This window comes from Mustelus asterias, chromosome 1 (assembly GCF_964213995.1).
Source record: "Mustelus asterias chromosome 1, sMusAst1.hap1.1, whole genome shotgun sequence".
Classification (NCBI taxonomy): Eukaryota; Metazoa; Chordata; class Chondrichthyes; order Carcharhiniformes; family Triakidae; genus Mustelus; species Mustelus asterias.
Window position 1 is genome coordinate 178044549 of NC_135801.1, and position 72089 is coordinate 178116637.

At 45.5% G+C, this 72089-nt stretch overlaps 1 protein-coding gene across 1 annotated transcript; it reads right to left on the bottom strand.

Moving 5' to 3' along the window:
* Nucleotides 1–13629: 13629 nt before the first annotated feature.
* adra1d (adrenoceptor alpha 1D) lies at nt 13630–51625 on the bottom strand. The gene is made up of 2 exons (XM_078229314.1): nt 50586–51625; nt 13630–14255 (listed from the first exon to the last, which is right to left on the bottom strand). Exons 1-2 carry the CDS (start codon nt 51547–51549, stop codon nt 13630–13632), a joined length of 1590 nt encoding a protein of 529 aa, XP_078085440.1. The 5' UTR covers nt 51550–51625.
* Nucleotides 51626–72089: the final 20464 nt, after the last annotated feature.

Consider the following 72089-nt stretch of genomic DNA (forward strand, 5'->3'; position numbering starts at 1 on the left):
CTCTTTGTCGGTCAGCACAAGCAACAGTTACTTATCACTATCAGCAGTTAGTACTTATCACTAGAATCATATACAACAATACTTATTACTACAAATACCCCTTAAGTTTAACCCCTTGCAAACTGTATTCTTGACCTTGTCTGACTCTCACAGATTCAGTGATCTCTACCCCGGCTCCGATCGTGGCCAATCGATCTCACCAGTAATAGGATCCTGCCGACTACACCAATTTGTTATGGGGAAAATGCCACTTGTGAGTCAGACTTGAAGGTTTCAACAATACAGTTTTATTAAACGAAGCTTCATGGAGAAAAGGCACTAACAAGCAGCAAAACCTTCTCTCAGTGAGACAATAGAAGCGGTCCATCTTTATACCCTTTACACAATAGATGGACCGGACAACTAGCCATTATCACATCGTTGTAATCAAGTAGGTGATCGATCTTTAAACACATCATTATAGACAAATACAGACAGATGCAGACATAAGCATGTAACATCGCATTGCTCTATGAATAGATACATTTCCTACGTCAGTGACTATCAATGACTTTAGTTTCGGTCTATTCGTACAGTAGTTTACAGTAATTGGTTTTCCTGCATTTAACCCAGGCGGCAAATGTACATTATCCCTCTGTCAAAGGTGTTATTAATTCCCGATCCCACCTGTAGGTAATCTCTTTGATGTGGAGGTGCCGGCGTTGGACTGGGGTGAACACAGTAAGAAGTCTCACAACACCAGGTTAAAGTCAACAGGTTTATTTGGTAGCAAATACCATGGTATTTGCTACCAAATAAACCTGTTGGACTTTAACCTGGTGTTGTGAGACTTCTTACGCTAATCTCTTTACCAGACCCTTTTTTCCCTATTTCCACTGGCTTCCTGCAGTATCTAATTCCTGCATATTTTAATTTACAAGTAGTTGTCTGAGTGTCTTTAATCCTAAATAATTGTCTGGGCTAAGAGTCAGTGTCTGTTTAATGTCTCTTTCCCAGGTGACTGTTTGTGTGCCAGGCCACCATCTTATGTGTATCCATCTGTAGATTTTTCCTCCTTCACCATTATCTTGCAATTGAGTCTGTGTCTATATATGCCCTGTTTGTGAACACAATTCTCCACTCACCTAACGAAGGGGCAGTGCTCCGAAAGCTCATGCTACCAAATAAACCTGTTGGACTATAACCTGGTGTTGTGAGGTTTCTTACTTAGAGAGTTAGTGCAGACTCGCTGGGCCAAATGGCCTCTTTCTGCACTGTAGGTATACTATGACTTTGTGAAAGACAGGGACAACTTTCACTACAGTCACGGAGCATTTTTACTAGTCTCTTAGCCCCTTCTCCCCAATAGAACAAAGAAAATTACAGCACAGGAACAGGCCCTTCGACCCTCCAAGCCTGCACCGACCATGCTGCCCATGTGAACTAAAACCCCCTACCTTTCCGGGGACCGTATCCCTCTATTCCCATTCTATTCATGTATTTGTCCAGACGCCCCTTAAAACTCACTGTTGTATTTGCTTCCACTACCTCCCCCAGCAGCGAATTCCAGGCACCCACCACCCTCTGTGTAAAAAAACTTGCCTCGTACATCTCCTTTAAACCTTGCTCCTCGCACCTTAAACCTGTGCCCCCTAGTAATCGGCTCTTCCATCCTGGGAAAAAGCTTCTGACTATCCACTCTGTCCATGCCCCTCATAATCTTGTAGACTTCTATCAGGTCGCCCCACAACCTCTGTCGTTCCAGTGAGAACAAACCAAGTTTCTCCAACCTCTCTTCATAGCTAATACCCTCCATACCAGGCAACATCCTGGTAAATCTTTTCTGTACCCTCTCCAAAGCCTCCACATCCTTCTGGTAGTGTGGCAACCAGAATTGAACACTGTATTCCAAGTGCGGCCTAACTAAGGTTCTATAAAGCTGCAACATGACTTGCCAATTTTTAAACTCAGTGCCCCGGCCGATGAAGGCATGCATGCCGTATGCCTTCTTGACTACCTTCTCCACCTGTGTTGCCATTTTCAGTGACCTGTCTACCTGTACACCCAGATCCCTCTGCCTATCAATACTCTTAAGGATTCTGCCATTTACTGTATACTTCCTATCTTTATTAAACCTTCCAAAATGCATTACCTCACATTTGTCCGGATTAAACTCCATCTGCCATCTCTCCGCCCAAGCCTCCAACCGATCTATATTCTGCTTTATTCTCTGATGGTCCTCATTGCTATCCGCAAATCCACCAACCTTTGTGTCATCCGCAAACTTACCAATCAAACCAGTTACATTTTTCTCCAAATCATTTATATATATATTACAAATAGCAAAGGTCCCAGCACTGATCCCTGAGGAGTGCCACTTGTCACAGCCCTCCATTCAGAAACGCACCCTTCCACTGCTACCCTCTGTCTTCTATGAGCGAGCCAGTTCTGTATCCACCTTGCCAGCTCACCTCTGATCCCATGTGACTTCACCTCCTGCACCAGTCTGCCATGAAGGGGGGGCCATGGTGAAGGGGTGGGCCATGGCTCTGCCACAACACATTCTTCAATCACGAGTCTTGTGAAGCAATTTATTCCCTTTTTATTGGTGCATTGGTGGAACATAATACAACACCTTTTTCACTTCAAAAGGAGGAAATCATGCAGATTAAACTCTGTGGTGTATTTTTTAGTACATTTGAAACAAAAATATAATTTAACATCAAATATGAAGTTTGGTGGACTTACAAAAATAATAAACCTGGAATAACAATATAACTTAAGGAGGCTGTATATAGACAATAATTTATCAACTCGGAAGTGACTATGTGGAGTGATATCGTAAATGGATTTGTAACACAGTACTTTCCTCAGGAATTCCAACGGAATTATAAATGCTTTCTTTCTGCAGAAAGACTGAACAAATGGAATCTCCACCAATGCATTTACGATGATGCTACACATAGTAAACCGGAGGAAGTTAAGCTCCATCTCCCCTACCCAGCACCTGTAGTGTGGAGACGAGACAAACAGAGGCAGATTAATGTCAAAATACTTGTGGATTTTTTTTTCAAATGATGCACCAGGCCAAAAAGATATTCCTGTTTGTAAACAATCTGTTGTAAAACTTCACATCGGGCTTTACTGAGTGTCCAGAGCTAGTAAGGAGGGATTTATCCCTCCAGAATGTTCTAATCTGAAACCTCATACACCTTTAGTTCTTAAAAATGTGAACATTGAATATTCAAAATACATTTAAACCACAACAAAGCAGTGTCCAATTTATGCAGCATATTGGGACAATCCTATTTCGACTGCCATCCACTTAACCCATTATATTTAACATCCCTCGCGCTGCTGACTTTGAACTGGGATGGGAGCGTACGAGGCCTGTGTACATGGAGGAATGACGCTAGCTTGGGAATGTGGTGAAGGTGGGATAACTAATTTGGAATATTGTGAGCAGTTTTGGGCCCCATACCGAAGGAAGGATGTGCTGCCCTTGGAGGGGATCCAGAGGGGGTTCACAAGAATGATCCCAGGAATGAAGGGTTTGTCATATGAGGAGCGGTTGAGAAGTCTGGGTCTGTACTTGATGGAGTTTGGAAGAATGAGGCGGAATCTAATTGAAACTTACAGGATACTGAGAGGCCAAGTTAGAGTGGATGTGAAGAGGGTGTTTCCACTAGTGGGAGAGACTAGAACTCGAGGGCAAACCTCAGAGTGAAGGGACGCTCCTTTAAAACTGAGATGAGGAGGAATTTCTTCAGCCAGAGGGTGGTGAATCTGTGGAACTCATTGCCACAGAGGGCTCTGGAGGCCAGGTCATTGATCTTGATCAATAAGGGGATCGAGGGTTACAGAGAGAGGGCAAGAGAATGGGGATGAGAATCATATCAGCCATGATTGAATGGTGGAGCAGACTCAATGGGCTGAATGGCCTAATCCTGCTCCTATATCTTATAGTCTTATGGTCTAGCTCTGGTAAGTTTTATTCAAGCCATAATTTAGGTTAACAGACACACTTTAAAACTGCAACCTTGTTCAAAACACTGCTTTCACAGAAACTGCTTGGCAGTGGCAGTTATCTGTCAAACAATTGAAAGTGGTTGCCTGAATAGGTGTTAATGACCGTAGCAGGAAGCTGATGTCACGGTTACAATGTGGGTGTGAGCCACCAGCTCCCTATAAAAGCAGACAGGTTTGGCGACCGTGCGGAATGCCAACGCTGAGTGTAAATAAGGAATGCGTGTGAAATTGGGAATTTAGTGAGGTGGGAATTCAATGCAGAGGGGAATGAGTTGCTGCTTTTACCGCCTTAGTTTTGCGGCTTGCAGTAACTGGTCAGTGTTCAAAGGCAGTAATTAGATATACAGGCAGGTGATTGGTTGGTGAGTTTGAAGTTTTTAAGTTTACCATGGGTGAATGATGGATTTCACTTCATTTTCAGGCAGTCACGGAGGTGAAACACTCATCACAGGGAACGAAATATCAGGCCTTAGCTGTTCAGATGCTAACATTGGCTAATGTACCTTTAATGATTCACATCCTTCAGCCTTTCTTGCATTTCTTCATTGTCTTTTTTATTTTTCAGGAAAAGTACAGAAGGATTTCTGTGTTTGTACCGGAGGTAGCAGAGAGCGCAGGTTATCTGCAGAACTTGTAAAATCTGATTTATACCCTGCTCCAGACTTGTGCTATTTTTGATGAAAGAGCGGCATTGATAAATACTATAAAAAGAATCACAGCAAACTCAACGTGGAAACTCACTGTAATGAAAACCCAGCCTCACTATACCTTCCCGAGAAGTGAGCAGGACTGATTGACCTGAGCCTGTTTAAATTTATAAGGCCTTAAATTGTTACCCTCCATTGATGCTCAGTTCGAGATTGGCACTTAGCCATTAACTGGAGCTGATCCAGAAATAAATCTGCTTGTGCTGCGCACTGATCAACTGCAGCCTTGATGGAGAAAGAGGAGAAAGAGGCAAATCTCCACTAAGCTGTACAATACATACAATGCTTCTGTCGCCGACCAGTGCTGTCATCTGATTCCAGATGGGGCAGTGGTCGGGAATGCTACACTTTGTGCTCCTAGACTACAAAAGGGGGTAATGAAGAGCAGCAAGTATTCCCATGCCTAATAGTCACCAAAGTGTGCAAGCATGACCTTTTGTAACAATGTCATTGCATGAGAGAGGGTACAGAGGAGATTTATGAGGACGTTGGCAGGACAGGAAAATTGCAGCTGTGAGGAAAGATTGGATAGGCTGGGCTTGTTCTCCTTGGAGCAGAGGAGGCTGAGGGGAGATCTGACTGAGATGTGCAAAATTGTGAGGGGTCTGGATAGAGTGGGTGGCATGGGTCTATTTACCTTGGCAGAGAGGTCAATGACTAATGGTGTGGAGATGTCGGCGTTGGACTAAGGTGGGCGCAGTAAGAAGTCTCACAACACCAGGTTAAAGTCCAACAGATTTATTTGGTATCACACGCTTTCGGAATGCTGCTCCTTCATCAGGTGAGTGGATGAAGGACTCACCTGATGAAGGAGCAGCGCTCTGAAAGCGTGTGATACCAAATAAATCTGTTGGACTTTAACCTGGTGTTGTGAGACTTCTTACTGCGCCCACCTAGTATACAATGACTAATGGGGCATTGATTTCAAATGATTCATAGAAGGATTGTGGGGAGGTTGAGGGAAAATGGTTGTTCACCCAGTGGGTTGTGGGGTCTGGAATTCACTGCCTGAAATGGTGGTTGGGGCAGACACCTTCATTTCATTTCAAAGTTGTCTGGAAAATGCACCTGAAGTGCCCTAACCTACAGGGCTCCAGAGCAAATACTGGATAGTGGGATTAGGCTGGATGGCTCATTTTTCAGGTAAATCCACAGACATGATGAGCCAAGCAACCTCTTTCTGTGCAGTAAGCTTCCTATGATTCAATGAACATGGAAACAGGCCATTCAACTTAACCAATCTGTGTCAGCACTGATCCTCCATGCAAGTACATAGTCCTGGTCACATTTTCTCCCCGTATTCCTATACTACTCTATCTTTCACCCACCTATCCAATTTAATCTTTATTTATTTTTGGGATGTGGGCAAAAGCAGTATTTAATACCCATTCAAATTGCTCCTTCTTGAGAAGTCGGCCAGCTGCTGTCTAAAACCACTGCAAGTCCTTGCAGTGAAGGTACATAGGAACAGAGATATGTTCAACAAGCTTGTCAAGCCATTCAGAGGGAGTAGGGCTGATCTGTGACTCCATATAGCCCACATCTGTCCCACATCCGCTCATACTTTTGTTTCAGAAAGATCTATCCATCTCAGATTTAAGTTTTATCCATCTCAGATTTAACATTAACAATTGATCGAATCGATCCTCTGCCTTTTGGAAGATGGAATTCCAATCTTCCACCACCCTTGGGACGAGATTTTACAGCCCTGTCGTGGCAGTGAGCGGGGACACAAAATGCTTTCATTGCTCATAGAATCATAGAATCATAGAGTGCAGAAGAGGCCCTTCGGTCCATCGAGTCCGCTCCATTGACTCCGGTTGGATCCCGAAGACGGGAGAAGACTTAAAATTCCGCACCTTGGTGTAGAAGTGTTTTCCAATTTCACTCCTAAAGGGACTGGTCCTCATTTTACCTGATCTCTCCTCATCCTTGACCGCCCTCAATGGGGAGAATAGTATTTTCTATCTCTTCTTTTTGTTCTTAAGGTATGATTCGCTCAAATAATCCTTCTAAATTCTAGGAAATACAATTTGAGTTTTTATAATCCCTCCTCATGTTTTAACTGAGAAAGTCCTGTTACCATAGAACATAGAACATAGAACAGTACAGCACAGAACAGGCCCTTCGGCCCACGGTGTTGTGCCGACCTTCATCTGAAACCAAGATCAAGCTATCCCACTCCCTACCATCCTGGTGTGCTCCATGTGCCTATCCAATAACCGCTTAAATGTTCCTAAAGTGTCTGACTCCACTATCACTGCAGGCAGTCCATTCCACACCCCAACCACTCTCTGCGTGAAGAACCTACCTCTGATATCCTTCCTATATCTCCCACCATGAACCCTATAGTTATGCCCCCTTGTAATAGCTCCATCCACCCGAGGAAATAGTCTTTGAACGTTCACTCGATCTATCCCCTTCATCATTTTATAAACCTCTATTAAGTCTCCCCTCAATCTCCTCCGCTCCAGAGAGAACAGCCCCAGCTCCCTCAACCTTTCCTCATAAGACCGACACTCCAAACCAGGCAGCATCCTGGTAAATCTCCTCTGCACTCTCTCCAGCGCTTCCACATCCTTCTTATAGTGAGGTGACCAGAACTGCACGCAATATTCCAAATGCGGTCTCACCAAGGTCCTGTACAGTTGCAGCATAACCCCACGGCTCTTAAACTCCAACCCCCTGTTAATAAAAGCTAACACACTATATGCCTTCTTCACAGCTCTATCCACTTGAGTGGCAACCTTTAGAGATCTGTGGATATGGACCCCAAGATCTCTCTGTTCCTCCACAGTCTTCAGAACCCTACCTTTGACCCTGTAATCCACATTTAAATTTGTCCGACCAAAATGAATCACCTCACATTTATCAGGGTTAAACTCCATTTGCCATTTTTCAGCCCAGCTTACCATTGTGGAAAATCTACAGTGTGCTCCCTCTAAGGCTAATATATCCTTCATATGATGCCCAGAAGCATTTACAATATTCCAGACGTATTTTAACTAGGGTTTGTAGAGCTGGATCATGATTCCTGTCCTCTTGTATTATAGGCTTCTCGATATAAAGTTCAACATTCCATTAGCTTTCCTGATTATTTCCTGTGTTATGACAGTTTAGTGATTTATGTAGCTGGCCCCTTCACTTAATCCATAAATTTCCTTGTTATTTTAAAAGTTGATTTATTTATTAGTGTCACAAGTAGGCTTACATTCACAATGCAATGAAGTTACTGTGAAAATCCCTTAGTCGCCACACTCCAGCGCCTGTTCGGGTAAACTGAGGGAGAATTTAGCTTGGCCAATGCATCTAACCAACATGTCTTTTGGACTATGGGAGGAAACCGGAGCACCCCGAGGAAACCCACGCAGACACAGGGAGAATGTGCAAACTCCACACAGACAGTGATCCAATCCAGGAATCAAACCCGGGTCCCTAACGCTGTGAGGCAGCAGTGCTAACCACTGTGACACCGCGCCACCCCATCTCCCATCTGGATTGCCCATAATGGATGGAATCTTCTCAACTTTAAAGGTTCTCAGGCATTTGGATCCTTCCCACATCCTGACCCAATGGCGGCATGCCCTCTGGCACCATGTGGCTGGAGGCAGCCAATTAGGAGGCCGTCTCTGCATTTGCCATCCAGCTGGTGGGTTGCCAATTCAGCAGGCAAATCAGAGGGCACTGAGCATAGCAATAGCTGTCAGCCGCACTGGGAGAGGTAGGCACTGCTGAGGTAGGCAGCACAGCATTAGGGTGCCTCAAAATGGAGGCACTCTTGGCAGCCTGCTGGAAGTTTTGAAGTAAAGTAGGCCCTCAGCTATTAAAGCACCAGTGCCCTTTACATCCGTGTGGCTCTGTGATTAGGGGTTAGATCCCTTCCTTCCCCCATCCACCTGGCTTTCTTGTATCCCCCTCCCCACCCAAAACCCTCAGCCCTCTGTTGGGACGGTGCCTTCATGTAACAACTGAGCTTCTCGCAGAGGGTGGTGAATTTGTGGAACTCACTGTCCCATAGAGCGGTGGAGTCTGAATCGTTGAATGGTTCCAAGAAGGAGATAGACATATTTCTAATAATAAAAGGGATGAGGGGATATGGGGAACAGGTGGGGAGGTGGATTTGAGACCAGGAAGAGATCAGCCATGATCTGATTGAATGGCGGAGCAGGCTCGAAGGGCTGAACATGCCTACTTCTGCTCCTAATTCCGATATTCCTAAGTTCCAAACTAAGCAGGGGGCTCATCTAAAATGGGAAAAATATTGACAGCTTCTGAAAATGATACCCAAGTGTGATCTTAATTGGCCTAATTAACCCATCAGGTTCAGTAAAACTTTGTAGGGAAGGAAATCTGCTCTCCTTACCCAGGCTGATCAACATTGACTCCAGCCCTACAGCAAATGCGGTTCACTCTGAACTACCCTCTGAAACGGGCACCCAGTTCGTGGGCAATTAGAGATGGACAACAAATGGCAACCTTGCCAACGACACTCAAATCCCATGAATGAATAAAGGAAAATTGGTTGCCTGCCACCATGGAACGGGTTGCCAATTCCTCACCCTGGGAACTCAGCCGGAGATGGGACAGCCTTGAGAAGCTTACCTGACGTGCAACTTTCGGAATTTCCTCGCTCCATTGCCTCCGAAGCTGTCTCCGTGGAGGTGATAAGATTTAGCCCAATCCAAATTTGGATTTGTGACTCCTCATATTGTTATGGGGGCCAGTAATAAAGATGGTGAATAGTCGAGGCTCCAACACAGATCCTTGGGGGGCAACAGTTACCACATCCTGCCAATCTGAGTAACTGCCCAATTATCCACACTCTCTTAATCTGCTCAACCAACTACCTAACTAGATCAATAACTTGGCTCCTATTCAATGGGCTTTAAACTATCTTAACAGTCTCTTATGAAGGACTTTACCTTGGGAAATCCACATAAATAACACTCCATGACAGTCATAGAATCTGGCATGGAGTTTAATCAGAGAATCCCTACAGTGCAGAAGGAGGCCATTTGCCCCATCGAGTCTGCACCGATTACAATCCCACCCAATCCCTATCCCCATAACCCCACACATTTACCCTGCTAATCCCCCTGACATTAAGGGGCAATTTAGCACGGCCAATCCACCTAACCTGCACATATTTGAGAGTGAATTGTGGGAAGAAACCAGAGCACACGGAGGAAACCCACATAGACACGGGGAGAACGTGCAAACTCCACATGCCAGTTACCCAAGGCTGAAATTGAACCCAGGTCTCTGGCGCTGTGAGGACAGCAGTGCTAACCACTGTGCCACCTTGTTCATGTTCAGTCATCTCTTCAAAAAATTTAACCAGGTGCACCAGGCATGACATACCCTTTACACATCCATATTAAAAATTGGGGAGGTGATGGCACAGTGGTATTATCACTGGACCAGTAATCCAGAGACCCAGGATAATGCACTGGGGACCCCGGTTCAAGCCCCGGCAGATGGTGGAATTTGAATTCCATAAAAATCTGGAATTCAGCTAATGATGACCATTGTCGATTGTCAGAAAAACCCATCTAGTTCACTAATGCCCTTTAGGAAAGGAAATCTGCCGTCCTTATCTGGTCTGGCCTACATGTGACTCTAGAGTCACAGCAATGTGTTCGGCTCTCAATTGCCTTCTGAATGGCCTAACAAACGACTTAGTCCAAGGGCAATTAGGGATGCGCAACAAATACTGGTCCTACCAACAACACCCACATCCCATGACAGAACTAACAAAAAACTGAAAAAACTCAACTCAATTGTCGATTTTAGTAATTTCCCGACACCTCGATGTTAGGCTAACTGACCTATGACTTTCTTTTATCAATACTGTGTTGAACAAAGAACGAAGAACAAAGAAAAGTACAGCACAGGAACAGGCCCTTCGGCCCTCCGAGCCTCTGCTGATCATGATGCCCTAGTTTTCCAATTCCAGCTACACTGCTGACAATATCGACAGCATCAACAAATTTGGATATATGGCTTTCTGCCCTCTCATCTAATTTGTCAATAAATGAAGTGATTAGTTGTACTCACAGAGTGAAGTGGAGGGTTTCAGGATTTTGACCAAGCGACAGTGAAGGAATAGCGATCTATTTCCAACTCAGGATGGTGTGTGATTTGAGAGACATTTTCAGGTGATGGGGTTCTGTTTGCTTGTTGCCCTTGTCTTTCTAGATGGTAGACCTCACTGAAGTGTATAAATTGATGAGGGTTATGGATAGAGTGGATAGAAAGCCCTATTCCTTTCAGTTGATGTGCTCATAAACAGGGGCCATTGATTAAGGGTAAAAGGTAAGATTTAGGTAAGGGGGGATTTGAGGGGAAACTTCTTCACCGAGAGGGTAGTGGGAATCTGGAACTCACTGCAAGTGGGAGGTGGTCCAGCACATTTCTGACTTAAAATATTAAAGAATTTGATAATCCACTTCATGAGGTTTGAGATTAAGATGACCTTTGACTTCTCATCAGACCTTCAATCAATTCTTCAATACATTAAGATGGGGTTGTGTCAACTCACCAGAAAACACCACCATGAGCAACTTCAAAGATGGGATTAGCTTCCGTCTGGCAGAATGAATTGTGTTTATCGTTTAGACCGAGGAGCTGGGATGAAAACTGGCTGGTGTGAAGCCTTGACCGACACGTCTTGTTGGCACTCAAAGACCTGTAATTCTCCATTACTCTGTAAAGGTGGCACGGTGGCACAATGGTTGGCACTGCTGCCTCACAGCGCCAGGGACCCGGGCTCGATTCCCAGCTTAGGTCACTGCCTGTGTGGAGTTTGCATGTCCCCCGCCCCCCCTTGTCTGTGTGGGTTTCCGCCGGGTGCTCTGGTTTCCTCCCACAGTCTGAAAGACGTGCTGGTTAGGTGCATTGACCCGAACAGGTGCTGGAATGTGGCGACTTGGGGAATTTCACAGTAACCTCATTGCAGTGTTAATGTAAGCTTTACTTGTGACTGATCAATAAACTTTAACTTTAGTGCTCTAATTTGTGTGGGGTTCCTGTTCTCAGTCTGATGGAATGCTCAAGGCTGCTGGGGGTTTGGCATAGCATCAATAGAATGTATGGGAACCAGAACAGGGCAGGTTGAGTATGAATGAGGCCCAGGCAGTTCTTTTCCAGAACATCTTGCAGGATGCCACACTGAAAATTCCAGAATAATTTTCTTTAAAAAATGTCATAGTTATTTTCAAAGCAAAATCTGGCTATCCCGTTAAACATGGAAGCATTAGAGTCTATAAGATAACCATCCTTTGGCATGCTTTGGGAATAGATGATGTGGAGATGCCGGTGTTGGACTGGGGTGGGAACAATAAGAAGTCTCACAACACCAGGTTAAAGTCCAACAGGTTTATTTTTAGAATCACAAGCTTTCGGAGCGCTGCTCCTTCATCAGGTGAGTGAATGTCTCTGAAAGCGCTCTGTAAGCTCGTGATTCCAAATAAACTTGTTGGACTTTAACCTGGTGTTGTGAGACTTCTTGTTGGGAATAGGTGCCTTCTCTTTCATCTATCTTCTGCTGAACAAGCTGAGGGATGTCAGCACACTGCGGATCAAGATGCTTTTCTATCTCAAGTGCTTCGTGCTAAACTCTCCCAGCACAGTTAGTTGCAGGATGAATCTCTCTATTCCATCCAATGTCACCTGAATTTCCACTCGAGAAGGCTATCCCCAAGTGTGTGCCATTTCCATTTCCTCCTCCCAACTCCACCCCAACCCCCGCCTCCTGAATTCTCTGAGATTGTGCTGACAATGTACCCTTGCGCTTACATTATTTAGACCAAGGTTCAATTTCAAATCATCCATGACTCTCCCACCTTCCCAAGGGCAATTAGGGATGGGAAATGAATTCTGGCTTGGCCAGTGATGTTCAAATCCCAAGAATGAATAAAAAAACACTCACATAAGCCAGTGGGAAGTTTCCACCCCCATATGCTGAGCTAGATTTGAGTGCCACTTGAGTGCCACTTTCAGAATAGAAGAGTGAGGACATCGATCAAAAATAAAATTAGCTGGGATGGAAACATAGAAACATGGAAAGCAGGAGTAGGCCATTCAGTCCTTCGAGCCTGCTCTGTCATTCCTTATGATCATAGCTGATCATCAAATTCAATATCCTGATCCCCTCTTCCCCTCATATCTCTTGATCCCTTTAGCCCCAAGAGCTATAGCTAATTCCTTTTTGAAATCACACAATGATTTGGCCTCAACTACTTTCTGTGATAGTGATCTCCACATATTCTTCATCCTCTGGGTGAAGAAATTTCTCCTCACTTCAGTCCTGAAAGGTTTACCCCTTATCCTCAAACTATGACCCTGAGTTCTGAATTGCCCCACCATTGGGAACATTCTTTCTGAACCTACCCTGTTTGATCCTGTTAGAATCTTATAACTTTCTATGAGATCCCCTCTCAATCTTCTGAACTCCGATGAATGATGCTTGTGTCCCTCTGCCCCACTCTCATAGGTTGGACATTGTTGCCAGAAATTTCCTCAGGGAGTGGCTACTGTAAAGTTAGCCACAGCTTGCAGGGCACCCTGCTCGCATGACCTCATCGGGGGGTCCACTGCTCTCCTGGTGAAAGTTACTGCGGCCAAGTGGAACATGGGTGGGTGGGGTGGGGGTCGGGGGGGGGGGCAGGACCGGGGGGGGGGGGGGGGGGGGGGGGGGGGGCAGGACCGGGGGGGGGGGGCAGGACCGGGAAGGGCAGTGATCTGGTAACATCTTGAACATGGGGATGGGGAAGGCAAAAGCGCAAGGAAATTCCCAGCCTGTGTTTTGAAAACTAGTTTCTTCACTCTTGCCGAACTTGGCAACGCAGACACAACACCACTCCATGACAAACACATTTACAGAACATACACTTCGTTCATTCCGGTCCCCACCTTAAATATCCGTCTCTTTCAGTCCAAAACAGTCAGTAACTTCATATATTTGATAAGCGGTGTGCTCTTTGAACTCCTGGCATACTCCGATGGAGATGGACTCCACTGCAACATTGTCTATCTTGTTGACAGTAGATGTACACGGCCTGTGCTGCCCCATCCTGATTTTGTTGGAGAGGTTGTTCATTTTCTCTCTCAGCTGGAAGGGCGATTTGGACAGAGACGGGAAGAGTCTCCAGCCGTGAAGGCTGAGCGCCCGATTGGCGCTGCCCCCTCCGCCGACGCCCTCGCCCGCGGTGGCGGTGCTCCCTCGGTGCCTGTGGCTGAGGCTGAAGGAGCTGTTCACCGACAATGTCCTGCGGCTCACGACAGACCTGCTCAGCACGTCGCCCTCGGAGCCGCGTTCCGAGCTGTGGGTGGAGGTCCTCCAGTTGCGGTGATCGTACACCCGCCAGGCTGGGCGCCGCCGCCTCCGGCACTGGCACTTGAGGAGCCTGATGAAGGCCCGCTTGAACTCTTTGCTGGAGCAGGGGTAGATTATGGGATTAATGCAGCTGTTGAAGTAACCCAGCCAGAAGATCACCTTGAAAACCACGTCAGAGGGCTTGATGGACGGAAAGAAAGCACCTAAAATACATTTAAAAATATTGGTGAAATAGTCTGTCATCATGATTTAGAATTCGTACAGAAACAGCCCATTTGACCCATCTGGTCAAGGCAGGCATTTATGTTCCACAAGAGCATCCTCCCACTCTTTACTATACTCTATTGGCAAATCCTTCTGCTACTTTCTCTCTCATGCTGTCTAACTTCCATCTACCATCTATGGTATTCAATGGGGTGGCACTGTGGCACAGTGGTTAGCACTGCTGCCCCACAGCGCCAGGGACCCAGGTTCGATTCCCGGCCTGGGTCACTGTCTGTGCAGAGTTTGCACATTCTCCCCGTGTCTGTGTGGGTTTCCTCCAGGTGCTCCGGTTTCCTTCCACAGTCCGAAAGACGTGCTGGTTAGGTGCATTGGCCATGCTAAATTCTCCCTCAGTGTGGAGTGCGGCGACGAGGGGATTTTCACAGTAACTTCATTGAAGTGTTAATGTAAGCCTTATTTGTGACTAATAAATAAACTTAAAGGTATTCCCCTCAACTGTTCCTCTGGCAGAGAGTTCCACATTCTCATTATGGAATCATAGAATCCCTACAGTGCAGAAGGAGGCCATTCAGCCCATCGAGTCTGCACCGACCACAATCCCACCCAGGCCCTATCCCTATAACCCCACACAGATACCCTGTTAATCCCCTGACACTAGAGTCAATTTAGCATGGCCAATCCACCTTTGGACTGTGGGAGGAGACCAGAGCACCCAGAGGAATCCCACGCAGACACAGGGAGAACGTGCAAACTCCACACAGGCAGTGACCCAGTGCCGGGAATCAAACCCGGGTCCCTGGTAGTGTGAGGCAGCAGTGCTTAACCACTGTGCCACCGTGCATGCCCCAATGCTTTGGATAAAGAAATCCCTTCGGTATTCCCTATTCAATTTGCTGCTGACGAGTTTATATTTATGGCATCTTGTTTTGATCTTGACAACAAGTGGAAACGTCTTCTTAATGTCTAATCTGGTGGACCCACATCTGTTGCCAGAAGCCGATTGCAAAGAATGGTGAATTAATCGCTTCAGAATGATTGACTAAATGCATTTGAATCCAATTTCCAGACTCTTGTTTGTTCAGTTGTGAGGCAAACATTCATCATGTCACATTCCACTTGAATAAAATGAGAAAAGAAGCCCCGAGTTTCTGGGTGCCCTCAGAGACACTACAAAACATTTCTCTTTTGGTTAATTACCCCCTTCTCTTCCAAGTATATGACTGCAATTCAAGTGTCTTCCACAGGATATTCCTGAGAAGGGAACCGGGAACACCAGAAAGTTAAACTAAAGGAGGGAGCTATAAATGTGCAGAAGCCCAGTCAGGTTGGGGATTTTAACTGTCAGGGATGAGGGAATGGGGAGGTGCTCCCTCCACTCACATTGTCTGTATCTTTAAGACCTGGCTGGATGTAGAGATTCGCATTCTAATCAGTATTCTGTAACTTGATTTTGTGTCTCTGTATGCCCTGTTTGAAAGCAGTCATCCACTCCATCTGACGAAAGAGCAGCGCTCCGAAAGCTAATGGCATTTGCTACCAAATAAACCTGCTGGACTTTAACCTGGTGTTGTTAAAACTCTTAAGGTGGGTGGATGCCAGGGTAAGGAGACTTTGAAATTCTTGCCAGGCAGTTGTCATGTGAGGCCTGATTTATTTTAGCCGCTGGGCCACGTTAACATCCAGCTGAGAAACTGTCCCCAAGAATTGGCCTGATACAGGTCGCTGACTCGCCACTAGTAGGCATAGATGTGACAGCACAGAAAGCTGCCTGTGTCACTCCGCAGGAGTGAGAGATGTAGTAACAAAGAGGAGGTATTCCCTGCAAGGCAGAGGAGACCCAGACTTTCGTTGTGGGGTGCAGAGAGACACCCCTGCAACTCCGGACTGACTGTCATGTTCAATGGTTTTGTGTCTGATTGTGTGAGTCTGGTAACTGATCTATGCTCACTGCTCTTGATTAGCTAAGCCTGGGTGTTGACTCAGAGCAAAGTAAACATACAGCATAGAACCACCAGAAGTTAAGCAATAAGTGTGAGTGTAGTTGACATTTTGTGATGACAAGGATATTTTTAAAATCTTGCAAATGAACCTGTTGCATAATTAGAAGCTATCCTCATTCCTGCATTGCTTTGAGACATATAAAATATATCACATTGACCCCAGAAAGATTCCTTTCAATTACTTCACTGAGCCATAGATTTTTACAGCTCTGAATGAGGCCCTTCAGCCCATTCATGGCCAGCCCATTGTGCGCTGGCCATGAATCACCAATGTATTCTATTCCCATTTTCCAGCACTTGCTCTGTATGCTGTGGCATTTCAAGTGCTTGTCGAAATGCTTCTCTAATGTTGTGAGGGTTTCTGCCTCTACCATCCTTTCAGGCAGTGAGTTCCAGACTCCCACCACCCTCTGGGTGAAAAAGATGATTCTCAAATCCCCTCCAAATCTCCTGCCCCTTAACTTAAATCTGTGCCCACTGATTATTGACCCCTCTGCTAAGGGGAAACCTTTCTTGCTATCTATCCTATGTATATCCCTCATAATTTTGTACATCTTGATCAGGTTCTCCCTCAGCCTTCCCTGCTTGAAGGAAAATGATCCCGGTCTAACCAGCCTCTCTTCACAGCTGAAACGCTCCAGCCCAGGGAGCATCTTGGTGAATCTCCTCTGCACCCTCTTTAGTGCAATCACGTCCTTCCTATAGCGCGGCGACCAGAACTGCACACAGTACTCCAGCTGTGGCCTAATGAGCCTTTTATACAGCTCCATCATAACCTCACTTATAGGACTTGCTCTTGGCATGTGCCAGACCTCACTGATCACAGAGACCATGATGCTTTCTTGCGGCAGTCGGCTGCTGAAATGATTTTGGGAGTTAGGCTGAACACTCAGACCCACCAGGACCAGGGAAAGAAATCACGGGCGCTAGTGCTACTCCTGTTTCTGGCCCTCTTGTCCCCCCTGCACCACGCCACCCCTAATTTAGCCCACCCCTCAATCAGGAATGATGTTTTGTTTCCTTTCAAGGTTCACCAATCAATTCACCAAATAATCACAGAAAGATCCGCGTAAAGTGATAATGCCCATTGTTGGCAGCTGGTCTGGTGATAAGTATTGTCTGATATATATGCAGCATAGATAATTAATATCGCGAGTGGCAATGATATAATGCAGCGTTAGTTTGTGTGCATCCTACAGGCAATCCCATCATGACTATTAAAAAACTAGAGGGTACAAATTTCACTTTAACTGCATGGTGCATTAACTGCATTGTTAATTTGATAGAGGGTTGTCCCATTAGTTATTTATGACACTGTGCAGATGATAACATTGAATTTGGTGACAGTCTCAGTCCTCATTAACATGTCATGCACATTGCACCACATGGGCGTGGTGACAGTAAATTCATATCTGGGGGAAAGTTTCAATACTTGAAACTCAGGTAAACTGCACTAGATCTTTTTCATTCTACAGAAGAATTAGAAGACACTCTGCTGCCTGGGTGCATGATATTATTTAATATAATTATTTTATACAAGGGGTGTAATTAGATTCTGTTTTATCAGTAATCTCACAGGCTAGACATACTGAATGACTCCTATGGCAACAAGGTGGAATGATTGTACAACATAGATCCCATTGCTAGTGAGAAGTATTGAAGCCTCCCGGTGTCTCTGTGTGAAATAAATATTAAGAGGACAAACACTGAATGGTTCACAATTGTACCTGTGTTTTCTTAATCAGCAACTTTGAAGACTCTGCTGACTGCTACTTCTCACTACACTATTTCGATATCTGCTATGCAACACTTTATGAAGATAGTTTAGTACCTGTAAAACCTTGTAAAAGCACCAACATAGAATGGGATAATAGGTATGAAGATAAAAGAACAAGATTGAAGTCAATGGAAAGATCCTTGAGAATCATGTGCAGTGTAAAAAGGTTACAGATTCACCAAGGCCCCTTTAACTACTTCTTCCTGGCAATTTCACCCAGAAATCCTGTTCACAGTAAACTTTCATTAGCAACATAATAAACGGAACTCTAGCCATGATCGTACCCTCTGTTCACAAGATAATTATGGATGACAAAGACCATCCAGCCCAGCTCAGCTCAGCTCAGCTCAGCTGATCCATCCAGACAGACATACATATTAGGAGCAGGAGTAAACCATCTGGTCCCTCGAGCCTGCTCCATTTGATAACATTGCCTACATTATACCAGTGGCTGCAACTCAATGCTTTTAACTGACTGCAGAGCAATTTGGGACAATGTGAAATGTGCTGCAGAAACATAGTTTTGTCTTTTTTTCACTGCATCTGCACGCAGTAGGCAGTGACCGTAACAATGATTCTTTCAGGATAATAAATCACAGAGCAATTAATTAATGTTAGGGAAGTAAAACATTGAATATAGAACTGTACAGCACAGGAACAGGCCCTTCGGCCCACGATGTTGTGCTGAACATGGCGCTAAATTAAACTAGTCCCTGCTGCCTGACCTTGGTCCATATCCTCTATTCCTTACACATTCAGGTGCTTATCCAGAAGCCCATTAAACGTCCTTATCTGATCTGCCTGCCCCACCACCCCTGGAAGCGCATTCCAGACACCTACCACTCTCTGTGTAAAACACCTGCCCCTCACATCTCTTTTGAACTTACCCCCTCTCACCTTAAGTGCGTTCCCCCTAGTATTAGGCATTTCAACTCTGGGAAAAAGATTCTGACTGTCAACCCCATCGAGACATAGAAAATAGAACATAGAACATAGAAAAGCTACAGCACAAACAGGCCCTTCGGTCCACACGATGCGCCAAACATGTCCCTACCTACTAGGCTTACCTATAACCCTCTACCTTACTAACTTCCATGAACTTATCCAAAAGTCTCTTAAAAGACCCTATCGAATCCGCCTCCACCACCACTACCGGCAGCCGATTCCACGCGCTCACCACCCTCTGAGAGAAAAACCTACCCCTAACATCTCCTCTGTACCTACTCCCCAGCACCCTAAATCTGTGACCTCTTGTGGCAACCATTTCAGCCCTGGGTAAAAGTCTCTGAGAATCCACTCTATCAATACCCTTCAACATCTTATACACCTCTATCAGGTCACCTCCCATCCTTCGCCTCTCCAAGGAGAAAAGACCTAGCTCTCTCAATCTATTGAAGTAGGCCATTTTCCAAAGCCATATTTTTATTATCTCATCAATATTCACCTCATTAAACATATTCATTTATTGGACTGATTGGCACCATTCATAACGTGCCCACAATGCAGAGGGGAACACCTGAATGGACATTCGTTTAAATCCCCCTCTGCACAGCTGAGAGACCTTTAATTCAAATTTGACAGAAGATCCTTATTCTGCCCAGCAACAGCACGAAGCTGCATTTTAAAACGGCCCTTGGCCAGAAGATCGGGATATCTGCGAGTCAAGACCTGGGAGTGGGATATATGGCACAACTGTACTGTAAACAAAATATTATGGGAATAAAATGGCCAAGGCAGGCAAAGAAACTTAATAAACCAGGATAAAAAGAATAAAAGATTAGATTAAATCCCCCTACACACAGCAGGACAAAATGACACTAACACCTAATCTCGCAAGCATAGAATACAGACACAAACATCGGAGGTCGATTTAGATAAGGGGACACATCGAGAGGATAATGGGAAACACATTAAAACACCGGGGCAAGAACAGGCAGTCCCATTAACACGGACACACACCATACAGATGCAAATTGACAAAGTCTACCAGGGAACATCCTGACCGGATAGGATACATATTCTTAATGTTAATCTGTTCGAATCGAAACTGCCCGCCAAATCTTCAGGGCAGCAATTAAAGAATCCCGCCACTTTTTAGGTATTGTAAAAATGTATGAGCAAATGTTCCCGCTCGAATTTGGATTCCTATAAATATCCAGAGCGAATGTGTAACTGTTGAGATCATCGTGGCCAAGCCACTGTTTCTGAGCTGGCTACGGGGGTCTCCCTGGGATCACAGTAATTGTACAATAAAGAAAAACACTTTGAACCTTGCCTTGAGACTCAACCTCTTGAATGCACTGGTATAAGGGATTTTTCCCTACAACACTATCCTCATAAGGCATGCCACCTAATCCAGGCAACATCCTTGTAAATCTCCTCTGCATCCTTTCTATGACTTCCACATCCTTTCTGTCAAGAGGTGACCAGAACTGGGCACAGTACTCCAGGTGGGGTCTGACTAGGTTCCTATACAGCTGCAGCATTATCTCCCGATTTCTAAACTCAATTCCTCTATTGATGAAGGCCTCTCATAATTTTATAGACTTCTATTAGGTCCATCCCCAGTCTCCGCCGCTTCAGAGAAAACAACCCTAGTTTGTCCAGCCTCTCCTTATAGCTAATACCCTCTAATCCAGGCAGTATCCTGATAAACCTCTTCTGCACCCTCTCCTGTGATTTCCTGTGATTATAACTTGATACTATCTTCCAAAGGGAATTCCTCTAATTCTGTGCAATGTTCAGATTAAAAAATGATGACAAATGGTGCAAGGCTGCTCCAGAGGCAGGGGTGCCCGAAGCTTGCCCTGCCTTTCCCTGGGGGAGGAGGGGGGGGATGGAGAAGGGGAGTGACGTGTCTGCCCCTGGGGGGGCAGACGGAGAAGGGGAGTGGGAACCTATCTATCTCTATCTTAAAGACACTCAATGGCCTCCACAGCCTTCTGTGGCAAAGAGTTCCACAGATTCACCACTCTCAGGCTGAAGGAATTCCTCCTCATCTCTGTTTTAAAGGATCGTTCCTTTAGCCTGAGGTTGTGCCTTCTGGTTCTAGTTTTTCTTATTAGTGGAAACATCCTCTCCACATCCACTCTATCCAGGCCTCGCAATATCCTGTAAGTTTCAATAAGATCCCCCCTCATCCTTCTAAACTCCAACAAGTACAGACCCAGAGTCTTCAACTGTTCCTCATACGACAAGCTCTTCATTCCAGGGATCATTCTTGTGAATCTCCTCTGGATTCTTTCCAAGGCCAGCACATCCTTCCTTCGATATGGGGCCCAGAACTGCTCAAAATACTCCAAATGGGGTCTGACCAGAGCCTTATACAGCCTCAGAAACACATCCCTGCTCTTGTATTCTCGCCCTCTCGATGTGAATGTTAACATTGCATTTGCCTTCCTAACTGCCGACTGAGCCTGCACGTTAACCTTAAGAGAATCTTGAACAAGGGCTCCCAACTCCCTTTGTGCTTCTGATTTCCTAAGCATTTCCCCATTTAGAAAATAGTCTATGCCTCCATTCCTCCTTCCAAAGTGCATAGCCTCACACTTTTCCACATTGTATTCCATCTGCCATTTCTTTGTCCACTCTCCTAACCTGTCCAAGTCCTTCTGAAGCCCCCCTCCTTCCTCAATACTATCTGTCCCTCTGCATATCTTTGTATCATCTGCAAACTTAGCAACAGTGCCTTCAGTTCCTTCCTCCAAATTGTTAATGTACATTGTGAAAAGTTGTGGTCCCAGCACTGACCCCTGAGGCACACCACTAGTCACCGGCTGTATCCTGAAAAACACCCCTTTATCCCCACTCTCTTCTGCCAGTCAGTCAATCCTCTATCCATGCCAGGACCTTACCCTTAACACCATGGGCATTTAACTTATTTAACAGTCTCCTTGTCAAAGGATTTTTGTTTGAAAGCAGGTCTTTCTGCTTAGCTGAAGGACAATGAGAAACTCTGTTTAAGACACTAAGCCCGGGGCCCTCCCTCGCCCCCCATGTTTGGCACCATCTATAACCTCATCTCCCCTGCCCTGCCGAGACTATAATCAGTGCATTCATGCATGCTCTGCCCAAAGCAAGCTCCTTGGCTCATTGTCCGCTGATACTTCATCCTTGGCCATTTTTTTGGGAGTTGGGGTTTGTCATGTTTTCCATTCTGAGGTGTAAGGTGAGAATGCAGTTTCCAAGTCAACCCCAGCTGGAATAGGAATTAAACCCACAGAGTACATGTTGGCGTTATTCTGTACCACTAGCCAAGTGAGCTAACCAACCCTAGATGATGTACTCAAGTCAGTAACCTGAGTAACTGCTGCTTAAAATGTTTCTACAATCTTTGTTACAAAACATGGCACGTTTTATAAATGCATTCTCCCAGCAAGTGTGGCAACTTCTGGGAGCGCATACCAAGCACCAAAGACACAGATTGAAAATCCAGCAGGATCTGTGTGCCTTAAAGCTCCTTACGTTCAGTTTATTCGTGTCACAAGTAGGCTGACATTAACACCGCAATGAAGTTACTGTGAAAATCCCCAAGTCGCCACACTCTGGCACCTATTCGGGTGCACTGAGGGAGAATTTAGCATAGCCAATACACCTAACCAGCACAGACAGTGCCCTAGCTGGGAATCAAACCTGGGCCCCTGGAGCTGTGAGGCAGTGCTAACCACTGTGCCACCATGTCATGTGCCAGGTAGGTGAAGCTCTGTACCAGGGGAGTGAACTTGTTAACTGTCTTTTGTACATCCACGTCCTTGGGTATCGGCACTCAAGTAGAAACACTTGAACTCAAACAGGCGATCTTTTGAGAGCTACGGACCTCTGAACTTGAATTTATAATAGGTGTAGGATTATCTCCGACATACTTTCCCCTTTTGCTGTTTCTCCAGATCAAAGCCTATTACACGCCACAGGCTTATGTTCAGTGATTTGAGTGAATGATTCCACTTCATTAGCTTTAAGTGGTGAATGAAACCAGGACTTTAATACCACTCAGTTTCTGCTATTTCCTTGTGTTATATTATGGAGTTTCACTGACAGTGAGAGTCTGCTATTGAATTCTACTAAATCTATTTGATTTCACACACATTGAGCACTCTGAACCTTCTATAGTGTGGAATGGTGTTTTTCCCATTGCCAGAATTGCACTGTCTGGATCACTGGAGAAAATTCAACCACACCAATGATCTGCTGGTGAACCACCATTTTACTTCCCTCAATAGGGGCAGGCGATGACCAAGTGGTTTTATCGCTAGACTATTAATCTTGAAACTAAGCTAATGTTTTGGGGACCCGGGTCCCAATCCCACCACAGCAGATGGTGGAATTTGAATTCAATAAAACATATCTGGAATTAAGAATCTATTGATGACCATGGAACCATTGTTGATTGTCGGAAAAACCCATCTGGTTCACTAATGTCCTTTAGGGAAGGAAATCTGCCATCCTTCCCTGGTCTGGCCTACATGTGACTCCAGACCCACAGCAATGTGGTTGACTCTCAGCTAGCCTGGGCAACTAGGGATGGGCAATAAATGCTGGCCTAGCCAGCGACGCCCATGTCCCATGAATGAATAAAGAAAATGTAAACAATTTGACGTATTACTCTGCGGATGGACCATCAATGAGGTTTTTGATTGTGAAACTTTGGCATTGGGCCAAAGACTGGGTAGGGCGGGAAAGAGTAGGAGGAGCAGATGAGATAATGAAGAGGTTATGTTTCACTGATGCCAAGCTCAAGGTTGAGAAGTCAATAGCAAATCTCAGTATCAGCAAGAGCTCAAACTGTAGTTAGCTGGATCGAAACAATGTGCGGGGGGTACAGGGAGAAGGCAGGGAGAATGTCACCAAGTCATGATGCTCGTTTGGAGAGCAGGTGCAGGCACGATGGGCCGAATGGCCCCTTCTGCACCGTAACTATTCTGTGACAACCCAACTGACTCAGCAGTGTGAAAATAGTTCACTGTGTAAGGTGCTTTAAGTTGTTTCAATGTGACAAGGTGCTCTCTAAATACAGCTATTAGGTACACTCTGTAACTGAAGGCAATAATTAACCAATCTTACCATCTGAATAACCATTGATAGCTTTCATAAACAGGGACTATCCATTGATTCCTTTAAAAACTACCTTCCGAAGGGGCAATTTTAACCCCCTCCATCAACAGACACTGATTCAAGCACAGGCTAGAATTGAGCAGATCTTTTCTCTGTTATGGTACTGCCTCTCTGCTATTATAGCATAAGGCACTTGGGCCATCCACCTGCTTTGTATATGCTAATGACGTGTGCTCGGGACCAAAAGAGATAGGTGCAGGAAATGCCAAACAATGGGACCTGGGGCATGGGAGGGCCCGGGTTCCTTGTTTGAAACATAATTTCTTCTCGTCTTTCAGGTGAGTTTCAAATCAGAAAGACCAGCTTGGAAAAAACCCGGAGCTGTCAGCCAAACTGGTTTGCTTTTTTTTTAAAGCCGGTCTGTCATGTCAGCAGCACTGAGCTGCTGCTTCCAACCTTTGGGAAGCTTTGTGATTCCAATTTCTTTTTGGAAATCCTGCCAAAAAAGCATAAGGCTTCCTGAAGGTTGGAAGCAGCAGGGCATCAACTGAGAGTTTTCTTGGTTGTAAAATGGTCAGAGAGCAAAGAAACATAGAAACTTAGAACAAAGACAAGTACATGATCATAGAAATCATAGAAACCTTACAGTGCAGAAAGAAGCCATTCGGCCATATTTAACCCGCTAATCCCTCTAATCTATGCATCTCAGGACACTAAGGGGCAATTTTAGCATGGCCAATCAACCTAACCCGCACATCTTTGGACTGTGGGAGGAAACCGGAGCACCCGGAGGAAACCACGCAGACACGGGGAGAATGTGCAAACTCCACACAGACAGTGACCCAAGCCGGGAATCGAACCCAGGTCCCTGGAGCTGTGAAGCAGCAGTGCTAACCACTGTGCTACCGTGCCGCCCATGGAGATGTGGGCGTTGGACTGGGGTGGGCACAGTAAGGAGTCTCACAACATCAGGTTAAAGTCCAACAGGTTTATTTGGAATTACGAGCTTTTGGAGCGCCGCTCCTTCATCAGGCGATGAAGGAGCACCTGGTGAAGGAGCGGTGCTCCGAAAGCTCGTGATTCAAAATAAACCTGTTGTACTTTAACCTGGTGTTGTGAGAGAGATTTCTTAAAGAAAAGTACAGCACAGGAACAGGCTCTTCGACCCTCCAAGCCTGTGCCGATCATGATGCCCTAACTAAAGAAAAACTTTCTACCCTTATGATCCTTATCCCTCTATTCCCTCCCTATTCATGTACCTATCCAGATGCCTCTTAAATGTTGCCTGCTTCTACCATCTCCTCTGGCAGCACTTTCCAGGTACCCACCACTCTCTGTGTGAAAAACTTGTCCCCCCCCCGCACATCTCCCTTAAACTTTCCCCCTCTCACCTTGAGCCTGTGCCCCCGTGTAATTGAGTCTTCCACCCTTGGAAAAAGCCTCTGACTATCCACCCTGTCTATGCCTCTCATAATCTTGTAGACCTCTATCAATTTTGCAGATCCCTCTCATTATTTAAGTGCTGTTTGAGATTGTGTGGGGGTGGTTGTTAGGTGTGTTAGGTGAGGTTGGGAGATTGGCCGGCTGGTGGGAGGTTTCAAGAGGTTGGGGACATGTGGAGGGTGAGGTGTTTGGAGATGGTTGCGGTGCTTGAATTGGGTGGAGGCTGGGCGGGGGGCAGGTGGAGTTTAGGGAGGTGGGTGGATTAGTTGGGGGCGTTCGGGGGTAGGTGAGGGGATAGGGGCAGAGGGTTGGGGAATGTTGGGGGGGGCGGTGAGGGGGTGAGAATGCAGGTTGGGGATGGGGGTATTTGGGGGCAATTGTGAAGTGGGAGTGTCATTTATCAAGTTTAGTACCACACAATTAAATACTGTACACTTCGCAAAATTGAATTTAAACCAGCATATAAATTGCAGTCTAAATTTTCTATTTTTATGTCAAGGAATAATTAATTAATTGACTACCTAATAATTTGCTGTTTGTGGGATCTTGCTGAGTGCAATTTAGAACATAGAACATAGAACATTACAACGCAGAACAGGCCCTTCGGCCCACGATGTTGCACCGACCAGTTAAAAAAAAAAACTGTGACCCTCCAACCTAAACCAATTTCTTTTCGTCCATGAACCTATCTACGGATCTCTTAAACGCCCCCAAACTAGGCGCATTTACTACTGATGCTGGCAGGGCATTCCAATCCCTCACCACCCTCTGGGTAAAGAACCTACCCCTGACATCGGTTCTATAACTACCCCCCCTCAATTTAAAGCCATGCCCCCTCGTGCTGGATTTCTCCATCAGAGGAAAAAGGCTATCACTATCCACCCTAATTTAGCTGCCATGTTGCCAAAAGACCAACAATGACTCTGTGTCAAAAGTAATTAATGGCTTGTCGCGTACTTTAAAGAATCCTGATGCGAAAGGAGACACACAAATAGAAAGTTATTTCTTGTTTTGCGCAGTACTATGGTGCAGCCTTTTGCTGAGACTTAGAATTTTGCTTTGAACAATTTATCATGTTTCAGGTCAGCAATAACTGTGTGTTGATGATCCATGGATTGTGTACTGGCTCTCGCTCACAACAGTGGGCTGTACTCAATGGGAACATGAAGTGAAGCTTGTGTTCCCTTCCAATGTATTGGTATCATATTCGACTTTTTAATGGAGTTATTAATTCTATTAAAGAAGATGGGTTAATGCTGTTACTAAAATAACAAAGGAATACTAAAATAATGGGTATCCACTAATGCTGGCAAACGTTGACTTCTTGGTTCAAATAGGTTGAAGGATCGGCTTCGCTGAAGGCGACATTGTTTTCTTGAATAACCGTTAAAATTAAATGCCATGAACAATAATTGAATGCCAGGCAATGACAATCACCAATAAGAGACACTCTCACAATCACCCCTTGACATTCAGTGGTGTCACCATCACTGAATCCCCCACTGTCAACATCCTTGGGGGTTACCATTGACCGGAAACTCAACTGGACTCACCACATAAACACAGTGGTTACAAGAGCAGGCTAGAGGCTAGGAATACTGCAGAGATTAACTCACCTCCTGACTCCCCAGAGCCTGTCCACCATCTAAAAAGCGCAAATCAGGAGTGTTATGGAATACTCCCCACTTCCCTTGATAGGTGCAGCTCTAACAACTCAAGAAGCTTGATACCATCCAGGACAAAGTAGCCCACTTGATTGGCACCACATCCAAAAACATCCACTCCCTCCACCACTGACGCTCAGTAGCAGCAGAGTGCCCTATCTACACGATGCACCGCAGCAATTCACCAAAGATCCTTAGACAGCACCTGCCAAACCCACGACCACTTCCAAGAAGGGCAAGGGCAGCACATACATGGGAACATCACCATTTAAAAGTTCCCCTCCAAGCCACTCACCATCCTGACTTGGAAATAGAGTCACAAAGTCATAGATGTTTATATCATGGAAACAGACCCCTTTGGCCCAACTTGTCCATGCCGCCCAGTTTTTACCATTAAGCTAGTGCCAATTGGCCGTATTTGGCTCATATCCCTTTACATCCATTTTACTCTTGTAACTGTCTAAATGCTTCTCAAATGACAAAGCAGTACCTGACTCTACTATTGCCTCTGGCAGCTTGTTCCAGACATTCACCCTCTGTGTGAAAAAACTGCCCCTCTGGACCCATTTGTACTTCTCCCCTCTCACTTAAACCGATGCCCTCTAGTTTTAGACTCCCCTGCCTTTGGGAAAAGATATTGACTATCTACCTCATCTATGTTCCTCATTATTTTATAGACCTCTATAAGATCACCCCTAAGCCTCCTACGTTCCAGAGAATAAAGTCCCAGTCTATCCAGCCTCTCCTTATAACTCAAACATCAAGTCCCGGTAGCATCCTAGTAAATTCTTTCTGCACTCTTTCTAGTTTAATAATATCCTTTCTATAATAGGGTGACCAGAACTGTACACAGTATTCCAAGTGTGGTCTTACCAATGTCTTGTACAACTTCAACAAGACGTCCCAACTCCTGTATTCAATGTTCTGACCAATGAAACTAAGCATGCCAAATGCCTTCTTCATCACTCTGTCCACCTGTGACTCCACTTTCAAAGAGCTATGAATCTGTGCTATGAGTCCTGCCCTGGTTCAATCTACCAAAATGCATCACCTCGCATTTTTCTAAATTAAACTCCATCTGCCATTCATCTGTCCACTGGCCCAATTGATCAAGATCCCATTTCCAAACCCAGATAACCTTCTTCATTATCCACTATGCCACCAATCTTTGTGTCATCTGCAAACTTACTAACCATGTCTCATAAATTCTCATCCCATCATTAATAAAAATGACAAATAACAGCAGACCCAGCACCAATCCCTGAGGCACACCGCTGGTCACCAGCCTCCAGTTTGAAAAAGAAACCTTCTATAAACACCCTCTGTCTTTTGTCATCAAGCCAATTTTGTATCCACTTGGCTATCTCACCCTGGATCCTGTGAGATTTAACCTTATGCAACAACCTACCATGGGTGAAGCTCCAACAACTCAAGAAGCTTGATATCATCCAGGACAAAGTAGCCCATGCGGTACCTTGTTAAAGGCCTTGCTAAAGTCCATGTAGACAACATCAACTGCACTGCCCTCATCTACATTCTTGGTTACCCCTTCAAAAATCTCAAATTCGTGAGACATGATTTTCAACTCAGAAAGCCATGCTGACTGTCCCTAATCAGTCCTTGCCTCTCTAAATGCCTGTAGATCCTGTCTCTCAGTGTACCTTCTATATCGCTATTCCTTCGGAGTCGCTGAGTCAAAATCCTGGAATTCCCTCCCTAACGGCATTGTGGATCAACCCACAGCACATGGACTGCAGCGATTCAAGAAGGCAGCTCACCACCACCTTCTCAAGGGCAACTAGGAATGGGCAATAAATGCTGGCCAGCCAGTGATGCCCAGGTCCCACAAATGAATTAAAAAAAAGAAATTATAGTGTGGAAATAAAGTTGTTGTGAAGGGTTGGAATTTCTCTGCGCACTATCTGAATCAGAAGAAGAATTTGGATTTAACGTGCATGACTTAGACCATCAGGAGGTCCCAAAAGGCTTCACAGCCAGTAGAATACTTTTGAAGTGTCGTCACGGTTGCAGAGTAGACAAAGGGCAGACAGTCTTTGGCAGAGACTCTTGCGCCTAGTACCCTTCAGCACATCTGTTTGTTGTTTTAGTGAATTAAAGTTACATCTTCAGTGAAAGGCTTCAAATAATGACTGCCAAGGAAATGTCAGCAGATAAAGAATAGCTGCACATAAATACTGAGAGTGCATTTCTATCGGGATATTGGGCAGGATTTAGTATCCACCTGTCATGGACGAGTTCAAAGGTGGGGGAGCAGGACCTACTGTCAGGTGGGAGGATGCAGGCCAGAGATCCACAGGCAGTGAGCACCTGATTGAGGGAACCAGCATTGTTGTGGGGGGGGGACTGAAATCCACTTCCCTCCCCTTGCTTCTGACCCTTATCCCCCACCTCACTGGTAACCCCTTCTTGCAACCCCTACCCCGCCCACACTACCCTCCATTTGGGTGACCCTTGTGGTAGGCCCCACTGTAATACAGGCAGTGGTCATTGCTCCTGGTAGTACTTCTGGTACTGCATAGTTGTCAGCCTCTGATTGACCAGTAGTTCTGGGGGACGGGATTTCTATCCCATTGGGGGCCTAGTCCGACAGGAGGCCCAGGGCTATCTGGCTAAGTTACTGATTACAAAAATGGAAAATGCTGGAAAATCTCAGCAGGTCTGACAGCATCTGTAGAGAGAGAGTAGAGCCAACGTTTCGAGTCTGGATGACCCTTCGCCAGAGCTGGAAATACTGCTCTTCTCTCTGACACCCTGAAGAGGTAAGTGACTGATTACCTCAGAATAGTGTAGGGTCTCCTGGAGAAAAGCACACAGGCATGTCCAACACCCACACCTTCCCCTCCTCCACACACCCTCCACTCTCCCCGCAATCCATCACCACCCCAGTTCTCCCACCGCTGGTGAGACCCCCTGACTCTGGGCCCAAATTGATTCTGGCCACAGGAACTGGACCATTTAACTAGATCATGACTGAAATGCACCTCAATTCCATTTACATAGAACATAGAACATAGAACATAGAAAGCCACAGCACAAACAGGCCCTTCGGCCCACAAGTTGCGCCGATCACATCCCCACCTCTAGGCCTATCTATAGCCCTCAATCCCATTAAATCCCATGTACTCATCCAGAAGTCTCTTAAAAGACCCCAACGAGTTTGCCTCCACCACCACCGACGTCAGCCGATTCCACTCACCCACCACCCTCTGAGTGAAAAACTTACCCCTGACATCTCCTCTGTACCTACCCCCCAGCACCTTAAACCTGTGTCCTCTCGTAGCAACCATTTCAGCCCTTGGAAATAGCCTCTGAGAGTCTACCCTATCCAGACCTCTCAACATCTTGTAAACCTCTATCAGGTCACCTCTCATCCTTCGTCTCTCCAGGGAGAAGAGACCAAGCTCCCTCAACCTATCCTCATAAGGCATGCCCCCCAATCCAGGCAACATCCTTGTAAATCTCCTCTGCACCCTTTCAATGGCTTCAACATCTTTCCTGTAATGAGGTGACCAGAACTGCGCGCAGTACTCCAAGTGGGGTCTAACCAGGGTCCTATAAAGCTGCAGCATTATCTCCCGACTCCTAAACTCAATCCCTCGATTAATGAAGGCTAGTACGCCGTACGCCTTCTTGACCGCATCCTCCACCTGCGAGGCCGATTTAAGAGTCCTATGGACCCGGACCCCAAGGTCCTTCTGATCCTCTACACTGCTAAGAATGGTACCCTTCATATTATACTGCTGCTTCATCCCATTGGATCTGCCAAAATGGATCACTACACACTTATCCGGGTTGAAGTCCATCTGCCACTTCTCCGCCCAGTCTTGCATTCTATCTATGTCTCGCTGCAACTTCTGACATCCCTCCAAACTATCCACAACACCACCTACCTTGGTGTCGTCAGCAAACTTACCAACCCATCCCTCCACTTCCTCATCCAGGTCATTTATGAAAATGACAAACAGCAAGGGTCCCAGAACAGATCCCTGGGGCACTCCACTGGTCACTGACCTCCATGCAGAGAAAGACCCCTCCACAGCCACTCTCTGCCTTCTGCAGGCAAGCCAGTTCTGGATCCACAAGGCAACAGCCCCTTGGATCCCATGCCCTCTCACTTTCTCAAGAAGTCTTGCATGGGGGACCTTATCGAACGCCTTGCTGAAGTCCATATAGACCACATCCACCGCTCTTCCTTCGTCAATGTGTTTGGTCACATTTTCAAAGAACTCAACCAGGCTCGTAAGGCACGACCTGCCCTTGACAAAGCCGTGCTGACTACTTTTGATCATACTAAACTTCTCTAGATGATCATAAATCCTGTCTCTCAGGATCCTCTCCATCAACTTACCAACCACTAAGGTTAGACTCACCGGTCGGTAATTTCCCGGGCTGTCCCTGTTCCCTTTCTTGAATATAGGGACCACATCTGCAATCCTCCAATCCTCCGGAACCTCTCCCGTCTCCATCGACGATGCAAAGATCATCGCCAAAGGCTCCGCAATCTCCTCCCTCGCCTCCCACAGTAACCTGGGGTACATCTCATCCGGTCCCGGCGACTTACCAACCTTGATGCCATTCAATAGTTCCAACACATCCTCTTTCTTTATGTCCACATGCTCGATCCTTTCTGTCCACCGCAAACCAGCAGTACAACCACCCAGATCCCTTTCCACCGTGAATACCGAGGTAAAGTATTCATTAAGCAGCTCCGCTATTTCTAACGGTTCCGCACAAACTTTTCCCCCTTCACCTTTTAAGGGTCCTATGCCTTCACATCTCATCCTTTTACTCTTGACATATTTGTAGAAAGCCTTGGGATTCTCCTTAATCTTACCCGCCAAGGCCTTCTCATGACCCCTTCTCGCTCTCCTAATTTCCTTCTTAAGCTCCTTCCTACATCCCGTATACTCCTCTAAATCCTTAACACCTCCTAGCTCTCTGAACCTTCTGTACGCCTCTCTTTTCTTATTCACCAGGTTCATCACAACCTTCGTGCACCACGGTTCCCGTACCCTACCAACACCCCCCTGTCTCATCGGAACGTTGTCATGCAGAGCTCCAGACAAACATTCCTTGAAAATCCTCCACTTTCCTTCGGTACTTTTCCCCAAGAATGCCTCCTTCCAATTTACCCGTCTAATTTCCTCCCTGATGACACTGTATTTCCCTTTACTCCAGAGAAACACTTTCCTAGCCTGCCTGATCCTATCTCTTTCCAATGCTATCGTGAAGGAGATAGAATTATGATCGTGAAGGAGATAGAATTATTACCTGCTTTCATTTGCTATTCTTCCGATACCAACTTAATAAAAGTCTTACCAAATCTTGAGATTATGTCCTCTGGTCCTAGACTCTTCCACAGGGAGAAACAACCTCTCAGCATCTACCTTGTCATAGAGTCATAGAGGCTTACAGCATGGAAACAGTCCTTCGGCCCAACTTGTCCATGCCGCCCTTAAGAATCAAGCCCCCTGAGAATCCTACATGTTTCAATAAAGTCGCCTCTCATTCTTCTAAACTCCAATGAATACAGGCCCAACCAACTCAACGCCCCCCCCCCCCCCCCGCCCCCCCACATATGAAAGTCCCTCCATAGCCAGGATCAACCGAGTGAGCGTAATGTGGACTTTTGTGCAGTACTTTATCGAATGTTTTTTTGAAAATGCAAGTATATTGCATCTATTAGTTCTCATTTATCTATATTGCTTGTTACCATCTCAAAGAGTTCGAATAAATTTGTCAGGCATGATTTCTCCTTCATGAAGCCACCCTGACTCTGCTATGTTATATTATGTATTTCTAAATGCTCTGCTATTACATCCTTTATAATGGACTCTTAACATTTTCCCAATGAGAGAGGTTAAGGTAACTGTCCTATAGTTACCTATTTTTTGTCTCCCTCCTTTTATGAATAATGATGTTATTGGCAGTTTTCCAGTCCTCTGGGACTCTTCCAGAATGTGAGGTTTCTTAGACACATTTCCTTCCCTAAAAGGTGTCAGTAAACCTGATGGGGTTTTATGAAAGACTGGCAGATTTATGGCCATTTTACTGAATTTACTGAATTATTACTGAATTCCAATTCTCAAACTGCCATTGGTGGATTTGATCTTGTATTCTGGTTATTGAATTATTGGTCCAGAGACCCAGGCTGCTACCTCAAACCAACAGGTTTGGGTGTAACCCATGGAGGTTCCAAAGTCTGAGTCAACAGTGTGCCTATCAGGGATATGGCAGCAACACTCAACTAATTAGTTCCTTCCTTTGCACCCATTGCAAAACGCAGCCTGTGTTGAGTTAGTACGGCTGCCTCACAGTGCCAGGGACCCAGATTCAATATCGGGCTCGGGTCACTGTCTGTATGGAGTTTACATGTTCTCCCCGTGTCTGCATGGGTTTCCTCCGGGTGCTTCGGTTTCTTCCCACACTCTAAAGATGTGCGGGTTAGGCTAATTGGCCGTGCTAAATTGCCCCTTCATGTCAGGGGGACTAACAGGTTAAGTACTTAGGGTTACGCGTATAGGACCTTGGTAGGATTGTTGTCGGTGCAGGCTCGAAGGGCCGAATGTACTCCTTCTGCACTGTAGGGATTCTATGATTAAATGACTGGCAACTTCAGAAGCTCTAAGTCAACTGCCGTTTCTTATCTGCTTCGGAGTGTTTCCTGGTGTTGGTGAATAAGGATTCTCAGAATGGTTTTGATCAGTGGTGCAGTCGACAGGTAAAAAGGAAAACCACTTAGTATTCAAAGTAATTCACTGTAGGTTAACAACATTTGCACCCTTCATTTGTGTTAGTAATTTGACCATGGAGGTCAGATTGAATGTAAAATGCGTCTTGCGTATTAACACTGAAAGAAATGGTTTCAACCATTCGGAAATAATGAACAATAATTGGCCATTTTCCATCAGTTAGAACAAGAACATTGACATTACGGGTCTAATTTTCCAACCCACTCTCACCTCAGACCTTAACCTCCCGCACTGCTGGAATGAACTCAATGGAAGCCGAGGGAACAGCACGCAATCATTTGATTAGACATTTTAGATCAATATGACTCAACATGGAGTTAAACAATTTCAGATAAAAAGCCCTGCTGCCAATTGTTCTATTGTTATATAATTGCAATATGATTTAGGAACTCTATGTTCAAGTGTATGTATACATAAGCATCCAAGTATTCCATCATGTACAGCAGTCTATGTATCGAAGTAACAATGTATCAGTTTGCGCATGGTGGCACAGTAGTTAGCACTGTTGCCTCACATCGCCAGAGACCGGCATTCAATCCCGACCTCGGACGACTGTGTGGAGTCTACACGTTCTCCCCGTGTCTGCGTGGATTTCCTCCGGGTGCTCCGGCTTCCTCCCACAGTCCAAAGATGTGCGGGTTAGGTTGATTGGCCATGCTAAACTGACCTCAATGTCCGGGGGATTAGCAGGGTAAATAGGTGGGGTTACGGCGCGATAGGGCCTGATGGGATTGTTGTCATAGAATCCCTACAGTGCAGAAGGAGGCCATTTGGCCCATTGAGTCTGCACCGACAACAATGCCGTCCAGACCCTATCCCTGTATCCCTCTAACCTACACATCCCGGGACACGAAGGGGCAATTTAGCATGGCCAATCAACCTAACCCACACATCTTTGGAGTGTGAGAGGAAACCAGAGCACCCGGAGGAAACGCACGCAGACATGGGGAGAACGTGCAAACCCCACACAGACAGTCACCCAAGCTGGGAATCAAATCCAGGTCCCTGAAGCTGTGAGGCAGCAATACTAGCCACTATGCCACCCTGCTGCCCTCCCATGTCGGTGCAGGTTCAATGGGCTGAATGACCTCCTCCTGCACTGTAGGGATTCTAAGTCTATGATTCAAAGCACATGGTGTGATCTGAGAAACACATTTGCTGAAACAGAAACATTTCAGTCTAAGAGTGTGATTATTTTGGACTTGGGTGAACCACGAGACATAACATGGTGTCAGCAGGTCTGTGTGTGAGTAAACCCAGATATTAGAAACAAAGTAAGTGCAGAATTAGAATGAGAATCTGCGCCAGGGAGAATAAAAGACACTGATTTAGCCACACAGAGACAAAATGGCTGCTGCCGCAGGAGCAGAAATGAAGGCGCAGCACAAGCCCAGGATGGATTGGGAGGCCAATGATGTAGAAGCATTTGAGAAATTCAACCAAGAGTTTGACCTTTCTCAAAGGCACTGACAAAGAGGAAAGCACCAGCTACTGCCTTTTGTGAGCAGGAGAGATCAATTTAGATTCATTTATTACCAAAAGGGAAAATGCTAGAAAGTTTCAGCAGATCTGGCAGCATCTGTAAGGAGAGAAAAGAGCTGACGTTTCGAGTCCAGATGACCCTTTGTCAAAGCTTTGCTGCCAGACCTGCAGAGATTTCCCAGCATTTTCTCTTTTGGTTTTAAATTCCAGCATCAGCAGTAATTTGCTTTTATCCTAGATTTATTTATTAGCTGGGAGATCAATAAGGACAACATAAATTAACCCAGACAAAATTTTAGAGACATTCAGCGCACATCTCCAGTCAAAGTCAAATCAATGGACTAATCGATATGAATTTCAAAGCCTGAGTCAGGAACCTGGTGAGCCTGTTGACAATTTCTTAGCTGGATTGAAAACTGAAGTTAATAAGTGTAAATTGAAAGAATTCATAGAAACCCTACAGTACAGAAAGAGGCCATTCGGCCCATCAAGTCTGCACCGACCACAATCCCACCCAGGCCCTACCCCCATATCCCTCCATATTTACCCACTAATCCCTCTAACCTACGCATCTCAGGACACTAACGGGCAATTTTTTAGCATGGCCAATCAACCTAACCCGCACATCTTTGGACTGTGGGAGGAAACTGGAGCACCCGGTGGAAACCCACGCAGACACGAAGAGAATGTGCAAACTCCACACAGACAGTGACTCAAGCCGGGAATCGAACCCAGGTCCCTGGAGCTGTGAAGCAGCAGTGCTAACCACTGTGCTACTGTGCCACCCTTCAAGAAGGGAATGAAAGGCTGGTAGATCAACTTTATGTTTTGCTTGGTAAAGTTGTGTTATACTTTCTGTCATTGAGTAGCTCTGCAATGAAGCCCACATCTCTTGAATGAATAAAAGTCCTTTAAACCATTCCAGATTGGACTTTTCTTTTAATATTCACAGAGTTGGTTGACCAGTTAACCATGTTTTTAACATGTTAACATGAGCATCACTCTATGAACTGGAGCTGGCATTCAGAACTCCACTGGCCATTCCCTGGGTTAAAATCCTGGAACTCTCTCCCTAACACCCTATGGATGTACCTACGCCTCATGCACCACAGTGGTTCAAGAAGTCAGCTCACCACTATCTTCTCAAGGGTAATTAGGGATGGACAATAAATGATGACCTGGTCAGTGATGCCCTTATCCCATGAATGGATAGAAAAGAAACAACGTGGAGCTGGCAGTATAACTCAAGTTCACCAGTCCTGTTGGCAGATACTTGCAAAAAATACCTTTGGTACAAAGAGGTCCTTAAATCATGACAGGCGGATTTCACTGTAGAGAGGTGTGATGGCAACCACCCCTTTAGACCTAAAAAAGACAGCGTATTGTACTTTTGAAATTGCAAATAGTTGGAAAAATGGAAGTCCGAAGAGATTTAGGAGTTCACACAGGTTGTTAAAACATCATGAATAGGAACAGAAAATAATCAAAAAATGCCAATATCTTGCTGTTTATATTGGTGGAATCTTACAGTCCTGCCAATGGTACACTCCCATCACATGTTCCCTGACAGCGAGAGGTATGTTCAGTGGGAAACCCCATTGACAATGGTCAGACCATAAGATTCTCTAGCCAGCGAGCGGCAAGCCGCCTTCCACCGCCACGAAACACGCCACAAAGGGGGAGGAAAATCCCACTCATCGGCTAATGGAATGCTGACCTTTATATCTAGAGGACTGGAATGCAAGCGGGTAGGGGTCACACTTGAGCAATACAAAGTCCTGGTTAGACCACACGAGCAGTACTATGAGCAGTTCTGGGCACCCTCTCATTGGAAGGATAAATTGGGCTTGGAGGAAGAGCAACTGAGATTTACCAGAATGACACCTGGGGCAGAATTTTCCCATCCTGCCCACCACGGGAATTGTAGCGGGCAGGACATGGGCCATGCAAAGGTCCATTGACCTCGGGTGGAATTTTCTGGTCTTTGGGTGAGTGTGGCTGAAAAATCCCACACCTGGACTCTCAGGGTTAAAATATGAGGTGGCTACACAAACTAGGATACTATTCCCTGGAATTTAGAAGGTTAACGGGTTACTCAATCAAAGTTTCCAAGATATGAAGAGGGGGTCTAACCAGGGCTTTGTACAGCTGAGGCATAACTTCTATCTCCTGTATTCCTGTCCTTGATGTATAATGGTCAGCATTACATAACACACTTTTGGATTATTTTATTTACGTCTTCATGAAATTTTAGTGATCTGTGTACCTGAACCTCCACTGCCACGGGAGCCTAAGATTCTGGGCTTAAAGTTTATCTATTAGTGTAACAAGTAGGCTTACACTTACACTGCAATGACCTTACTGTGAAAATCTCCTAGTTGCCACACTTTGGCGCCTTTTCAGGTACACTGAGGGAGAATTTAGCATGGCCAATGCACCTAACTAGCACGTCTTTCAGACTGTGGGAGGAAACCATAGCACCCGGAGGAAACCCACGCAGACATGGGGAGAATGTGCAAACTCCACACAGACAGTCACCCAAGCCGGGAATCGAACTCGAGTCCCTGGCGCTGTGAGGCATCAGTGCTAACCACTGTGCCAACCTGCCGCCCTTTGGTAGGAGGCTGTGCAAATGAAATGAAAAGCTCATACCACAGCCCTGCAATGTTGGCAGGGCAATGATTCTGCTTTTTTTTTTACCATTTATGACAATCATTTCATGGCCATCATTGGACTTTTAAATTCCACCATCTGCCATTGTGGGATTCGAACCCACGTCCCTCAGATCATTACCCGGGGTCCCTGGATTACCAGTCAACCAGCTTAACAACGTAATTGTCACAGCACGCACTTGCTGCAACATTGACAGCCCACAACCATTTAACGGCCAATTAGTAGGTTGGTGGTGGGACTTTTCCATCAAGGAGTCTTGCGTCAGAAAGCTGCCAGCCAATCAGAGACAAGCAGATCACTGGCACATTCGGGACAGAAGTGGGTGCCATTACATTGGGATTTGAGGATATGTTCGGGGGTCCGAGGATTTGAGAGGCTATGGATATGGGACCACTCCCCCTGCCTGCCATTAGCCTGAGCAGGGAAACTCTCTCAACTGGGCATTTGACAGAGAGCCTTTTCCCACTGTTGGTTAAATCCCAGCAGAGGCAGAATGAGGCCACTTAGTGGGAATTAATTGCCCATTTAAGGAGCTCAGTTGGCCTACCTGATGCCACCACTGATATAATTGAAAAGGCAACCTTCCAACATGATGATAGTAAAATGTTTTACTCACATTCAGTCAGCGATTGAGCCAGTAAATGTTTCATAGAATCAGACAATGCATTCGGTCCATCAAGTCTGCACCAACTCTCTGACAGAGCATCTGACCCAGGTTCTATCCCTGTAACCCCATGTTTACCCCACTAATCCCCCTGCCCATATTGGGACACTAAGGCCGGAGGCTCGTAAGATCGCGCCCGAGAACAACGGAGAATGCCGTTCTGCGAGCCACTCTCGCCCTGATTTCGGGCAGGCGTGCCGGTAAAATCAAGGCCTAAGAGGCAAATTAGCATAGCCAATCAACCGAACCTGTATATCTTTGCATTGAAGTGTTGATTTGTTCTGAAATTGTGTTCGAAAATCGACTTCCCCAATCCACAGATTATCAGAAAAAGAAATGATGACACTCCAACTTGCCCTTCCTTTTTAAATTTTGTTCTTTCTGGCCGCACTCAGCGAGCAGATTAAAATTTCAGATGGGTTTGCTTCCTGCACAGGAAGTTCCTTTATTCCCACTGCAGGCCCACTTGGCACAGTTAAAACCCCATGTCCCTAATCACCAGTGACCTTTGGGAGGACCAGGGCTTGGGATTGGTTAGATGAGAAGAATCTCAGACTTATGGCCTTGCTCGCTGCAGTATCATGAGCTGCTGATTGGAGGCCCCACAGTGCAACAGGGACACACTTCAAAAGTATTTAACTGGCTGACAAGCATATTGGGACAGTCTGTGGTCGTGAATGGTGCTACATGAAAGACCTGGATAGAATGGACGTGGAGAAAAGGTCTCCATTAGTAGGAGAGATTAGGATCTGAGTGCACAGTCTCAGAGTAAAAGGATGACCCTTTAGAACCAAGATGAGGAGGAATGTTTTCAGCATTTCACACTTTAGGAAGTACCCTGTTCTATAGTTTTTTTTAGGTACAATGTGGGCAAACTCACATTTGTGCTCCGATTTCTTCCCACAGTCCAAAGTTGTGTGGGTTAGATGGACTGGCATGCTAAATTGCCCCTTAAATAGTCCCAAGATGTGTAGGTTAGGTGGATTAGTCATGGTAAATGCGCAGAGTAATGGGGATTGGATGGGAGGGAGGGCCTGGGTAAGGTGCTCTTTCGGTGAGTTAGTGCAACCCAATGGGCTGAATGGCCTTCTTCTGCACTATGGTATAAGTACTAATGCCCTTCACTCAGGCCCTAGTTTTAAGGAAGGAAATCTGCCTACATATGAAACCCACAGCGATACCCTTTGGAATGGTCCAGCAAGCTACTTAGTTCAAGGGCAATTCGGAAGGGCAACAAATGCTGACCTTGCCAGCGGCACCCACATCCCTAAAGAATAAATAAACAAAAAGGATTATTAAGCTTTGAAACTCGAGGCCACAGCCTTTACAGTTTACAATGCCGCCTGGACCCCTGTCCATATCCCTGCCTTGTCATCACTTCTCTGAATGTAGAGTATATTTAAATAATGTTTCAATTTAATTACATAGGTTGTTACATTTTGCTCTTCCAAGCCTTCATTGTTTTTGCCCGATTCAAGGAACTGATTTAAAATTCACACATGGGACATTTACACATGGGACATTTAAAAGGAGTAGTTCAGTGATCTATATTTCAATGCACAGGTTGTACTGAATAAGACAATGTGGAGGGAAGAGTCAGGACAAGGGTTGATGAAAAGTTGGATATCACGATTATTACTGAAACATAGCTTAAAATAAGGCAGGAATGGCAACCCAGCATTGCTAATAACAAGCAAACCATTCCTGTTAAAGGACTTTCATAATGCATAAAGGGTAGTGTGGGTCGGTGGCGGGGGTGGGCTGGTGTGGTGTGGGGGGAAACAAAACAGGAGTGACATTGTAGGATTGATTGAAAAAATAATCGCAGCTACCAGGAAGAAGGAGTTTCTAGAAGGATCATCAAATAAGAGCCACAAAAGTTGAAATGTGGGACAAAAATGGGGCAATCAGACTGCGGGGAGTAGATCGTAGACCGCCAAATGTTCAGAGGAAGATTGAAGTGCTAATGTTTCAGCAAAGTGCTGAGATGTACAGTAACAATAAAGAGGGACAGCAGGAGATTTCAACTACCCTGATATTTTAAAAAAAAATGCAATCAAAGTGCAGAATTTAAAAAAATAATTTCAGGAGGCTTTATTTCAGCCAGTCCAAAGCATGCACAGTAAGAGAAGCCATGATGTGGAGATGCCGACATTGGACTGGGGTGGGTACTGCAAGAAGTCTCACACCAGGTTAAAGTCCAACAGGTTTAGGATCGGTGAATCCTTCATCACCTGATAAAAGAGCAGCGCTCCAAAAGCTCGTGATACCAAATAAACCTGTTGGGCTTTGATCTGGTGTTGTGAGACTTCTTGCAGTGCAACAAAAGAAGGGATAGTTCTGGACTTCGGTTTAGGAAATGAAGTTGGCAGGAGGAAGGGATATCACTGGGACAGCATTTTGGTGAAACAGATCATAATTCAGTTAGATGCACTGTTGAAAAAGACAAACATAGGTCATGAGTAAAATTTTTAAATTTCTGGAAAGGGAAACTTCACTAAGTGGAATACGATTTGGTAAAAGTGGACTGGAAAATAGCTACTCCAAAGTAAATCAGTGTCAGAGCAGTGGGGGGCATTCAAGGAAGAGATAGAGAGGGTTCAGAACAAATATGTTCTCGTAAAATGGACCACCCTCACCCCAGTCCACCCCACCCAAGATGTCAAAGAATGTACATAGAAATATAGAAACATAGAAACTAGAAGCAGGAGTAGGCCATTCAGCCCTTCAAGCCTGCTAAGCCATTCATTTTGATCATGGCTGATCATCAACTTCAATCTCCTGATCCTGGCTTCCACCCAATATCCCTTGATCCCTTTAGCCCCAAGAGCTGCATCTAATTTCTTCTTGATGTGGAGATGTTGGCGTTGGACTGGGGTGGGCACAGTAAGAAGTCTCACAACACCAGGTTAAAGTCCAACAGGTTTATTTGGTAGCACGAGCTTTCGGAGAGTTGCCCCTTCATCAGGCCCTTCAATTGACTCACCTGATGAAGGAGCAGTGCTCCAAAATCTCGCGCTACCAAATAAACCTGTTGGACTTTAATCTGGTGTTGTGAGACTTCTGACTGTAATTTCCTCTTGAAATCACACAACGTTTTGGCCTCAACTACTTTCTGTGGTAGTGAATTCCACAGATTCACCATTTTCTGGGTGAAGAAATTTCTTCTCACCTCAGTCCTAAAAGATTTACCCCATATCCTCAAACGATGAACCCCAGTTCTGGGCATCCCACCTTCGAGAACATTTTTTCTGAATCTATCCTATCTAACACTAACTATGAGATCTCCTCTCACTCTTCTAAACTCCAGTGAATATAATCATAACCAACTTAGTCTTTCCTCATATGACAGACCTGCCACCCCAGGAATCAGCCTGGTAAACTTTTCCTGAACTCCCTCTGTAGGAAGGACATTCTTTGTCAGATAAGGTCAGATAAAACTGCGCACAATACTCCAGGTGTGGCCTCACCAACATCCTATACAATTGCAGCAAGATACCCCTATTCCTATACTCAAATCCTCTCGCTATGAAGACCAACGTACAATTTTACCTTCTTTACAGGCTGCTGTACCTGCATACAGAGTAGGATAAGGCAAAAAAGTTTTTTAAAAGTCAAGCCTTAATCTTCTATACTTGAAGAATTACAAACATAAATCTATAAAACACACTGCATGAAATTTGCATCAAAGCGCAGTATCTTATTCTGTTTTTCAGATAATGCTATTTGTTGTTCCAATGTCAATGTCTGAAGCCAATGTAAACAACCTTGTAAACCATAGTTTAATAACTGTCAGCACAACAGAAGCACTGATGTGCTGAATTGAAATCTTTGCCAATTTTTGGCAAGTCGCCATTTCACTGCACATGTTGTTTATATTATCTTATTACATGGTTGCACAAAATAACAATAATTGAACAAGACAAACTCACATCATGGGGCAAGTCAAGAATTTTGACCTTGCAATCATCATGTAGCATCTGAAGAATTAATACCCAGATTCACACACTTATTCTCATGGGAAGGGGCCACCTTTAATGAACTTGAAAAGTAATGTCCGAGGCAATTTGAGATGGTTCACATGATAAGATCTTTTATATATGCACCACTGTTATTTATAAGTGTTCTTTTTTAACTTTTATTCAATGTCTCCTCTGCAGATAGAGGCACTATTGATAAAGCCAACATATTATACCCATCCCTCGTTGCCCATGGGAAGGTGGTTTTGGGTCATAACATAGAAAGATAGAAACTAGAAGCAGGAGTAGACCATTCGGCCCTTCGAGCCTGCTCTGCCATTCATTTTGATCATGGCTGATCATCAAATTCAATATCCTGATCCCCCCTTCCTCCTATATCCCTTGATCTCTTCAGATTCTAAGCTATATCTACTTTCTTCTTGAAATCACATAGTGTTTTGGCCTCAACTACTTTCTGCCATAGTAAATTCCATACATTCACCCCACTCTGGGTGAAGAAATTTATCCTCACCTGAGTTCTAAAAGGTTTACCCCTTATCCTCAAACTATGACCCTTAATTCTGGACACTGCACCATCGGAAACATTCTTTCTGAATCTGCCTGTTTAATCCTGTTAAAATTATATAAGTTTCTATGAGATCCACTCTCATTCTTCTAAACTCCAATGAATATAACCCTAGCCGACTTAGTCTCTCCTCATATGACAGACCTGCCATCCCAGGGATCAGTCTGGTAAGCCTTCACTGTGCTCCCTCTATAGCAAGGACATCCTTCCTCAGATAAGTGTCTTCTTCTGGAACCATTTTAAAACGTGCAGTTATGGTTTTTCGATCGTGCTATTCAGTCAGGAGTTCAAGGATTTTGATCAAGCAGCAATAGAGGAACAATGGTAAATTTCCAGGGGGGTGGTATCATAGTGGTAATTTTTTAAAAAATCATTCAAGGGTGTCACTGGCAAGGCCAGCATTTATTGTGCATTCCTAATTGCGCTTGAGAAGATGGTGGTGAGCTGCCTTCTGGAACCGCTGTAGTCTATGTGGTGTAGGTACACCCACAGTGCTGTTGAGAGAGAATTCCAGGATTTTGACCCAGCGACAGTGAAGGAATGGCAATATATTTCCAAGTCAGGATGGTGAGTGGCTTGGTGGGGAATGTTCAGGTGGAATTGTGCCCATGTCTCTGCTGCTCTTGTCTATCTATATAGTAGTTGTCCTGGATTAGGAAGATGCTGCCTTATTATTTTTCATTATTTTATTTTTCAATTCTTCTCTGCCTTGCTCCGTCTCCTTCTTAAGTGAGTGGCCAGGTAACCCGTCAATTTCTCATTCTGCTTTCTCCTTGTTGTCACTCTATCCACACTGAGGTCAGGGAGAGTGAGTGTGTTGATTCACTCCAGCTTTTTCCCTCCTGCCTCTGTATGGCTATCATGAGATTTTTCTTTGCCATCTCTTTCATGTCATGACCAATATTGAGAAGTCAACACATGAACAATTAAGGGGTCAACAATACACACCCCGATACTCTTTGACACACACTATTAAAATGCTAGCTTGCACTGTGTCCTCCTAAACACTTCTTTCTCTTATCACTGGCAGACCTTGGTGGTAGCAAGTTTCCATGCAAAGCTGCAGTGAGATTCTGAAATCTCTTTATCAGTAATGGTTAGATCACAATGTAAAGTCCAATAAACGAAATGTACTGGAAATCCAAAACCAACAAAAAGTTTTAGAATATACACATTTCAGACGATTAAAGTGCATGCAGAGGACCTTAGTACAGGCACTTAAATTATGTGTTATGTTTGTCAAGGACAATCATTTCATCCATTAATTTATAGAACCATAGAAAATTACAGCTCAGAAACAGGCCTTTTGGCCCTTCTTGTCTGTGCCGAACCATTTTATGCCTCGTCCCACTGACCTGCACTTGGACCATATCCCTCCACACCCCTCTCATCCATGAACCCGTCCAAGTTTTTCTTAAATGTTAAAAGTGACAAGGGGAAATGTTAAAAGCCTTGTCAAGCCAAGTGTTCCCCTTAGTTGAAGGATCAGTTGAAGGATCAGTTATGAAGGGTCACAAGTTAAAAGTGAGGGGTGGGAGGTTTAGGGGGAATTTGAGGAAAAACGTTTTTACCCAGAGGGTGGTGACGGTCTGGAATGCACTGCCTGGGAGGGTGGTGGAGGCGGGATGCCTCACATCCTTTAAAAAGTACCTGAATGAGTACTTGGCACGCCATAACATTCAAGGCTATGGACCAAGTGCTGGTAAGTGGGATTAGGTAGGCAGGTCATGGCCTTTCATGCATTGGTGCAGACTTGATGGGCTGAAGGGCCTCTTCTGCACTGTAGTATTCTGTGACTGTGATTCTGATTCTAACAGTTGCCGTAGGTTTGGATGACAGCGTTTTCTCAAATTCATCTTATCCTTATCTGCTGCCATTGACAGTGATGATTGCTGAAACCCAATTTCAACAAACTAGTTCGATACTAAAGATGTCAGCTCCTTTTCATTCTGTTCTCTACGGTTTTAATTTATGTGGCTTACTGGAGTTCAATTTGTATATTTTTAATATATCATTGCTGATTGCTGAATGTTTGGTGTCAATATGGTGTTTATAATTTTCTTCGTACAATTAAACTTGCAAGGCAGCCAATGACAGCCACAATGGCAGCTTACAGTGTTCTGCCTCTAACAAGGTCCCAAGGTGTTTCTCAGAAGCATTATCATCACAGAATAGAATCATAGCATCTCTGCAATGCAGAAGAGGCCTTTCAGCCCATCAAGCCTGCACTGACTCTCTGACAGAATATCTTACCCAGTCCCTCTCCCTGTTACCCCATACATTTAACATGGCCAATCCACCTAACCTGCACATCTTTTGGACTTTGTATCAAACAACGCACCTCAGACATACTCTCTTCCACCTTCTTCCGTCAGGAAAAAGATACAAAAGTCTGAGGTCATGTACCAACTGACTCAAAAGCAGCTTCTTCCCTGCTGCTATCAGACTTTTGAATGGACCTACCTTGCATTAAGTTGATCTTTCTCTACGCCTTAGCTATGACTGTACCACTACATTCTGCACCCTCTCCTTTCCTTCTCTATGTACAGTATGCTTTGTATAGTGCGCAAGAAACAACACTTTTCACTGTATGCTAATTCATGTGACAATAATAAATCAAATCAAATCAAAACAGCAAGATGGAACAAGAATCAGGTGAGGAGATATTAGAGCAGATGACGTAGAGTTAAGGAGTGCCCAAACTAAATCTTTGGGTTTTTTTTCGCAATGTTAAGCTGCCAAAAAAAAAATGGCAATGGCATTCTCTATTTATCTTACTTGCCAATGTGCCTTCTACAGAACATAAGAGAGTTTAAACTTCCTCAAATTTGTTTTACGAAGGAGGGGAGATGAAGAGAATTGTCTTCTATACATTGGGATGTTATGATCTGGAATGCACTGCCTGAAAGGGTTGGTGGAAATAAACTCAATAGTAATTTTCAGAAGAGAATCGGATGAATGTGTGAAAAAAGGGCAAAGAAGTATATAGGATGGTAGGGAACGAGCTGGAGGAGTTGGACTGATTAGATATGCCTTTGGAAGAGCTGGCATTGACACCATGGGCCGAATGGCCTCCGAATCCGCTCTGTGATCCTATGAAATTCTGAAGAACTGCATCATTGCATCGATATGACTACATCACTTTTCTCACCCGTTATTCTTTTGAACCATCTACCTAAGATTGAGAACTTTGCACTGTGTCACAGCGACTTCCGTGATACGTGAGTACATAGTCTAATCTTGTCCAAACTTGCTTTATATATAATCCTTACATGCAGCATGGGTTGAGCACTATAATCCTATTGAATTGGAATCCAAGTGATGAAGAGTTAACTAGCCCCAAAATGTACCGACTATTTCACTCCAATGGTGAATTAGATTCCAATCCAGGTTCGTCGGATAGCAAGTCACTTTGATTTGGTTCTAAATTATCTACATATTTTTTGGATGTCTGTAATTCAATCTTTACTCCTTGGTGCCACAGAAAATTGTAATAAACTGAAACCTAATAATGAAGTTCGGAGTTCCGATCACCAAAACATGAATGTTACTTCTCGCCTGGATGTCGAATGCACCGCTCGTCTCCTATTGTACTTCAATTAGTCTAACATGAAACCAGCAATGGACAAAATACACATTAAAAAGGGCCCCGTAAGGGATAAGTAAATAAAATACTTGCACGTTTACAGCACATTTTAAGGTCACAGGGTCTGTTACAGTCTATGAATATAGACTGAATATTGAAACGTATATGAAGTACTGTCTCTTTCTACTGTCGAAAATAAAAATCTGTTAACAAAGGGCATCTAAATGTCTAGTAACTCTGCTAAAAACGCGTTTCGTGTTAAGCCCAGTCTGGATTTGTTCAGAAAGAAATTAAAATCCTTACTAAAAAGTGTAATGGGTAAAAGAATCTAGAAACCAAAAAATATAGTATAGTAGGGGAAATGGATTTCAAAAGAGAAGGGGTCCTCTTAATCAACTTTACTGGATTCTTCAAAGCTTAATAGAAAGTGTAATATACTTGGATTTTCAAGAGATGCGCGATAAGGTCCACCATTGTAGGCTTAGGTCAGAGCATGTGGAGTCAAAATGAACAGCAAGGTGGTTCCAAAGCAAGTAACAGAATAAGGGCTAAGTGCGGTTAACTCAACGAGGCAAGAGATGGGATGTGGTGTTCCACGGGAATCGGTGCTGGACCCTGTTAATTAACGTGTCGGGTATTGAAAGAACAGTTTCTAAATTTGGAATGCCACCAAGTTGGGAGGTATAGCTAATACAAAGGATAGAGGTTACCAAATATTTGAATCAAAGAAGACATTAATAAATTCACAGAATGGGCACAAACTGAGAAAGTAGTTTCAGTGTAACTAAATGTCAGGTGGCGTAGTTTGGAAGGAAGAATAAGGAGGATTATATTCACTGGAGTTTAGAAGAGTGAGAGGGGATCTCAGGAATTTATAAAATTCTAACAGGATTAGAAACGGTCGATTCAGAAAGAATGTCCCCAATGTGGGGGAGTGCAAACCTAGAGGTCATAGTTTGAGGGTGAGGGGAAAACCTTTTAGAGCTGAGGTGAGGAGAAATTTCTTCACCCAGAGAGTGGTGAATGTGTGGAATTCACTACCACTGAAAGTAGCTGAGGCCAAAAGGTTGTCATTTTAAGAAATTAGATATAGCTCTTGGGGCTAAAGGGATCAAGGGATATGGGCGAAAGGGGGATCAGGATATTGAATTTGATGATCAGCCATGATCAAAATGAATGGTGGAGCAGGCTGGAAGGGCCGAATGTCCTACTCCTGCTTCTAGTTTATGTGTTTCTATGTAACTCCCAAAGGATAATAAGGTTCGGAATGGGATCGGGGAGCTGAGGAAACCGGGGTCACAGATCCATAAATCACTAAAGGATTTCTTCTTTTAAAAAAACTACAAAAATTAGTGATTCTAGTTAGTAAGGCAAACCAAGCACTGGGATTCATTTGTAGAGAAACAGAATTTGGGAATTACGTTCGACTTGTTTCAAAGTTCAATGAGAAAACGCAACTCTACAGTTCTGCCCTCCGTATTATAAAAACAAAGACCAGAGACATTGGGGATGGCGACAGACGAGATTCTCTACAATGGCAACAGAGCTGAACGGATATTTAGTCCAGAAAATGGAACGCTGAGGGGGTAACTTTCTAGAAGTCTTTATGTTAATAAAATGGTTTGATGTAGAGAAAATGTTTCTACTTGTGGGGGGCGGTGGGGGGCGAGTACCAAAGTAAAGGTTAGAAATAAAAACAGACAACGCTGGAAAATTTTGCTTTTATCTAAAGGTAGAATAATAAATCCAGTGGAGAAAGTTATTTACCCAGTAAGAATGTGGAAGACATAACTCAATAGTTGAAGCAGAGAGCATCGCTACATTTCAGGGGAAGATAGATAAGGGTGATTATAGAGTGGGATGAGGTTGTTGTAGAGAGTAAACACCAGCACTGCCCAATTGTCCTGATTGGGATCTGTGCGGGAGACATAGCCGTCAAACACAGTACAATATAAATTATAGAATGACATAACATAAACATACCAGATTAGGAAAACAGAAATGTCTGCTATTGTGACCTGCAAACAAACAGGCAGATTTCTCTGTTAAAATAGCAGAGGAGTTTGATTGGAATGGGTTCAGCGAGGCAAAGAATTACTGAACGGAGGTGGGAAGATGGAGTGAAGATACAGAGAAAGGTAGGACAAGTTTAAGGCACCCTCCTGTTTCTATATTCCTTATCTTCCCGTGCGCCGAGCCTTCACATGATAGTAACTCGGTGTATAATTCTCAACATGAGAAACAAGTGCTGCTCCCTCTATATATTCAGTGGAACTAATCTCGGAGGTTGGGTGTCTCCATCTAAGCCATCCCGAATCTGTCCTCCGCGCTCCTGCATTCATTCTGGGGAGTGGGCTGGGAGTTGGAATTAACGACGGGGTGGTATGTGTGTGTGTGTGTGTGTGCAGTCAGTATCAATCGCGCCAGTGAGCATGTTTTAATAACATGGATGGGGTGGCGGGGGGGAGGTAGTTGGATGTTTCCTCTCGGCTGCTTCGCATAAAGTTGAGCGGATTATACGCCGCAGTGAAATGTGTACCATCCCTCGCCAGGTGCCCAGCCGTAGTTGCAATCCAACTGGACATGAGGCAACCATTTGTGTGGGGAAAAAAGTCCACAACAGACCTTAAAATAAGTGAACCGCAGCCCCTGACACTTCCGCGGAACGATGGCACGGAGCTAGATACCATGAATTAGTCAAAGTGACAGGACGTGATGGGAAATAGTGAGGCTTCCAAATGAGTTTTGGCATTGGAGTGAGGGTTGGAAGGTTGGAATGGTGACATGCATATTGGGCAGTGTTTGGGTCCTGAGTTTTGGCTTGTGGCCCGGATATCTCTCACTCAGGTTAGAAGGTGCAGTAGAGGCGGAGTAGCTGATAATCCCCTTGCTGTGTCTGCTGGTGGACACTTGAATAATGGGCTGCAAAAAAGAGTAGTGAGAATTTGAAAGTCTAGAATCAGAGGATGTTGCAATAACAGATTCACATCCAGCTGCTCTACACTGCGGTTAGTTGGATTTGAAGCTATCTCCATCTCTCTGATAAACCCAATTTAACATTGGGCCGAATGGCCTCCTTCTGCACTGTCGGGATTGTAAAATATTCTATAATATTCCATATGTATTGATATTCTATGATAAGCCATGATATTCTATGATATGATATATGCTAAGATATTCTATGATATTCCATGATATGTATGGATATTCTATGATAAGCCATGATCTTCTACGATATGATATATGCTAAGATATTCTATGATATTCCATGATATGCCATGATATGCTACGATATTCTATGATATTCTATGATATTCTATGATATGCTATCAGATTCTATGATATTCTGTATGCTATGATAGTCTATGATATGCTATTATATGCTACGATATTCTATGATCTGCTGATATTCTATGATATGCTATGATATTCCATGATTTGCTACGATATTCTATGATAGTTTATGATATGCTATTATATGCTACGATATTCTATATGCTATGATACGCTATGATATACTATTATATCTGCGCTATTCTATAATAAGCTATGATAATATGAAGGAGAAAGACAAATCTGTCAGATGAAAGCATGTTACAGCATCTTAACATCGCCTGGGGTGAGCTATTGGAGCAGTTGGCTCTACCTACCCAGCGGTAAAATGGTGAAAAAGGGAAGCCAGCAGAGAATGAAGACGCCCACCACGATGCCCAGAGTTTTGGCTGCTTTCTTCTCCCGGGAGAACTTGAGGAGCCTCATGGAGAGAGAGCTGCGGAACTGCTGCCCCTTGTTCTTGAAGGTGGAGCTGGGCTCGTCCATCACACTCTTACAGTGGATCCTGAGGACCACCTCCATGGTCTTGCTCCTCTCCCTCTTCACCCCGGCCTCCAGGCTCTTGGTGGTCCTCCTGGCCACGATGTAGATCCGGCAGTACATGACCAGGATCACCATGAGGGGGAGATAGAAGGAGAAGAGCGAGGAGAACAAGGCGTAGCCCGGCTCCTCGGTGATGCTGCAAACTGTCTCATCGTCCGGAGCCGGCTCCTTCCAGCCCAGCAGGGGACCCACCGAGATGACAATGGAGGAGACCCAGAGGAGGATGAGAATCCACACCGCCTTCTTCTCAGTCATGATGGTGGGGTAGCGCAGAGAGTAGCGTACGCCGATATATCGATCGATGGAAATGATACAGAGGCTCATGATGGAGGCGGTGCAACACAGCACATCCACAGCAGCCCACATATCGCAGAAGATCCTCCCGAAAGCCCAGTAGCCGAACACCTCCAGGCTAGCAGAGAAGGGCAGAATGGTCGTGCTGAGCAGCAGGTCGGCGATGGCCAGGTTAATGATGAAATAGTTGGTCACCGTTTGCAGGTGCCGGTTACACGCCACCGACAAGATGACCATAATGTTGCCCAGGATGGCGAAGAGGATGAAGGCGCCCAGAACCACCCCCAGCGCCACCGCTTGGTTGGCATCTCGCTCCCCTGGCTCGCCCCCCGACCGGTTCTGGGCATAGCCGGGGGGCAGGCCGGAGATCAGCACCGTGGCGTTGCCCGCTTCCCTCGAATAGTTTCCACTGGAGCTCTGATTAGTGAACGGAGAAAAAGTCATCTTAGAAAAGCTGCCTTCTCCATGTGAATGGGAGTTGAGCAAGTTCAGGGCGATGTCCCCACACTCACTGCATGGCACCCTGTGCAAAGTACCTCCAAGCAGTATCCACAATACCCCCCAGTGCAGGCAGATTCAAAAAACACCACCATGATCTGGTGGAACACTTGTCCAAGTTCCCCTCTCTCCCAGCTTGCTCGGTATGGACATCAGCTCCCGTTACATTTTCTTCCTCCATTCCATCTTCCATGGAATTTCGCCTGCAACTTTTTTTTGTCCACTACCCGGTCTGAAATGTCAGCATCTTCCAAACCATCCCAGGTTAATAAAAGCTCCCCCACACTCTCTCTCTCTCTCTCTCACACACACTCACATACAGACTCACAGAGACACAAAGAGAGACCCACAGACACACACCCGTAAGAAATACCGCACAGACTGACCACTAATGAAAATCTGTCCAAACAGTTGGATGCGGGAGCCCTCAATATCACTTTTCAATCACTTTAAACCTCGCCTCCTCGGGATGGTCCAGACGTCACGGATTCTGAGCGACTGGGGAGAGAGAGAGACAGAGAGAGAAAAGAGAGAGACAGAGAACACTGATAGAGGGCAGCAGAGATCTGACTGTGGAGGCACGGGGCCGGACAAGCAACAGATCAACAGGTTGCCAAATGGCCAACTGTGAAACCTGAAAGGTGTTTTTCATTTATATTCTCCTCTCTTGTGAAGTATTTGAAGTGGCCACTATGTCAATCTTGAACCTTATCCTTTCTGTTAGCTTTTCCAACTTAACCCCACATCTCTTCAGTTTTTGTTTGGTTTAACTGAGATTTCAAATGGTTTTAAATACTGATAATGGTTTCTATCGTTCAATAATCCTTGTCTAACCCTAATTCACGACTCAATGTTGTTCCTCGCCGCCGCACAGAGGGCACCAGTCCCCGGATGACAAGTTGACTGTTAAGTGCTCTCTGGCTCCCGGGCTGTTTCTATTTTAATAAGACTTCAATACTTTGTTTAATAACACGATGGATGTCCACTACTGCGAAGACCACTAGCACACTGGCTCCGGCTGTGTTTGCAAGGCATGTAGAGAACACGAGGAGAGTTTCAATTCGGAAGGAAATTATTAACTCTCAAAGCTTCCAGTTTTAATCGTCCGAATTGGGCTGAGAGAGGGAGTTTTTTTTATGGTTTATAGAAGTGACGCCAAACTCATGCAAATGTCGCAGGTGCCAATGCCCCTCATTATTAATAAATTAAACCATTAGAGCAAGTTTTGGGGCCCGACTGTAACGCACATTAACCTGAAATACTCCAGTCATGACAAAGCCCTGTAAAACATTACATTAAGCAGAGACTGAATCTCAATTGGACTATTAGCATTGTGATTTAGCAGTGCCACTCTGAATCCTATAGGTACCTGTACCCTCGACAGCACCGAGTATCTTCCGCAGACTGAAACAACACTGTTTTAACCTGGTGTTGTGAGACTTCTTACTGTTTTAAAAAGTAGTTTTCTGGGGAGTTTCATTCATATATTTTGATTTACAATTGACTACAAGTGGCAAATTCTTAAACTAAAAGAAAAGAATTTGTAACAATGCTCTGCTCTCTCTGATTTGATATTCCCTCTGTGTTTATCCCCTCTTGATTTCTATCCCCCCTCTCCCTGTTTCTGTCATCTCTCTGTTTATTCCCCTCACTGGGCTATTTTGTGCCCACGCCTTTCTACCCAATCCTATTTTTCTGACAGCCCTGTTTTTTTCTCACACACTATTCTGTTTCAATTCTCTGTTTCCAGATCACTGAGTTACTGTATCTAACAATAGGGTGGGCGGAAGGAGCGATGGGACGGTGAGGGGGGTGGGAGTGGAGATGTGATATTGTGGATCCAGACTGGGGCGGCATGGTGGCTCGGTGGTTAGCACTGCTGCCTCGCAGCGCTAGGGACTTGGGTTCGATTCCCGGCTTGGGTTACTGTTTGTGCGGAGTCTGCACGTTCTCCCCGTGTCTGCGTGGGTTTCCTCTGTGTGCTCCGGTTTCCTCTCACAGTCCAAAGATATGCGGGTTAGGTGGATTGGCCATGATAATTTGCCCCTTATTGTCAGGGAGACTAGCTAGGGTAACTGCAGGAGGGATTACGGTCAGTGCAGACGCGATGGGTCGAATGGCTTCTTCTGCACTGTAGGATTCTATCTCAGTCTCCAGCTCTCATTCTGGTTCTATTCTTCTCTGTGTGCTGAACCCATCTCAGTTTCCCAATCCACACGCTCTTCCTATCCCCCCCCCCCCCCCTCTCTGTTTCAGTCTCCAGATCCCCCTCTGTGTTTCCTCTGCTCCTTACTCGCTGGCTGTTTTTTTAACCCTCTTGAACTTGCATTCGGTCCTTTCGCTGTCAGTTTGTGCTGCTGTCGTTCTGCGTGTGTTACTGCACTCCCAAGCCCGTCTCTCTCGGCTGCTTACTTTACAGCTGGATCATAAACCGCCAGAGGTCTGTACCATCGTGTTGCCTCTGTATCCACCCCACTTCTTTCTACCCCTCCCCCCACACACACACACACACCCTCTGTTTATATACTACTCTACAGACTGAGCCCCGGGGACTGTGTGCCGTGCCACACTCCTATCCAATCTGTCCAATTTACAAGGATCATTGCAAGAGCAGCAGGACTGATGCTAATAAATAAGGCAGCGGAGGAATGAAACCGCGTTCTCACTGGCAGGTCAGGGTTATATTTTGCGTTATGAGTGATTAACACCATACATGACATTAGTCACCAACCATAGCACTGAATACCATCACAGGCTGGTAATAAGTGACCGCAGCAAGCTCTTAACGCACGTTGCATTTTGACAAACTTCAGGAAAGGCGGGGGGGAGACATTAATTTAGGGAATCGATTACCCGGGAAGTCAATGAAATATTCTCTCCACAGAAGCTGCCGGAGCAGCTGAGCTTTCCCAGCATTTGTTAAAGATTGGACTGCCCCTACCCCGACTTGTGCTGACCTTCTACTTATACAGAGTTGGCTGTTAAAGTCTGATTTTAACATCAGAATTGTCTGACCGTTTGATAACAAACCGTCTCATTTACTGAGGAGGGGGGGGGGGGGGGAGAATAATCCTTTGACCCAGAGTGGCTTCATTCGCTCAGAAGGACGCGGGAGGGGGAGCCAAGTCCAGAGGTCACCCAGCGATTGATGTGTCCAGATGCATTCATTCATTCATTCACTAGTTCACTCTCAAATCGTTGATCCTGGAGGCTGCTGCTCGGGAATAAAATTGAAGTTTATTTATTAGTCACAAGTAAAGCTTACATTAACGCTGTAATGAAGTTACTTTGAAGCCCAAAGAGAGAAAACACTGGAAAATCTCAGCAGGTCTGGCAGCATCTGTAAGGAGAGAAAAGAGCTGACGTTTCGACTCCAGATGATCCTTTGTCAAAGCTCAAAGGCATAGAAAGTGGGAGATATTTATACTGCAGGGTGAGGGAATGAAAGATGAGTTATAGCCACAGAAATCAGGGGGAAAGACTGCTAATAGCAGTCCACAGAGAGAATAAAGGGTGTGAATGGCCAAACGGCAGAGAAGCTAAAATGAGAGGGCAAGCTGTGACAGATAAAGATGTTACTGTGAAATTCCTCTAGTCGCGGTCAATGCATCTAACCAGCACATCTTTAAGACTGGGAGAAAACCGGAGCACCCGAAGGAAACCCATGCAGACACGGGGAGAATGTGCAAACTCCACACAGACAGTGATCCAAGCCAGGAATCAAACCCGGGTCCCTGGCACTGTGAGGCAGCAGTGCTAACCACTGTGCCACAATGCCACCTAATATTTATTTGTTGTGTTCCAGTTATTAAAGAAAAAACATTTTCTTCCCTTCGTTCTCTCTGTGTTAGAACTGTCAGGATTGAACACAATCTATAGTCGATAGAGAAAGTTGATCTTTCTCTACATCCTCGCCTTGACTGTAATATTACATTATTCATTCTCTCCTTTCCTTCTCTATGAACACCAGGTTAAAGTCCAACAGGTTTATTTGGAATCATGAGCTTTTGGACCGCTGCTCCTTCATCAGGTGAATCAGGTGACGCACCTGATGAAGGGGCAGTGCTCCGAAAGCTCGTGATTCCAAATAAACCTGTTGGATTTTAATCTGGTGTTGTGAGACTTCTTACTGTGCCCACCCCAGTCCAACGCCGGCATCTCCACATCTTAGAAACTGACGGTTAGAATTGACCAGAAACTGTGCAGAGGAGTTTATTTCCCTTGCGATTGATGTGTTTCAATGCTGTGGTGGCTCCGCCCAAAACAAAACGAGTTTAAATTCTCCCACCATCCAAAATTAAAAAAAAGTGTTTGATAATACTTCCAGCTGTGCTTTTCATTGAGGATGGCGTTTAGACCAGATGGAAATAAAATTAAACCATTTGCCCTCAAGTTCCATGTGTAAACGTTGGGTTGAGATTGTTATTTTCTCTACAGAATGAATCCAAACTCAATTGCATTAAAATAACATATAATCGAGACCATTCAATCCAAACAGGCTGTTATCACCTGCTTTTCCATTCCACCTGCCTCTCCTCAACCTTTTGGCATATTTCCCTATTCCCTTCCCTCTCTCTCTCTTGTTCATATCTACCATTTTGCAAGCATCTGAGCAATTTTGCTCGACCACGAATGAATTCCACGTGCAAACCACTCTCCGGGTAAATAAATATCTCAGTATTTTCCAATTCTTGTGGTTATGGTCCTAGTTTTGCTTTCTCCATGAAATTGAAATGTTCGCTGCTTAGACTACTCGGTCCATAGTTGTACAAACCTTGAACAAGTCAACTCAAAAAGTCTCGTCTTTTCTACAGAAGACAGTCCCCAAGATGTTAAAGCTTTCCTGGTAGCTGTAATCTCTCAGTTCGGATACTTATACTCAAATCCTTTTCATACACTCTCATCTCCTATACTTCTATACACTTTAATGGGTGGCATCGTGGCACAGTGGTTAGCACTGCTGCCTCACAGTGCTAGGGACCCGGGTTTGATTCCCGGCTTGGGTCACTGTCTGTGTGGAGTTTGCACATTCTCCCCATGTTTGCGTGGGTTTCCTCTGGGTGCTCCGGTTTCTTCCCACAGTCCGAAAGACGTGCTGGTTAGGTGCATTGGCCATGATAAATTCTCCCTCAGTTTACCCGAACAGACACCAGAGTGTGGCGACTAGGGGATTTTTACAGTAACTTCATTGCAGTGTTAATGTAAGCTGACTTGTGACACAAATGAATAAACTTTAAACTTTTATAATCTGAAGTCCAGTGTTCTGGACTTCAGGGGTCTGGAGAGACTGAGTAGACTGGGGCTATACTCATTGGAATTCAGAAGAATGAGGGGAGATCTTATAGAAAAATGTAAAATTGTGAAGGGAATAAATAAGATAGAAGCAGGGAAGTTGTTTCCACTGGCAGGTGAAACTAAAACTAGGGGGCATGGCCTCAAAATAAGGGGGAGCAGATTTAGGACTGAGTTGAGAAGGAACTTCTTCACACAAAGGGTTGTGAATCTGTAGAATTCCCTGCCCAGTGAATTCCCTACCTCATTGAATGTTTTTAAGGCAAGGATAGATACATTTCTGAACAGTGAAGGAATTAAGGGCGATGGTGAGCGGGCAGATAAGTGGAACTGAGTCCACGAAAAGATCAGCCATGATCTTATTGAATGGCAGAGCAGGCTCAAAAGGCCAGATGGCCTCCTCCTGCTCCTAGTTCTTATGTTCTTATTATGTTCTTATGTTCTAATGTTCTAAGTACATTAGCCTTGAGCCTTACATGAATTTAATGCTACTTCACTGGTTTTGGATTCCACTACCCTAGAAACAAACCTTAGCGGCTGTTAGCATTTTAAATTACTTTGTTGACCTGCAGTGTTGATTTGTCCACCTGTATCTCAGGTCCCTTTGCTCTTCTACAGCAACCAGCTTCTTATTTTTGAAGATCGAGATGATATTTCTGTTTTTCTGTCACCTCATATTTATCTACTTTGAAGTTCCTTCACCATTTAACTTCACGGTTATCTCCCAGTTTGGCACCATCTGCACATTGGTTACTCGCCCCTAAATCCAAATTATGAACAACAGTGGTCCCAGCGCTGATCCCTGTGGAACGCTGCTTTCTATCCTCCTGCAATCTGAATAACGAACCTTTTCTTTGTTCTAAACCTAACATGTAATACCTCAGCAAAAACCTCCTGAAAATCCAAGCATGTGGTATCAATTGCATTACCCATTGAATTCCCTCTTCAAAGAATTCACTCAGGTTAGTTAAGCATGACTTACCTTTACAAAATCCACACTGAATATTACTGATTAAATTTTCTGTCTGTAAATGCACTCCTGTCACTCATTTTAACATGGATTCCAATAATATTTCTATCTATGTTAAAATGACTGATCTATAGATTCCCAGGTCTTGATTCCTCTTCCTTTTTGTATTTAGGAAGAAATATTTGTTGTCTACTTGTCATAGAATTCCAACAGTGCAAAAGGAGGCCATTTGGCCCATTGAATCTGCACCGAATTTCCAACAGATTTTACCCAGGCCCTATCCTTGTAACCTTACTAATCCCCCGAACATACACATCCGAAAAATATGCTGGTTAGGTTCATTGGCCATGCAAAGTTCTCCCTCAGTATACTCGAACAGGTGCCAGAATGTGGCGACTAGCGGATTTTCACAGTAACGTCATTGCAGTGTTAATGTAAGCCTACTTGTGACGAATAAATAAACTTTACTTCATCTTTGAACACTAAGGGGCAATTTAGCATGGCCAATCCACCTAACTGGCATTTCTTTGGATTGGGGGAGGAAACCGGAGCACCCAGAGGAAACCCATGCAGGCACGGGGAGAATGTGCAAACTCCACACAGATAGTCACCTAAGACCGGAATTGAACCCGGGTCCCTGGCGCTGTGAGGAAGCAGTGCTAACCACTGTGCCACCCTCTGGCACTGCCCCTACTATTAAAGAACTTTAATTTAAATAAACTCTGTTATCTCCTTCGTAATTCGCTTGAGCATGTGCGGGTGCATACCATCCTGAGGCTATATCCTCTTTTAGTTTTGTTAGTTTGTCAATTTTTTTCTCCTTTTCTGTCACAATTGTGTTAATACCCTTTTCAAGCTCATTCATTAGCGAAGTTTCATAGCTCCTTTAGTAAAAACTGATACAAAGTGGTTATTCAATGTTCCAGCCATTTTGCTTTCATTATCTGTGAGTTTATTTTTCTCATCCTTTAGTGGCACTAATCCTACTGTTTGTTTTCTTTGTTATTTATGGACTCATGAAACTGGTCCCAGAGATGAGGAACTTCAGTTATGTAAATAATTTGGAGAAGTTGGGACTGTTTTCCTTGGCAAAGAGGGTGGCACGGTGGCACAGGGGTCAGCATTGTTGCCTCACAGTGGTTAGCACAGTTGCATCAAAGTGCCAGGGACCCAGGTTCAATTCCAGCCTCAGGTCAGAATTTATTGCTCATCCCTAATAGCTCTTGAGCCACCTTGTTGAACCGCTGCAGTACATGTGCTGCGGGTACACCCACGGTGCTGTTAGGGAGAGAGCTCCAGGATTTTGGCCCAGCTGCAGCGAAGGAACAGCGATATATTTCCAAGTTAGGATGATGTGTGGCTTGGAGGGGAACTTCCAGGGATGGTGTTCCCATGTATCTGCTACTCTTTTCCTTTTAAGTGATAGAGGTCGTGGGTTTGGAAGGTGCTGTTTTTGTTCTGAGAAGAGGAAGAATTTGCAGGGCTATGGAGAGGAGGGAAGTATAGAAATTAGAAGCCAGAGTAGGCCACTCGATCCTTCAAGCCTGCTGCACCATTCATTTTGATCATAGCTGATCATCAAATTCAATATCCTGATTTCCCACTTTGCCCCATATCCCTTGATCCCTTTAGCCCCAAGAGCTATATCTGATTTCTTCTTGAAATCAGACGTTTTGGCCTCAACTTCATTTGGTGGTGGTGAATTCCACACATTCAGGGAGGGAGTGGAACTTGGTGAATTGCTCTTGTGGAGAGCTGGTGCAGACATGACAGGCTGAATGGCCTCCTTTAGTGCTGTAACAATTCTGTAAAGTATCTATAGAACACCATTATTTCTTTTTATATATTTTTTTGATAATTTCACTTCACGATTTTGCCTTCTTGATAGATTAAAAAAAAATGTCTCTAAAGTTCCTCATATTACCCTTTGTACTCCTTTCCTTCAGTGTCGAAGTACTTTTTAAATCTCTTTTGTTTAGATTCAATTTTGCCTTCAGTTCTTTATTAATCACCAGTGCCCTATAATTAGCTTGCTTGTTTTTGGCTTTTAGTGGAATGTATTTCTCTTGAACTCTATTGATTACATTTCTAAAGATTTCCAACTATTTTCCTATTTTGCTTTTTCAAGTTTTCCCCGGTTTACCTTCTTTGGTTCTGCTCTCATTTCTTCACAACGTTTCCCTTTCTAATCCAATCAGTACCTGTCCTATTTTTGTCACTCTTGAGACTTTAAACCTCTCTGTGTTGTAATCACTATTATTAAGATGGTCTGCACTTATTGATTTATCTGTTCAAGTTCATTGTCCATTACAATATCACACTGTGAAACGCTACTTGTTGGACTTTTCACATTCTGAGGGAGAAATCAGTCCTGGTTACAAGGAAAATCTTAATTCCCTTTTCTATATGCACTACTTCTTCCTGCCAGTTTATCTGAGGGTACTTGAATTCTCCCCTGAGCATCATGCTATGCCTGCCACTCACTTTATAGATTTTCCAGAGTATTTCTTCCTCCAATTTGTTTCCAATATTTGGTACTCTATAGTATTCAAGAGGTGAAGTGGGAGCAACTGCTCTTGGCAGCAAGGCAGCTTTTGACTGACTGCGGTAAGACCATAAGATATAGGAGAAGAATTAGGCCATTCGGCCCATCGAATCTGCTCTGCTATTCGACCATGGCTAATATGCTTCTCAACCTTATTCTCCAACCTTTCTCCATAACCTTTGATCCCCTTACCAACCAAGAACCTATCTATCTCTGAAATACACTCAATGACTTGGCCTCCACAGCCTTTTGTGACAATGAATTCCACAGATTCACCACACTCTGGCCGAAGAAATTCCTCCTCATCTCAGTTCTAAAGGGTCGCCCTTTACTCCGAGGCTGTGCCCTCGGATCCTTGTCTGCCCTACTAATGGAAACATCTTCTCCACATCCACTCTATCCAGGCCTTTCACTATTCTGTAAGTTCCAATGAGATCCTCCCTCAGCCTTCTAAACTCCGTCGAGTGCAGACCCAGAGTCCTCAAACACTCCTCATACATCAAGCCTTTCATTCCTGGGATCATTCTTGTGAACCGCCTCTGGACTCTCTCCAAGACCAGCACATCCTTCCTTAGATGTGGGGCCCAAAATTGCTCACAATATTTCAAATGTGGTCTGACCAGAGCCTTATAAAGCTTCAGCTGTACATCCCTGCTTTTGTATTCTAGTCGTCTCGAAATCAGGAGGCCTAGCAAAACTGGAGTCAATGGGAATCAGGAGGAAAACTGATTTTGGTTGGTTTGGCTGGTTGGAGCCATTCTTGGCACAAAGGAAGATGGTTGTGGTTGTGGAGGGTCAGTCATCTCAGTTCCATGACATCTCTGCAGGAGTCCCTCAGGATTGTGTCCTAGGTCCAGCCATCTTCAGCTGCCTCATCAATGACCTTCCCTCCATCATAATGGTGGAAGTGAGGATGTTTGCTGGTGATTACACAATGTTCAGCACCATTCACGACTTCTCTGATACTGAAGAGTCTATGTCCAAATGCAGCAAGCCCTGGGCACTATCCAGTGACAAGTAAAGTTCGCATCACACAAATGCCAGGCAAAGACCATCTCCAATGAGAAAGAGTCTGCTTGATGTTCAACAGAATTGGATCCTTTATTATAAATATCCTGGGAGTTGCCATTGATGAGAAACATAACTGGACCAACCACATAAATACTATCAGAGCAGATCAGAGGTTGGAAATTCCATAGGAAGTAACTGACTCCCCAAAGCCTATCCATCATCTACAAGCTACAACTCAGGAGTGTGATGGAAAACTCTCCATTTGTCTAAATGAATGCAGGAAATTTGACAACGTCCAGGACAAAGCAGCCACATGATTGGCATCCCATCCACAAACATTCACTCCCTTCACCACCAATGAATAGTGGCAGCAGTGTGTACCATTGACAAGATGCATTGCAGGAACTCAATAAGGCTCCTTTGACAGCACCTTCCAAAACTGGCAACCTCTTCTAGCAAGACGACAGGGGGCAACAGAGACATAGGGGCACCACCACCTGGAAGTTCCACTGCAACTCACACCTCATCCTGACTTGAAACTATTGCCACTCATTCACTGTCGCTGGGTTAAAAACCTGGAACTAATCCCTCGCCCCCAGCAGCATAGTGGGTGTGCATCTGACACCACAGGGATTGCAGCAGTTCAAGAAATCTTAAGGGCAGGGCGGCACGGTGGCACAGTGGTTAGCACTGCTGCTTCACAGTGCCAGGGACCCAGGTTCGATTCCCGGCTTGGGTTACTGTCTGTGTGGAGTTTGCACCCCCGGGTGCTCTGATTTCCCCCCGCTGTCCAAAGATAAGCAAGGTTGATTGGCCAGGGTAAATTGCCCCTTAGTGTCAGGGGGACGAGCAGGGTGAATACGTGGGGCTATGGGGATAGGGGCTGGGTGGAATTGTGGTCGGTGCCGACTTGTTGGGCCGAATGGCCTCCTTCTGGAAAAACGTTTTGACAGAATAGGGGTGGTACGATGGCACAGTGGTTAGCACTGCTACCTCATAGAGCCAGGGACCCAGGTTTGACTCTCGGCTTGGGTTCTTCTGTAGGGATTCTATGATTCTAAAAGATGCTGGCATGGGCAGCGATGCTCACATCCCAGGAAAGATTTTTCTTTAAAAAGTGTGTCCTTAGTAATTCAATCCATGTGGATTCTGAATCTATTTTATTCCAGATTATTTCCTTTTCTTTGGTTGCAACTCTATTTTGTTTAACTGGTGCAGCTGCCTCCTACTTTAGCTTTCCATTCTAAATCTGTTGTACACTGCAATATTTATTGCTAATACTGTTCATTATGTAGCCAAGTTTGACTATGTCAGACTATATAGAGCAAAGAACAAAGAAAATTACAACACAGGAACAGGCCCTTCGGCCCTCCAAGCCTGCACCGACCATGCTGCCCGACTTAGCTAAAACCCCTTACTCTTCCGGGGACCATATCCTTCTATTCCCATCCTATTCATGTACTTGTCAAGATGCCCCTTAAAAGTCACTACCGTATCCGCTTCCACTACCTCCCCCAAAGAACAAAGAACAAAGAACAGTACAGCACAGGAAACAGGCCCTTCGGCCCTCCAAGCCTATGCCGCTCCTTGGTCCAACTAGACCAATCGTTTGTATCCCTCCATTCCCAGGCTGCTCATGTGACTATCCAGGTAAGTCTTAAACGATGTCAGCGTGCCTGCCTCCACCACCCTACTTGGCAGCGCATTCCAGGCCCCCACCACCCTCTGTGTAAAAAACGTTCCTCTGATATCCGAGTTATACTTCGCCCCTCTCAGCTTGAGCCCGTGACCCCTCGTGATCGTCACCTCCGACCTGGGAAAAAGCTTCCCACTGTTCACCCTATCCATACCCTTCATAATCTTGTACACCTCTATTAGATCTCCCCTCATTCTCCGTCTTTCCAAGGAGAACAACCCCAGTCTACCCAATCTCTCCTCATAGCTAAGACCCTCCATACCAGGCAACATCCTGGTAAACCTTCTCTGCACTCTCTCTAACGCCTCCACGTCCTTGTGGTAGTGCGGCGGCCAGAACTGGACGCAGTACTCCAAATGTGGCCGAACCAGCGTTCTATACAGCTGCATCATCAGACCCCGGCAACGAGTTCCAGGCACCCACTACTCTCTGTGTAAACAATCTGCCTCGTACATCTCCTTTAAACCTTGCCCCTCGCACCTTAAACCTATGCCCCCTAGTAATTGACCCTTTCAACCTGGGAAAAAGCTTCTGACTATCCACTCTGTCCATGCCTCTCATAATCTTGTAGACTTCTATCAGGTCTCCCCTCAAACTCCATCGCTCCAGTGAGAACAAATCAAGTTTCTCCAACCTCTCCTCATAGCTAATGCCCTCTATACCAGGCAACATCCTGGTAAATCTTTTCTGTACCCTCTCCAAAGCCTCCACATCCTTCTGGTAGTGTGGTGACCAGAATTGAACACGTTATTTCAAGTGCGGCCTAACTAAGTTTTATAAAGCTGCAACATGACTTGCCAATTTTTAAACTCAATACCCCGGCCGATGAAGGCAAGCAAGCTGTATGCCTTCTTGACTACCTTCTCCACCTGCATTGCCACTTTCAGTGACCTGTGTACCTGTACACCCAGATCCCTTTGCCTATCAATACTCTTAAGGGTTCTGCCATTTACTGTATATTTCCTATCTGTATTAGACCTTCCAAAATGCATTACCTTAAATTTGTCTGGATTAAACTCCATCTGCCATCTCTCCGCCCAAGTCTCCAACTGATCTATATCCTGCTGTATCCTCTGATGATCCTCATTGCTATCCGCAAATCCACCAACCTTTGTGTCGTCCGCAAACTTACTAATCAATCCAGTTACATTTTCCTCCAAATCATTTACCTATATTACAAACAGCAAAGGTCCCAGCACTGGTCCCTGAGGAACACCACTTGTCACAGCCCTCCATTCAGAAATGCACCCTTCCACTGCTACCCACTGTCTTTTTTGACCGAGTAAGAAGTTTAACAACACCAGGTTAAAGTCCAACAGGTTTATTTGGTAGCAAAAGCCACACAAGCTTTTACCCCAGTCCAACGCCGGCATCTCCACATTTTTGACCGAGCCAGTTTTGTATCCACCTTGCCAGCTCACCTCTGATCCCATGCGACTTCACCTTCTGCGCCAGTCTGCCATGAGGGACCTTGTCAAAGGTCTTACTGAAGTCCATGTAGACAACATTCACTGCCCTACCCTCATCAATCATCTTCGTCACTTGCTCAAAAAACTCGATCAAGTTCGTGAGACATGACCTCCAATTCACAAAACCATGTTGCCTCTCACTAGTATGTCCACTTGTTTCCAAGTGGGAATAAATCCTTTCTCGAAGAATCCTCTCCAATAATTTCCCTACCACTGATGTAAGACTCACCGGTCTGTAATTACCTGGATTATTCTTGCTACCCTTCTTAAACAAAGGAACAACATTGGCTATTCTCCAATCCTCTGGGACACATTGTCTGTACCTTTAAGACCTGGCTGGCTGTAGAGATTTGCATTCTAATTAGTATTCTGTAACTTGATTTCTGTGTCTGTGCACTGTTGGAGAACAGATATCCACTCCATCTGACGAAGGAGCTGTGCTCCGAAAGCTTATGGTATTTGCTACCAAATAAACCTGTTGGACTTTAACCTGGTGTTGTGAGACTTCTTACTGTACCTCCCCTGTAGCCAGTGAGGATACAAAGATTTCTCTCAAGGCCCCAGCAATTTCCTCCATTGCCTCTCTCAGAATTCTGGGGTATATCCCATCAGGCCCTGGAGACCTATCTACCTTAATGTTTCTCAAGAACCCCAATGTCTCCTCCTTTTTGATGTCAATGTGACTCAAACTATCTGCACATCCTTTCCCAGACTCATCATCCACCAAGTCCTTCTCTTTGGTGAATACTGACGCAAAGTATTCATTTAATACCTCGCTCATTTCCTCTGGCTCCACGCATAGATTCCCTTCCTTGTCCTTGAGTGGGCCAACCCTCTCCCTTGCTACCCTCTTGCTCTTTATATATGAATAAAAAGCCTTGGGATTTTCCTTATTCCTGCTGGCCAATGCTTTTTCATGACCACTTTTAGCTCTTCTTACTCCTTGCTTAAGTTTCTTTCTACTTTCCTTGTATTCCACACTTGTGATTACATCCCCACTCTATCTGGATCCTTGCTGCAATGTATTGCTTTCTGTTCATGCAATGTGTTTTGAATACTCCATACATTGTTGTACCAATAGTTTAATAAAGTTGTTTTTAACAGTCCACTTTCATTGTTTCTTGTTGTTAGTATAGCAGATTAGCCAAATAAATTAACTTGGAGAAACCACCACCTGCGCATACTGTAGTCACAAAAAGCTACTGGTTGAAGTTTAATTATTTATTATCCGCTTTTATATCTTTGGGATTCTGTTGAAACTTATTTCCGACAATCATTTCGCCCACTAACCAAACACAATGTTGCAAAACAGCAGAATATGCTAATTGATGAGCAAATTATCTCCACCTTCGGATAGGGCGGCATGGTGGCAGTGGTTAGCACTGCTGCCTCACAACGCCAGAGACCCGGGTTCGACTCCCGACTTGGGTCACTGTCTGTGTGGAGTCTGCACATCCTCCCCATGTCTGCATGGGTTTCCTCCAGGTGCTCCAGTTTCTTCCCACAGTCTGAAAGATGTGCTTGTTAGGTGCATTGGCCAGGCTAAATTCTCCCCCATTGTTTCTGAACGGGTGCCGGAGTGTGTCGACTAGGGGATTTGCACAGTAACTTCATTGCAGTGTTAATGTAAGCCGACTTGTGACATTAATAAATAAACTTTAACTTTAGTTATTGTTGTCGCACCAATTCACCAGATTCTTGAGTATAGCAGTAAGGATGTCTTGCTGGAATTATACAGGGCCTTGGTGAGGCCACACCTTGAGTATTGTCTGCAGTTTTGGTCTCCTAGTCTGAGGAAGAACATTCTTGCTATTGAGGGAGTCCAGCGAAGGTTCACCAGACTGATCCCAGAATGGCAGATCTGACATATGAAGAGAGACTAGATCGAGTGGGCTTGTACTCACTGGAATTGAGAAGAATGAGAGGGGATCTCATAGAAACATATAAAATCCTGATGGGACTGGACAGGATAGATGCAGGAAGCATGTTCCCAATTTTGCGGAAATGCAGAACTAGGGGTCACAGTCTAAGAATAAGGGGGAAGAAATTCAGGACTGAGATGAGGAAGAACTTCTTCACTCAGAGAGTTGTGAACCTGTGGAATTCTCTACCACAGAAAGCTGTTGGGGCCAGTTCGTTAGATATGTTCAAGAGGGAGCTGGACGTGGCCCTTGTGGCTAAAGGGATCAAAGGGTATGGAGAGAAAGCGGGAGTGGGATACTGAAAGTGTACGATCAGCCATGATCATATTGAATGGTGATGCAGGCTCGAAGGGCCGAATGGCCTGCTCCTGCTCCTGTTTGCTCTGATTCTATGTGCGAAGTCCCACCTTGGAAAGTTGATGGATAATCTAATTGACTGGCAGTTCTCCAGTCCCTCCAGCAACAGCACTGCAGTGGTTGTAAGAGGAACTGCATGGAACTGCCTGAGACTAAGGGCCCGATTTTACCATCGAGTTGCGCCCATTTTCAGATGCAAGGACTTGCTAAAGTCGGACATGAGGTGAATAGCGCGATCTGCGCCGGTTCCCCCTTTACCAAGGCCAGAAAATGGCTGCAATCGGGACCGCGTCCGAAACGGGCGCAATGGCAGTTTAAATGCGTTTGCTTTATTTCAATAGACTTAATAGGCTGCACGGCCAACCTTACTGGCACTTCCCCCTTTACCACCATGTTCGTCAATCTTGAATTGGCGCAAAACAGACATATTCCATAAAAGTCCGATTTGGGCGCTCCATCTGTGAGGGTTAGTGAGGAGGTAAGTGCCTAGTGTCCAACGGCTCTCTGTTGCTTACGGGGGCCCTTCCGTTGTACAAAGAACAAAGAACAAAGAACAATACAGCACAGGAACAGGCCCTTCGGCCCTCCAAGCCCGCGCCGCCCCCCGGTCCAGAATTGAATCCTGAATCCAGGATCCCTGCCCAATTTTCCAGCCTATCTACATCCTAATATCCGATCCACCGAGCTGTCCCTCACAGCTACGATGCTTTGTTCATCACAACCTATTAACTCACCCCCACCCCCCCATTCCAGACCATGTGATCTCCAGGGAGAGGCGAAAACCCAGAGTGAAAACCCCAGGGCCAATATGGGGAAAAAAAAATCTGGGAAATTCCTCTCCGACCCCCTGAGGCGATCGAAACGAGTCCAGGAGATCACACTGGCCCTGATCAGAAAATGCTTCCCAACCCTATTCATTTCCACTTCTGCTTTACGAACACCATCTGAATTCCCTGCCCCCGAGACAGGTTCCCAACTATCCGCAGTCTCGCTCTGTACTGGCACCAGCAAGATGATCATAGAATGAAGCCTTGAAACGAGAAACAAAGAACAATTAGCCCGCGCCGCTCCCTAGTCCAAACTAGACCACTCTTTTGTATCCCTCCATTCCCACTCCGTTCATATAGCTGTCTAGATAAGTCTTAAACGTTCCCAGTGTGTCCGCCTCCACCACCTTGCCCGGCAACACATTCCAGGCCCCCACGACCCTCTGTGTAAAATATGTCCTTCTGATATCTGTGTTAAACCTCCCCCCCTTCACCTTGAACCTATGACCCCTCGTGAACGTCACCACCGACCCGGGGAAAAGCTTCCCACCGTTCACCCTATCTATGCCTTTCATAATTTTATACACCTCTATTAAGTCTCCCCTCATCCTCCGTCTTTCCAAGGAGAACAACCCCAGTTTCCCCAATCTCTCCTCATAACCAAGCCCCTCCATACCAGGCAACATCCTGGTAAACCTCCTCTGTACTCTCTCCAAAGCCTCCACGTCCTTCTGGTAGTGTGGCGACCAGAACTGGACGCAGTATTCCAAATGCGGCCGAACCAACGTTCTATACATCTGCAACATCAGACCCCAACTTTTATACTCTATGCCCCGTCCTATAAAGGCAAGCATGCCATATGCCTTCTTCACCACCTTCTCCACCTGTGACGTCACCTTCAAAGATCTGTGGACTTGCACACCCAGGTCCCTCTGCGTCTCTACACCCTTTATGGTTCTTCCATTTATCGTGTAGCGCCTCCCTACATTATTCCCACCAAAATGCATCACTTCGCATTTATCAGGATTGAACTCCATCTGCCATTTCTTTGCCCAAATTTCCAGCCTATCTATATCCTTCTGAAGCCTCTGACAATGTTCCTCACTATCTGCAAGTCCAGCCAGTTTTGTGTCGTCTGCAAACTTACTGATCACCCCAGTTACTCCTTCTTCCAGATCATTTATATAAATCACAAACAGCAGAGGTCCCAATACAGAGCCCTGCGGAACACCACTAGTCACAGGCCTCCAGCCGGAAAAAGACCCTTCCACTACCATCCTCTGTCTTCTATGACCAAGCCAGTTCTCCACCCATCTAGCCACCTCCCCCTTTATCCCATGAGATCCAACCTTTTTCACTAGCCTACCATGAGGGACTTTGTCAAACGCTTTACTAAAGTCCATATAGACAACATCCACGGCCCTTCCTTCGTCAACCATTTTGGTCACTTCTTCAAAAAACACCACCAGGTTAGTGAGGCATGACCTCCCTCTCACATTGTGGCCATTTTATTTCTCGGGTTGGGTGGGGGGTCCCTTTATGTATGGGGGTGTGGGGAGCTGTTGCTCAGCAGGGTGTCCGATGTCTGATTTGCAGCACGGATTCGGGTCTCAGCACTGACCTCGGGTCTTGCAGTGCTGCTGGATCCTAGTGCCCTCAGCTCTCTTCCAGCTGAAGGATGTGCACAACAATACATAACTGTTGAGCTGTACATTCAGGACTGGCAGCTCAAATGAGGCATGCAAGAGTGGCTAGGAAGGCCCTGATCACCCGGCGGTTCAGTTGCTAGGGGTTTGTACCTGTGGGTTCCATCCCCCCTCCCACAGTCCTTCTATCTCCTGCAACATCATCACGCCAGAGTGGTGGGCCTGGGTACTCTGTTTTGGCAGGCAAGAGGGTGAAGATGACTCGCTAAGCACTATTATGATGATGCTCTGGTGCAAACTAGTCTGACTCCTACCTGAGCTCCACATGCACACTGGCACCTGGGCCCACGTCTGTGTAGTGGGTAAGGGATTTGAAACCCCCATACAGGGCCCTGGGGCGGGTGGGGTGGGGGATGGGAGGGAATCGCTTGTGGGTTCTGGGGAACCAATGGCTTTCTTTTCTCAGTGACACAACATTGAGGGGCCTCCCCAACTGACATTAGCATGAAGCATCGCTCCGGCGATCATCAATGGAAGAGGATTCCTATTCGAGACAAATCTGAGACAAATTAGTCACAGGTGGGTGGTGAAACAACACTTAATGATTACAATAAAAGTGTTTAAATAATAAGTTCTAACATAAAAACTTGTGAACGGAAAACATTAAAGTGTTTCAAGATCTATCTAACTAGTGCAGCCCTTCACCTGTGCCATCTCAGTGCAACTGCAACTTCCTAACTTTACATGGCTTACTACTACACCTCAGTGACTCCCCAGACTGTACATCGGAGGTGGAGGGGGCCAGCTGCCTACCTCACCGCGTGGCCTGTGATGCGCATGGTGGACTTCCTCTGGAGGCCCTGGACCTTGAGGGCCCTGGCCTGCTTCCAGTGTCTGGGACATTTCTATGATACCCTCTTCATTCTACTGCCCCTGAGATACCCCGGTGTCAGGAAGGGGAGAGTCAGATGGTGTAGCCACAGCCACAGTCCCCTGGTTGGAAGGCCCTGGCATGGGCTCGAGCCCATCCTCCTCCCGAGCCCATCCTCCTCCCTTCCTGTGGGCCTCTGGGTCACTCCATGGGACGGAGGTGCATCTGCAGTGAGCTCCAGAAGCTCCAGCGTCACCTGGCACTGCCAGTCCTGGAGGACCACCTGCGTCCTACCCATGGTGGTCGAGCCCTCTGTGATGGCCAGCTGAGTTGGGGGCCACCTGTCAGTGGCCGCAGCAAGTGCCCTCTGAGACTGGCCCATGCTCTGCAGCCCCTCAGCCATGACCCCCTGCGACTGGGCCAGGCTCAGCAAGCCCTCAGTCGTGACCCTCTGCCACTGGGCTATGTCCTCATAGGCTCCAGCCATAGCCCACTGTGACTCAACGCTGTGGCCTGCTGTGACTCAGCCATCACTTGGAGCCTGCCACTCATGGTGAGGATCCCCTGCCCCAGGCTTTCCACTGCAGACGCCACCCTTGCACCCTGGCCTGGGAAGCACGCAAGACAGGCAATAGCTGGTCCGCCTGAAAGCTTTGGGATTCCTCCCAGCAGCCTCCAGTGTGGCTGTCAGCCCCTCCTGCATTCCCTGGCTCTGTTGCTGCATCTCCAACAGCTGAGAAAGAAGTGATCTCAGAGGCACAGCATGTAGCCTGGGGCCAGCTGAGTCCTCGCCTCCGGCAGGCCCCCATGTGCCAGAGGCCTCGGACGTTCCCTCCTCCACCCGATGTACATTATCAGATGTATCGTGTTCACCGGAGAGTGACCCAGAAGCCTCACCACTAACTGGACCCACCGACGTGTCAGTATCTGGGATGGTGAGTTGTGAGGTGGAAGCTGATGCCAAAACGGTGTCACCCCCGGAGGTCCCTTCACCCATATCCTCCGAGGACTCGTCTGAGCTGTCTGGAGCAGAATGGATGGGGGCTGCAGTGGGGGCCATGGTGCCAGATGGCCCTGGGTGTCCGGATCTGTTCCTGCAACACAGGACACAAGGTTAAGTGCAAGGAAGGGAGAGGAATCAAGGATACAAAACATGTGATTCACATTTCTCCATTGAACATGAAACAAAGCACCAAGAAAATTACATCACAGGAACAGGCCCTTCGGCCCTCCAAGCCTGCAGTGACCAGGCTGCCCATCTGATTTGTAACCCCCTACCCTTCCGGGAACCATATGTCTCTATTCCCATCCCATTCACGTAGCTGTAAAAACACCCCTTAAAGGTTACTCTCGTATGTGTCTCTGCGACCTCCCCTGGCAGCGTGTTCCAGGCACCCACCACCCTCTCTGTGCAAATAAACATGCCTCGTACATCTCTTTTAAACCTTGCCCCTCACACCCTAAACCCATGCCCCTCGAAGTTGCCCCAAATTGAGTGCAGGATTGACAGGTGCTCACTTCTTGACTCCAGCCTGACCATGCTGCCACTGACAGTCCACATCTCCCCTTCCCTGGACAGCTCCAGTGCCCGCTCCTCAAAGGGGGATGTCTGGCTCACCACCCTCTGTCTTCACCCTCTGGTGTTGTGGTTGGTCTTCTCCTATGGAGACAGAAGGAGTCATGAAAGAAATGATGGCGTGACTCCTGCAGAGTATCAGGTGGTGGCAATTAGAGGGCAAGTGCAGTGGGGCTCTTAGGAGGGGTAGGAAGGAGGTGCTTGGGGGTCAGGGACTGGAAGCACGCAGGGTACTGGGGATGGGAGGATCTGGGAGCGATTTGGGGGAAGATGCTCGATGGGGTTAAGCACTCACCCTTGCTGCCTGGATAAGGTCATTGATCTTCTTGCTTCTGCTTCCCTGTTCTGGGGGGCCAGTGCCATG

Excerpts from the sequence above, each read along its gene's own strand:
- adra1d (XM_078229314.1), bottom strand. The coding sequence starts at position 51,549 with ATGACTTTTTCTCCGTTCACTAATCAGAGCTCCAGTGGAAACTATTCG. Across the intron at positions 14,256-50,585 it reads TTTCACCATTTTACCGCTGG|GTGCTTTCTTTCCGTCCATC; the intron begins GTAGGTAGAGCC and ends AATGTATTTTAG.